This window comes from Nicotiana tabacum, chromosome 14, assembly GCF_000715075.1.
Source record: "Nicotiana tabacum cultivar K326 chromosome 14, ASM71507v2, whole genome shotgun sequence".
NCBI lineage: Eukaryota > Viridiplantae > Streptophyta > Magnoliopsida > Solanales > Solanaceae > Nicotiana > Nicotiana tabacum.
Genome location: NC_134093.1, coordinates 27,152,513 through 27,224,601, shown reverse-complemented (window position 1 = coordinate 27,224,601; position 72,089 = coordinate 27,152,513). Strand labels below are relative to the sequence as shown.

General features: G+C 36.8%; 5 protein-coding genes across 9 annotated transcripts; 1 reads left to right on the top strand and 4 right to left on the bottom strand.

Annotated features, from left to right (window-relative positions):
- Positions 1-11,073: 11,073 nt before the first annotated feature.
- LOC107821404 (protein SULFUR DEFICIENCY-INDUCED 1-like) lies at positions 11,074-15,006 on the bottom strand. The gene is made up of 4 exons (XM_016647836.2): positions 14,721-15,006; positions 13,185-13,397; positions 12,222-12,377; positions 11,074-11,669 (listed from the first exon to the last, which is right to left on the bottom strand). The coding sequence occupies exons 1-4, from the start codon at positions 14,841-14,843 to the stop codon at positions 11,262-11,264; spliced, it is 900 nt and encodes a 299-aa protein (XP_016503322.1). The 5' UTR covers positions 14,844-15,006; the 3' UTR covers positions 11,074-11,261.
- A 2,459-nt stretch (positions 15,007-17,465) lies between these two features.
- On the bottom strand, positions 17,466-26,686 carry LOC107821405 (uncharacterized). Of its 5 annotated transcripts, none has more exons than XM_075229437.1 (9): positions 26,451-26,686; positions 24,285-24,365; positions 24,112-24,200; positions 23,948-24,022; positions 23,732-23,826; positions 23,554-23,591; positions 23,331-23,432; positions 22,906-23,103; positions 17,466-17,817 (listed from the first exon to the last, which is right to left on the bottom strand). In XM_075229437.1, the coding sequence occupies exons 1-9, from the start codon at positions 26,574-26,576 to the stop codon at positions 17,680-17,682; spliced, it is 942 nt and encodes a 313-aa protein (XP_075085538.1). In that variant the 5' UTR covers positions 26,577-26,686; the 3' UTR covers positions 17,466-17,679. The 5 variants fall into 5 exon arrangements, with proteins under 5 accessions (XP_075085538.1, XP_075085537.1, XP_016503323.1 ...); XM_075229436.1 differs by lacking the exon at positions 23,554-23,591 and adding an exon at positions 21,825-21,905; XM_075229438.1 differs by lacking the exons at positions 17,466-17,817; positions 23,554-23,591 and adding exons at positions 17,866-21,588; positions 21,825-21,905.
- A 1,383-nt stretch (positions 26,687-28,069) lies between these two features.
- LOC107821406 (uncharacterized) lies at positions 28,070-39,096 on the top strand. Its single transcript, XM_016647838.2, has 13 exons — positions 28,070-28,508; positions 29,473-29,622; positions 30,495-30,665; positions 31,562-31,705; positions 31,823-31,928; positions 32,138-32,286; positions 32,374-32,499; positions 32,827-32,970; positions 33,196-33,283; positions 34,448-34,821; positions 36,004-36,324; positions 37,336-37,554; positions 38,746-39,096. Exons 1-13 carry the CDS (start codon positions 28,278-28,280, stop codon positions 38,887-38,889), a joined length of 2,367 nt encoding a protein of 788 aa, XP_016503324.2. The 5' UTR covers positions 28,070-28,277; the 3' UTR covers positions 38,890-39,096.
- Positions 39,097-39,614: 518 nt separating this feature from the next.
- LOC107821407 (uncharacterized) lies at positions 39,615-48,141 on the bottom strand. Its single transcript, XM_016647839.2, has 10 exons — positions 48,003-48,141; positions 46,729-46,837; positions 46,524-46,629; positions 45,994-46,137; positions 44,115-44,173; positions 43,081-43,148; positions 42,943-42,994; positions 41,824-41,985; positions 41,138-41,734; positions 39,615-39,931 (listed from the first exon to the last, which is right to left on the bottom strand). The coding sequence occupies exons 1-10, from the start codon at positions 48,008-48,010 to the stop codon at positions 39,716-39,718; spliced, it is 1,521 nt and encodes a 506-aa protein (XP_016503325.2). The 5' UTR covers positions 48,011-48,141; the 3' UTR covers positions 39,615-39,715.
- A 6,469-nt stretch (positions 48,142-54,610) lies between these two features.
- Positions 54,611-59,612, bottom strand: LOC107821408 (uncharacterized). The gene is made up of 2 exons (XM_075229435.1): positions 57,100-59,612; positions 54,611-55,187 (listed from the first exon to the last, which is right to left on the bottom strand). The coding sequence occupies exons 1-2, from the start codon at positions 58,705-58,707 to the stop codon at positions 54,846-54,848; spliced, it is 1,950 nt and encodes a 649-aa protein (XP_075085536.1). The 5' UTR covers positions 58,708-59,612; the 3' UTR covers positions 54,611-54,845.
- Between the last annotated feature and the right edge of the window lie 12,477 nt (positions 59,613-72,089).

Below are 72,089 nucleotides of genomic sequence, written 5' to 3'. Positions count from 1 at the left end.
CTAAGCAGGTGGTGCAGCAACTGATGTCGGGACCATGGCACGCGAACTCTGATGCTGTGAGTTGCCTGTTGCTCGAGGACAAAATCTAGCAATGTGCCTCGGATCACCACAAGTATAACATAACTTCGGCTGCTGTGACTGCTGACCCTGAAACTGGCCCTGTCGACCTGAAAAACCACCCTGATAACTCTGGAGTAGAGGTGCACTAATAGGAGCTAGTGGTGCACTGTAGGCTAGCTGGTCGGAATAATGCATCTGAGGGCCACGACCACCTTAGGCACCGTGGGATGCCTGGAGCGCTGAATGAAACGGCCTGGTCCTTAGCCATCTACAATCTGATAGGCTGAGCAAGTCCATCAATAAACCTCCTCACCCTCTCTCTCTCTCTCTCTCTCAGTAGGAAGCAAAAGAATAGCATGACGGGCTAAATCCACAAAATGGGTCTCATACTGAGTAACAGTCATACTGCCCTGCTGGAGACACTCAAACTGACGGCGACGCTCCTCTCTCAATGTGATACGCAGAAACTTCTCTATGAAGGGCTGAGAGAACTGCTCCCAAGTAAGAGAAGGCGACCCAGCTGGTCAGGTCAACAAGTAATCTCTCCACCATTTCTTAGCGAAACCAGTCATCTCAAATGCAGCAAAATCGACCCCATTGGTCTCCACTATACCCATGTTTCGTAGAACCTCGTGACAGTTGTCAAGATACTCCTGGGGATTCTCTGAAGGAGCACCACTGAAGTGAACAGGAAAGAGCTTGATAAACCTGTCCAATCTCTATAAAGCCTCAGAACACATAGCTGGCCCATCTCCGACCTGTGCCGCAATAACAGGCTGAACTAATTTGACTGGCTGAGCTGCTGGAGCATGATACTGGGGAGCTATCTGCTCTGGAGCGGGAGTGGTGGGAGTCTGGACTCCTCCTCCAGCCTGAGAGACTGCTGGTGCCATGGGAAATGCGCCAGTCTGGGCCACACTCTCCATAAGGCCCACCAAACAGACCAAAGCGTCCTGAAGTACTGGGGTAGCAATGAACCCCTCTAAAACCTGAGCTGGTCCGGTAGGAACAGTCAGGGCTGGAACCTCCTCATCAAGCTCCATCTGAGGCTCCACTGTTGGGGCTGCTGCTCGGGCCCTAGGCTGAGCCCTACCCCTGCCTCGGCCTCTGGCACGGCCTCAGCCTCGACCTCTGCCCCGCGTAGGAGCTGCCACTGAAGGCTCTGGCTGATGCTCAGCTGAGGAAGCGGTACGTGTTCTCGCCATCTGCGAGAGAATAAGAGTAGAAGAGTTGAATCAGTATTGAGAAAGCAAAATCGCACGACAGAAAAGAATAGAAGTGAAACTTATTCCTAAACTTCATAGCCTCTGGAAGATAAGCACAGAAGTTTCCGTACCGATCCTCCAGACTCTACTAAGCTTGTTCGTGAATCGTGAGACCTAGGCAACCTAGTGCTCTGATACGAAATTTCCCACCGACGGGACCGTGATGGCGCCTAACATTTCACTTGCTAGGCAAGCCAACGTTAGAGAATCATTAAACCAATTCCTTATTTCCATTCAGTAATTAACAATAATTAACTAAGATAAAATATAATAAGTGCGAAATATCATAAAACTGTATTAATTACTACCACCCGGATCTGGAGTCACAATTCACGAGCATTCTAGAATTTACTACAAGTAATAACCTAAAAGAAATACAACTGTCTGAATGAAAGAAATAGTAGAACAGAAAAGAAAGACGGGGAATTCAAGGTCTGTGAACGCCGACAGATCTACCTTGATTCTCCGGACAGCGGACCAATAGCAAAATCTCGATCAACCCGAGCCAGTATCAAAATCTGCACAGAAAGTGCAGTATCAGTACAACCGACCCCATGTACTGGTAAGTGTCGAGCCTAACCTCGGCGAAGTAGTGACGAGGCTAGGACAAGACACCCATATATAACCTGAACAGTGTAATCATGCTAGTGGCAACAACAGTAAATAACGAAATAACATAAAAATAATGGGAATGGAACTGCAGTGGGGGAATACAACATAAAGAGTGAGAATAATGAAAAGACATAATTAAACCGAAAATCCTTAAACAAATTAAGCAATTAAAACAGTAAGGAAAACTGCACGACATCACCCTTCGTGCTTTTACTCTCAACCTCGCCAAATAAATAAATAGAACGGCACGGCATAACCCTTCGTGCATTAAACCTCTCATAATAAACACGACATCACCCTTCGTGCTTTACACTCTTCCTCACAATATAAATAATGCATGCATGGCATCACCCTTCGTGCTTTACACTCTTCCTCACAATATAAATAATGCATGCATGGCATCACCCTTCGTGCTTTACACTCCTCCTCACTAATCACATAATCAATAACAACGGATAGATAAGAGTATCACGAAAAATCAGTATTGTACTCATAATCAATAGCACAATGTAATCTCAATCTTGAATCAATATTCGAAAGTTACCAAATCTTAGTGAAACCAGATGTGTCACCCAACATTTTAAATAACCCGCTAAGCATGGATAGTAAAATTTAAGGCTACAAAATAGATAAGAATAGAATTTCACTCGCATGCTATGACTCGACAACGACGCATAGATGCTCATCACCTCACCTATACGTCGTGTTTAACAACCAAACACATAGCAAATGAACACATAATACCTATTCCCTCAAGCCAAAGTTAGACACGACACTTACCTCGCTCTGAAGGCCACTTAATTCTCAATCACAGCTTTTCCTTTGGAATTCACCTCCAAACCACTCGTATCTATTCAAAAATGACTCCATAATATCAAATATTGCTAAAGGAATCAATTATATTTCATAAATTAAATTTTCCAAATTTTCCTCCAAAAAGTCAAAAAATCGACCCCGGGCCCGCTTGGTCAAAACCCGAGGTTCGGACCAAAATCCTTTTACCCATTCACCCTCGAGCCCGAATATGTAATTAGTTTTAGAATCCGACCTCAAATTGGGGTCTAAATCCTCAAATTTTCGAAATTCCCAGTTTCTACTCTAACCCCTAATTCTATCATAAAAACTCTAAATATTAGGTTGATAATTCATAAAATATAATGGGTAATTGAAAGAAAATAGTTTAGAATCACTTACCAATACTTTGGGGAAGACAATGAGTCTTGAAAATCGCCTCTACCCGTTTGGTTCTTGAAAAATGTTGAAAAAATGGCTTAAACCCGTGTTTGGAGTCTATTTTAAGTCACTGGACAAGCCTCCATCGCGTTCGCGAGATGCCTGTCACGATCGCGATGCACAGCGGCCTAAGGCCTTCATGTTTGTGAGTCTTTCTACGCGTTCACGTAAGGCAGCTCCCCCCAAACCTTCGCGTTCGCGACCCAGTGGACGCGTTCGCGTAGAAGAACATGACCCCCTCCCCCAGGTCCCTTAAACTATCGCGTGAGACAGATCGCGTTCGCATGAGACAAATCGTGTTCGCAAAGGGTGTCACCCCCAACGCTTCGCGTTCGCGACACTACCTACGCGAACGCGAAGAAGGGCACACCATAACAGTTGCTGCAACAAAAATCTCAGATTTTCTAAGTGCAAATCACCTCGTAGCCTATCTGAAACTCATCCGAGCCCTCGGGGCTCCAAACCAAACATGCACAAAAGTCTAAAAATATCATATGGACCTGCTCGCGCAATCAAATCGCCAAAATAACACCTAGAACTATGAATTTAGCACCAAATCAAATGAAATTCTCAAGAACACTTTAAAATTTCTATTTTCTCAACTGGACGTCCGAATCACGTCAAATTAACTCCGTTTCTCACCAAATTTCACCGACAAGTCTTAAATATCATAATGAACCTGTACCGGGCTCCGGAACTAAAATACAGATCTGATACTAACAATGCAAAATATCAATCTATTCTTAAAAATAAATAATTTTCAAACTTTTAATTTTTATCAAAAATTCATAACCCAAGCTAGGGACCTCCGAATTCGATTTCGGGCATACGATCAGGTTTCATAATTCGATACGGACCTACCAGGACTGTCAAAGTATGGATCCGGTCCCGTTTACCAAAAATATTGACCGAAGTCAACTAAAATTAACTTTTAAGGCAAAAATTTTTATTTTTATTAGTTTTCTACATAAAAGTTTTCTGGAAACCTGCCCGGACTATGCACGCAAATCGAGGAGGGTAAAAATGAGATTTTTAAGGCTTAAGAGTGCAGATTCGAGTTCTAAAGCATAAGATGACCTTTTGGGTCATCACATGATGGAATTAAGTGAAACACAGTGAAACTTTAGATAAAGTGATACAAAAAAACCGATATTAGTTAGCATATTAACTTAAAGGAAGTTATATAGTCCTTCATCAATATCATAAAGACAAAAAATACATTCATGTATTCTAAAAACAAAAAGGTTGAGTAAAACCATCATGTATTCTGTAATAAGCTTCAAAAACTATTCTGACATAAGATTGTTCTTCACAGAAAACTATCTTCACCAAAACTATATTCAAAAACTATCTTCACAGTAAACTATCTTCAAAAAATATCTTCACCGAAAACTATTCTAAAACTATCTTCACATAAGTATCAGAATCTGTCATTTGTCTAACAATCTTTGCGGGTGCTTCATTGTCGCTTATGGCATCGGCGTCTATCTTCCGCATAGCATAGTCCCAAAGGAGGGCACCATATTTTTGACGGAGTAAATTGGCATCAAATGTTATTTGTGGAACCAATCTATAAGTGCTTAAATACTCTGCGTATGCCGCGACATGCAACCCACAATCCCTGAAAATGTAGATTGACACAATTAAATAAAACTCATATTATTAGTATTATAAATGATACAAGAATAAGAAAAAGAATTGAATTCATACATGCTCCCAGCCTTTTGTTGAGGCACATTCGAAATAAAAACAACATCAAAGGGATCAGTTTGTGCCTTGCCATTGTATGTTAGTTCACGAGACTAATCTATGCCTTGCTTATCTCTGTAGAAATCACTGATCGATAGGTACCGAGGTACAAGCTTAGCAAGCTTATGTATCTTAGTACCCACATAAGCATCGTGACCTGCTGATCGGTAGGAGTCATATACATTGATACATCTCTTCTTAAATGAGACAATTGCCAATATCCAATGAAGTTTGTCCTTCAAGTTGACTGGTATCAAGACATTATCAACCGTATGACATGGTACATTAGCTAGCAATTTGTAGCCCCTTATGTATTCACATACAATATCTTCTTCCGTGGCTACACATGCATTACTATCTGCATCATTATACTTGTCGAATATTTCAGCAACTCTTGTCTTGAATATACAATCAACAGTTGTATATTTGAACTTGGTAGTTTGGTTGTACTTGCCCTTCTTTCTCAGGTAGTAAAATGAAACATCAATATGCTGTATATAAAATTGAATACATAGCGTCAGTACATTGAATTAAAAATAAGAAAAATAAACTTCATTGAAGAAACTGAATATATACAGGTATTGTGTATTGAAGAAACCCAACATAGAACTAAATACTGCTGGAAAAAAAATTAAATATAGTGCATTCAGTTAAATATCTACTGCTAAATACAAGTAATTGTTTAACTGTGCATACAGGTAAATATATACTGTTAAAAAAATGCTGCACTAAATAGTGTATACAGTTAAATACATACTGATGAATACATACTACAGATAACAAATTGCTAGATATAACATTGAAAAACAATGAAGTTTGAGATAAATTGCTATCATTGATTATAGTGCATATACCAAAATACATTGAATTTAATGAAAGCAGAGAATACACTAACATACATTGAATACAGTATGCTAATGTATTTTTGTTAATATAGAATACATCCGAATATATTGTGTTCAAAAACATGAATACAATTAATACAGAATTCATATGACAAGAACAAAATAGTGAAACACAAATATTGACAAATCATGTATAAAATATGAAATAAACTGAATGTACAAGTGTTATATCTTACATCGTCATTCCATAGTTGACCGTCAAATGAGAGAAGGTAAAACTAATTTTTTGAAGTGACTTCATGAACTCCAAAATCCAACGGTATAGGCAGTGTTTACTTGTGTTTCTTGTAATGGTCTTCTTTATCCTTTCTACAAGGATTTGGAAAAAACATTATATTCATATAATAAATACAATGTTCGAAGATCAATGTTCGCAGAGAAGTGAACTCACCCATCACCTAATAAATACAAAAACAATTATAGATGGGTTAGAAACATATATGAAAGTTAATACATAAACGGTAAAGTTGAATATGTTTTAACAATACATAAACTGTAAAGTTGAATATGTTTTAATAATACTTACATAATTCTTGAATGAATTTAGATCCTGCCTCAAAGCAGAAAAATCATCAGATTTAGAATTTGTTGGCTTCTTAACACTCAATACAGTTTCCTTGAATTCAATCTTATCAGTAGGAGGAAACTTGGTTTGAGGTATTGCAGACACATGTGGAATTGGACTATCTGCAATTGAGGGATCACTTAACTGTTATTTGTGATTTTTGTGAGCCGGTGATGAAGATGGACCAACACTTGCATCATGTTTCTTCTTAGTCTGAAGAGTCGGTGTTGGACTAAAGTCATCAGAATTATCTTCATTGTTGTCTGAATGAATAGTACTTTTCTCTACATCAACGCCATCCGGAGGAACCTGAATAACAGCAAGCTCTGTAGCGTTTGGTTGAATGTTGTTGTATTTTATCTAAAAATAGAAACACACTCAATGTAAATCACACTAGCTGTATAATTACTAATGTAATATGCTTTATGTATATGGGCAATTTTCTTTATACATATATTCAGTTGTATTGTAAATAAAATTGATAACATTGAATTAAATGTGTTGCTGTAAACTGTATTATATATTCTAATGTATTCCAGGAAAATAGTGACAATGATGTCTGATGTATGCAACTGTATTTAATTTTTAATTTTAATACTGTGTTATGTATTCAACTATATTTAGTTTACTTATGAAAATAGGGACATTGATGTATTATGAATGCAATTGTATTTAATTTTTAGTTTCAATACTGTATTATGTATTTTACTGTATTCGATTTAATTATAAAAACAGGGACATTGATGTATGATGTATGCAACTGTATTTGATTAAAAATTCCAACACAGTTTTTACTAATAGAAATATATGTTGACTAAAATACCAGTCAATTAAATAATAGCAACTTACCACGTTTCCTTGGTCACTGAACATGGTATTCATCAAGTAAGCATAGGTTGGTTGGTTGACTGTGGATTTTTAATTGAGTATTCTGGACATCCGGTTATCAACTCGGAGTGCAATTTTGGGGTCAACCTTTGAACAGCACTCGTAAAACCATACTTGCATAGAAAGAGGCATCCCAGCTATCCTGTAGTACTTCTTCTGAGAATCCATCTTCTTGCTAATAGATCTGATAAGGGCCTGGAATGCATCCTTACCCCATGGATAATCAGAATATCTCCCGCTCTCGACCAAATCAAAATGTAGTCTTAGGATGGTTGTGCAATTCTTCTCGGAGGATAATATGAAAGTATGTATGAAATACAACAAAGCTATTTTAATACCATCCCCATCGTTGTCATAACCCCAATTATTGTCATCAAAGCACTTCAACAAATTTTTCTTCTTGACATTCTTTGCACTGCCAAAGTATGTATCCACAATCATGTTAGGCTTCTTTGTGTTAAACTGAAAATCTTCAGTGTCACTAACACAATTGAGACCAGTAACTACCGCAAACTCCCTGATTGAAAAGCATAATTTTGTACCATTCACATATATTGAAAATGAATTATCATGGCTTTCTTCCAGCTGCAGAACCATGAAGCACCTGAACAATTGATGTTGAACCTCACAGTGCTTCATATCGAGGAAACTTCCAAAACAAGTATTACAAAATAGTTTGTACTGCTCTAGAGTAAGCTTCTCTTTGAGGTCGTAGACTATGTCTATGTTAGTGTAGAAATTGATATGTGGTGATAAAATAGGCGGGTATTTAACAAAGAGTTTTATTTCCTACATACAACAAAAATTAAAAAGATAAAATAAATGATTGAAAATATAGATGAATACATATATTTGGAATACATAACTCATTCATGATTTACAAATATAATGTATTGATAATTACCACAAAAAATGAGAGATATGACAATGACTGTTGTTCTAAATACAGCAGAATAATGTTGGCTTGAGAATGCTGATGAGAACACTTAGTTGGAATACATAACTAAAGCTAGAACAATATACATCTAAATACATCTAAATACAACACTCAAAAGTCACTGTAATAAGTACAAATCACTATTGGCACTATTGAATACATATAAATACATCAACATACAAGAAGAAAAAAATAGTGTAGAAGGTAATAATCAGTGTATGCAGACTAAAATACATATAAATACATCTACAGTTACCTTTTAGATCAGTGTTTCCGAGCTAATTCCTGGATCGACCTCTTTTCTCTTAACCCCTGAATCATCATCCATAAGTTTTCTTCTCTTTTCCGCATAATAAAATGTTGATTCTTTCGAAGATTTCTCAAATTAGGCTTGTTTCGATGTGTCATTGTGTATTTTTATTCTCTTTTCTGCAACTGTATTTGCTGCTGCTTTTCCGCATCAGGAAGTGTTGATTTTTTCGAAGATTTCTCAAATTGGGCTTGTTTCGATGTCGGGTAACCCTCTTGTGAGTTGTTGAATCAGCCATTGGAGATGAAATTTCGAGTTTTCTGGTGAAAGCATAACAATGATAATTATTTCTAAAAAATTAGTAAAGAGATACAGAAGAAGCAAGCTACCAGCGAAAATCTAACAACTTTAACATTTACCACAACTTTTTGGAGCAATCAATTTTGAAAATTGAGAGAGAAAATGGAGATGAATCAGTTGAGAATCGTGGTTGTATTCATGGGGAAGAGACTGGCGTTGAGAGAGAGAGAGATAGTGGAGAGAGATCGTAGTTTCTAAAGTTGTATACTGTATGGTGGTATTGTGAGAGAAAGAATAGAAAGTAGGAGAGAGAAAAATATTACACAACGTATTTAATGGCTTAACGGTAGGAAGTGACCATAAATATATAATTTGCTATAAAACTTAAAAGGTAGCTATAGAAAATAATTTTTTTAAAATAGATATTTATTTATAATAAATAAGGTGTAAAGCTTTGCTATAAAAGGTAAAATTTCCTTTTATAATTGCATGGCACAATGAAATTGATCTTAGTTGAATGTCTCCGTAATCGGTGATATTTAATAAATGAACTTCGCCTCTTTATCCCTTCAGCTCCTTCTTATTTATCTCTTCCTCTTCACTAAAAATATCATAATTCCTCAATTTTGAAAGCTTAAAATTCTTGTTTGGGGTTGAAAAATAAAGTTAATGGTTAATTATTATTAAAAACATTTGAGTGTTAATTATTTATGCTTAAACTTTTTGTATGAATATTGAATTAATGACTTGGTTTAAAAATCTCAAAACAATATCGTTGGTCCTTAAAAAGTATTAAAAAGACAAAGTGAGTCCTTTTGATTTGGTATTATTGGAGTAAATTGGTGATTGTGGATCATTTGTGTTGGTATTTGGATTTTTTTTTCAAATTTGAGATCATCTCGAGTAGATTTGAAGTGGTTTGATTGAAATTGAAATTGAAATTGCAAATTCGAAGAACATTTTATTGAACAACACAAAAAAAATTATGTCAATCGAGGTAGACTTTGATGAATAATTTAATAGATATATCGACTGCAGATCATAAAGTTAAGCTAATATGCTAGAGTTTGGTGAACAATTGAACAAGCACAAAATCATGTCAACTAGGGAGAGTTTGTGATAAGTTAATAATATAAGTAAAGCAAATATAGCATAAACTCTACCTATCCGGTGGAAGAATCCTTGAACAACTGTGCGGCTCCAAAGGTCATTTTTTAAATGCATTAAAAAACACGAACAATATTTAAAAACCAGCCCATTATAGGGCTATTTCTGTTAATTACCCTTGAAATATAGTTGGGAAATTTGTGCATATAGCCTGATCCATTGCTGCTGTTTAAAGTTTGTCCTGGTTTAAAGAAATTGTGCCCAAATACCCTCAGTCTTCAAGTTTTGTCAGGTAGGACAACACTTCATAACAAGTTTTTCGGATCAGCAATACTTCGTTTCCATTATCTTATCTTTCTAATTAAAACAAAAAAAATCATCATTTTCTTCTATCATGATATTATTGGAGTAAATTGCCTTTCCAAATTTTAAAGTTTTATCTCAATTACTAAGTTAAATAGTAGAACGTTGCTTAATATTTTAGTACTTCCAATTAAACTACTTAAACTATTTATGTCTCTCAACAAGTTTTTGACAACAAAAATCAAAACATTGTATTACAAGTTACAACACATGGCTAACATTTTGTTCACTTGAAGTAGACTTTACCAACATAAACCCAAAGCTAGTGATCAACCATTTCTCTTTACTTGAAGTAGACCTTCCAATATATATATATATATATATATATATGGAGACGGAATTAGAACAGTTAGAATCGTGAACTTCCCTCAACACATTTTCTATCATTGATTTATATGAAATAGCTTAATGAGGAAACTCAAATCAACAAAAGTAAGAATCCCAAGTAACAAAATGTATTTCCAAGGAAAAGAAAAAAGAAGGATCAAGAATTGTGAAATATCAATATTGACTGTATCTTGAATCCCCATCCCCCACCCCAACCTCAATTTGCACCATAACCTTTTTTTTTTTTTGGGGGGGGGGGGGGGGAGGATTTTGTGATTACATATTGTCTCGTGCAGCCTCATTAGTATGAGTTTTTTATGCTTTTCCACAAGGTATTAAAAGTTAAGAGAAATGATGTTCTTCTAAGTTTCAACATGTACATATCGACTATAAGCACTCGTGACTCATCAAAGAGGTCCTTCATCTAGTTACAATAGGAAATGAGCCCATTTTACAATCACTCTTCAAAAGAGTACTACATCCGCCCTTCACAATATAAAAGAAATTAAAACTGTGCAAAAAAGTATTCAAATTGTTACAATACTGTAGCAAGTATGTATGTAACAAAAAACTATATGCATCTACTCACATTTTACACAGAGAAACATCTATACTAAAAGTGCCTATTCTTCGTTAACGAGGAGTATAACTCTACTCAAACATGGAAAAAAAACAACAACTAAAGTCACTATTGAAGAGATCAACAAGCCAATTGATCTCTACATGGTGAAATTTCTTCAAAAATAGGAAGTCGCCTCGATCGAAATGGTGTCCACTCGTTCATCAACTTGTCAAGACCCTCAATAAATGCATCTTCTAAGTTTAATTGGGGAGAAGAGGAAGTGTATACAAATGATCCAAATTGTTCCAATTCCTTCAATAGTTCCTCTGCACGACTCTTTGATTTAGGATCATCTGAGCCAGAGACTTTACCTTGTAAAACGTCTTCAAGAACCGACTTTGCTTCACTATATCGCGCTTGTTTTAGTAGGCACAGACATAGATTGCAGGCTTTATTGGCATCAGGGTCAATTTGCTGAGCTTTGTGATAAACAATTTCAGCAATTGCATAGTTGGTTTGTTGCATGTATGCCCAACCTAAATTACCCTACACAATGATCCATGTAGAAAATTTGTCAAAAGACTATATCTATAAGAATGCAATATAAACCAGCAGCTCATATTGTGATTCACAGACATAAACTTTATGAATATTTTCACTATCAATGTAATTTAATCTGTTGCGATAGGTAACCTGCCGAATTGATGAATATCCCTTTATTGTTCAAACTGAATCGAATCATTTTTGTAATTTTCTAAATATTTCAAAGTCTTTTAAGTTGAATTAATCAGATTAAATATTCGTTGTTCCTAGATAAGATATGTTATTTTCTTCAAATTTACCTTAGTTTTGGTTCTGATTTTGTGAATCAAATTGTATTTCGTCTCGAATTTTTCTGTTTATTCGTGGTCAAAGTACCCAAAATTGATTGACCAGATCCGGTACGGATCCCATACCCACACCCATACTAGTGTGGTGTCGACACGGGTGCGGAACCTAAACTGCCATGTTGGAGCAACTTAGGATAGAGTAAAAATTCTTTTACATTATCAGTGTAGAGAAGTTAAACTCTAGGAACCAAGGTATAGTTGAAAATACCAGTATTCTGGAGGTCTCTTGCTTGATAGTAACTTGAAACTTCCTTCCATGGGACCGAGCTGTCTTAGTCGGTTTACCATTAAATGCTTCTCCTTGATATATCATTCGCAGCTTCTGCTTCAACAGTTCAATCTGCTCCTCTAATTTTCCACATTTCTGCAACATTCACCAAATCAATTAGCATATTGACAAAGAGGAAACTCTTGCAAAAAAAAGATACTACCATCAGTTTTTTGAACACTGTCTTCAAACTGACCGTTAAGATTTACCAGGAACGGGAAAAGAAAAACAATACTACCTCCCTTCTCCAGATATTAGTTGTTTTAGCAAATTGAATTTGTACAGATATATTTAAATGTTTTCGTTAATGGGTGTGTACAAATTTTAAAAGACAAATTATATGGACGGGTAGGAGTAACATATAGAAAAAGCATAATCAGTAAACTAAGTCGCAACTCTGTTCCTTCTATCTCTATCATCTACAAAAATACTGCACCATATAGATTTTCTAATCATGTTTGTTTGGATGGAAAATTGGAAACTTCAGAAATTTTAACATCAAGTGCGAAGTTTCTCATATACTTTCTTGCTTAACAACAAAAAGATACAGAATAATGGACAGGTTGACAAATTTGGCTGCTAACTAAATATCCATATTCTCTCTTACCACATTCAAAAGAAACTTCTCCACTGGATCTTAGTAACTTAAGTCAGAAAAACGGCAACAAAAAGAAATCATTTTCCACCAGATCATGTAATTGTTTGAAGAAGAAAATATCGTTTTTATATCACAATGTAACAACTAGCCCTTGAGCCTAGGGTCTTTGGAAACAACATATCTATCTTCACAAGATAACGGTAAGGTCAGTCTGCGTACAAACTATCCTCCTCAGACTCCACTTGGGATTACACTGTGTCTAACCCTGTTGTTGTACAATGTAACAACTACTATGTATTTTGTACCTTGTATAAATCGATGAGGACATTGTCTAATGATTCTTGTGCTTGTTTCGAGCATCGTTCTCTAAATGATTTTATAGCTTCAATAGCCTCTTCAGATCGATCTTGTTGTTTCAAAACCACAGCCATGTCTTTCAAAGCACTATCAACTCTATCTCCTGCATTTATTGCCTTCCAAAATAGAACTATAGCAGCCTCTGGATCTTTTTCTACTAGCTGCAAGTAACATCATAATTAAGCTTGTTTCATATAATCACTTAATTAAAGAGTTAGATGAGTTTAAATGGACCAATAAAAAATTTATATAGTCTACCGTACCCCAAGTTGCTTAGTATTCAGGTGCAATTGTTATTGTTGTATTACTTCCAAATTCATTTGTAGGTCACAACAACAATAACAACAATACAACAACAATAAACCCTGAAATCCCACAAGTGGGCATGGGAGGTTAGTATGCACGTATACTCTACATCTATCTTGAGAAGATAAAAGATGAGAAGATAAAAGATATTGTTTTCGAGAGACGCTCGGCTCAAAAAGAAAAAACTTAGTTGTATTCATGTTTACACTAAACTAGGTAATTTAATCTTTAAAATCCACTATTCAATATGATGCGAATAGCTGGTAAAGTTGTTGTCACGTGACCAGGAGGTCACTGGTACGAGCCGTAAAAACAAGCGCAGAAATATGTGGCAAGACTGCGTACAATAGATACTTACCCGGACACCGCACATAATAGGAGCTTAATGCACAGGATTGCCTTTTTAATGGGTTAATTTCACTGATGGTCATTGAACTATCTTTCAATTTCACTAAAGTCATATAACTATTTTTGTCCCTTAAAAGTAACTAAACTTTACCATTGTCATTTAAAAGTCATTTTGACTCAAACCTCTACCATAAATATGACATGACATTAAATTTTATAATAAAAATCCAAAAATAAATGTCACATAAACTAATATGAGTCATACCATTTTAGATCCATGTGATTTGATCCATAATACAAATGAGTTTCGATCAAAAAAAATATCAATTCCATATTAGTTTAAAATGATTATCCTATACTACAAAGTTTTGTCTTTCCTGTCAAAAGCACATTCATAATTATTCTATACTAAAATAATCTATGCTAGAAATTTTTTATTTTGTTTGTATGACCCATAATTTATGGTAGGGGTTTGAGGCAAAATGACTTTTAAGTGACAATGATAAAGTTTGTTACTTTTAAGTGAATAAAAATAGTTATATGACTTTAGTGAAATTGAGAATGATAGGTGAAATTAACCCCTTTTAACGGGTGCGAGTAAGTTTGCGGTACGGGGGAATATAGGTGGGGTCAGCCACCAAGCATGTAGAGAAAAACTTGAAAAAGTTTGAGAATATACTCAAATTAGTGCAAATTATGAAAAATGTGGCCTTTAAAATGTCATACATAATTACTACGGTAGTAATTACATTTTTTTATTGTGATATATATATCTTCAAGAATATATATAGATAATAAAGGCTAACAATTTATTATGAGAAATAAATTACCTGTGCATATTTGGCTCGAACATAGGGACTATCACCGGGAGGAAGCTTATGAATAACATGATAAGGGTCTTGCTTCATTTCTCCTTTCTTTGTGCATAATCCATTGTTGTAATTCTTCATCATCTTAATTATTAACAATAATTCCCTCTCTTTTATCAAATTTATAGGGGGGGAAATGTATATCAAATATAAAAGGAAGAATTAATATAGAACAGGAGAAGATCTATGAAAGAAAAAGCTGAGGTTTTTTTCAGCAATGGAGGGAAGAGTTAGAGAGGAAAGGGAGAAAAATAAGATGCTTTAAAATATTGGGATCAGAGGCTGAAAATGAACTTAGACGATAAACAGTCTAAGTTCATTTGTTTGTTGGCTTTTCCGACAATTTATTCGCCACGTATGTAATCTTGACACGTGTCAGTTTCTATTTCCATTTTGCGTCTGCTTTCTGCTTTGGGAGAGACTTTTCCCTTTTCGTCTTTTTAGGTTTTCGGTTTTAGATTTCTAAATTGCAAATTACGCAAACAGTTTATTGAGATTTTTATTAAGGCCGAATATATCTAAAATTGACACAGTTTTTCATTTTAAACATTTTAAGTGGGCCTTGTTTTGATTGAATGTACGCCGGAAGTATACTAATCAGACACTTTATGTTGACATAATTGACAGCGTGAGTGGCACATGTACAATACTCATGTTTATTGTCCATTACTAAAGTCCTACTCAATATTTTTTGCATAAATATACGTGCATACATACATTTATCTCTTAATTATTTTATTTTTACTTAGAAAACCCTACCAAGCATGGTTTACTTTTTGACAAACTATACGGTACAACTCACCGCTATCAATAATAATTTTTGACCTACTATAGGTGTTCAATTGGATCAAGACTTACTTAAGGTATCTAAATGAAAAATCGTGATAATTTTAGGTGTCTTCATATCTATTCGGCCTTTTTTAATTCAATGGGATTGACCTAGATATTTGTTGGACTCAACACCTTCACTTTTGATCTATTAAACATTAAACCTAGTTTTTATTGATTATTATGTTGAATAAATGAGTGTCAAATATCCTTGATATCGTAGGGTTTGATTAATTTATCTGTATTTATTCTGATTATCTTTAGTCTAAAATTTGTATCTATTTTCAAAGATATTGATGGCCTAAAAATAATACTATGTGCCAACAGCTGGTTAATAGTCATGAAAACAAGAATTCTATTTTCATTTTGGTATTTCATTTACCCTCTTTCTCTTGTTTTTTCCCTCTTTATTTTACCTTTACTTAATTAATTATTCAATGTTGATAATAGTATTTATTTCTTTTTAATCTTTTGGGAGAGAAAGAACAAAGAAAACGTCACTACGCATAGATTGCCAAAAGGGAGAATTTTACTGGGTTTAGCTAGAAATTGGTTGAGATTCTTTCTTACCCCAAAAGGTGAAAAATGTACGGTCCTTTACAAAGTCTCTGAATTTGTGTTCTGTCCAATGTTTAGCAATTTTTGGGAAACCCCACGAATACGCTTTGACTGTTCTATTTTATTTATTATCTTTACAAGATGAAATTAAAAGAAAATTTATTTACTTTGGAGTAAAAAGTCAGCTTCATGTATCTTCGTGAATTTGCATGTTGGGTCAATAGATATTTAAAAATCGATTAAATCGGTCGAATCGTACCGTACCGAACCGATTTTTAGGTTATTTTTAATAAAACAGTAGATTTTTATATAAATATATAACTGTACCAATAATTAGGGTATATTTTTTATTTTATAAAAATAAATCGAAAAAATATTAAATCGTAATAAAATATTAAATTTTTTCTTTGGCCTTGGAATTATGAAAGTTGTTACAAGTCAACAAGTAACTAAACTCAAAATCCCAATTCTCAAACCTATTATGCTACTTCTAATGACACTAAATTATTTCCAGCATATTCACTGGCAAGACACAAAGTATTCTAGCGATTATGAGTAGCAAACTACAATGTATTGAATATGTTTCCTTCCGTATGATTTATATTTATCTTTTTGAATATTTAATCTTCTGTAGATTTTATTCTTGAGTCCCAATTTGGTTAATATCTTTTTACTCGTGTGATTATATTTTTTTTGTCTTTACTTAGTTTCTTTTACGTTGTTGTAGAATAGTTGATCAATATATACTATAGCCATCTTTCATGTTTTTATAATTCATTACCCTTTAAATAATAAAAATATCTAGACAGTTTTACTAAGTCCTATAAAAGTACATGTGTTATTGCATTCTACTTTTACTAGTGACTTTTATATGATATTAAAAAAATACCGAAAATTAATCGAACCGTACCGATACCGAAGAGAAACCGATATGATTGGTACGGTTTTGAAAAGTCTAATTTTGGTTGTACATTATTAAATAACCAAAAAATTGATATGGTATAAATTTTATAAAATTACCGACCGAACCAAACCATTGACACCCCTAATTAAAGGTAACATTATTTTTTACATGAACTGAACACATTTATTAAATATAAGGCGTTCAATTTAAAGGAAAGAGTACTTCTTTATCTACTATATTTTTGCATTATATTTTATTCTAGAGGAAAATTAGAATTAAGAAAATGACTAATTATTAACCTAAGTAAACGAATGCGAAAAACTTTTAACTCCACTTTTAGTCGAGGACTGAGGAATTTGATAAAATTGACATTTTAAGCACAAAGATCAAAATGAATTGGTACCAAGAGAGGAAAGTGAAGTAAACAGTTTATATACACTGGAAAAATGAAAACTTATTACAGGGCATCACGAAGAAATGAATCAAGGGGAAAATAAGAGCCAACAAATGGCGGCTCTCCAACTACAGCAAAAGAAACCACCAAACAGCAAAACCTTTGCCAAGTAACATCAACAAAACTGCATGAAAATTCACCCAAAAAGTTTCATTTATACCAGAGGTTCTGCAATATCAAGCTATAGGTTTAAGCTCAAACAGATAAGTCTTGATTTCCACCGCCCCTTCCCCGACCACCCATTCGGCCTTGTCCACGACTATAACCTCTGCCACCACCCCAGCCTCCACCTCTGCCCCTTCCGTATCCCGTGCCTGTTGAAAGCAACCAAAATGTCAAAAGTAAATATATGTAAGACATAAAGTTTCATTTTGTTGGAGTACTTCGCTTATTCTCTTTTTAATTAGAAGTACAGGTAATGCGTTGTTTCTGCAACAAGGAGTAGAGATAAAAAAAGCTAGAAAGGGAAATAAAGATAGAACAGAGATAAAAAAAAAATAAACAAAAAGCGATTACGTTCGTGTTGGCCTCGACTAGAAAGGGAAAAATTCACTAACTTTTAGCTTTTAACATTGGCAGTCAAGTTCTAAACAAAAGATGCCATTTATCCAAAAGAATGTTCAAGACAAAAGGGAGTCTTGGCGTAACGGATAAAGTTGTTGCCATGTGACCAGGAGGTCACGGTCGAGCCGCGGAAACAACCTCTTGCAGAAATGTAGGGTAAGGCTGCATACAAAGACCCTTATGATCCGTGTCCCTTACCCAGACCCCCGCACATAGAAGGGAGCTTAATGCACCGGGCTGCCTTTTGCCATCTACCAAATCTGTACACAAACTTTTTGTAACATGAAAAAGAAGACAAGAAAACCTAAAGATCTGTGCCGGGTAATTTTTCTGAATTTCTCCTCCACCCCAGTGTAGGCGACAAATGTGATTTCTTTGTAAAACAACTTTGAACTCTATTTTAACTATTTTTATCTTCTAGTACCATGTATCATGTGTGAGAAGGCACGGGAGAAAATATGTTATTGATATTGGATGATAAATACAATACAAGAGGTCCCTATTTATAGCTATACACTACAAGGAGATATTACTCCTCTTCCAATGTGGGACAAGACTACACTATACATATCTATAAACTAACACTCCCCTCAAGCCGGTGCATACACATCATATGTACCGAGCTTGTTACACATGTAACTAATACGAGAACCAGTAAGAGACTTAGTGGAAATATCTGCTAGTTGATCATTCGATTTTACAAACTTTGTAACAATATCTCCTGAAAGTATTTTTTCTCTGACAAAGTGACAGTCGATCTCAATGTGTTTAGTCCTCTAATGGAACACTGGATTTGACGCAATATGAAGAGCAGCTTGGTTATCACACACTAGTTCCATCTTGCTGATTTCTCCGAACTTTAACTCCTTGAGCAACTGCTCGACCCAAACTAACTCACACGTCGCCATAGCCATGGCCCGATATTCGGCTTCGGCGCTAGATCGAGCAACTACATTCTGTTTCTTGCTCTTCCACGAGACCAAATTACCTCCTACTAGAACACTATTTAGACGTAGAACGTCTATCAAAAGGTGATCCTGCCCCAGCATTTGTGTACCCAACAATCTGCTCGTGGCCTCGATCGTCGAATAGTAATCATTTGCCTGGAGCTGACTTTATATACCGAAGAATGCGAACAACTGCATCCCAGTGACTATCACAGGGAGAATCCATAAACTGACTTACAACACTTACCGGAAAAGAAATGTCAGGTCTAGTCACTGCGAGGTAATTCAATTTGCCAACCAACCTCCTATATCTCGTAGGGTCTCTAAGAGGCTCCCCCTGTCCGGGCAGAAGCTTAGCATTCGGATCCATAGGAGAGTCAATGTGTCTGCAACCCATCATTCCAGTCTCCTCAAGAATGTCTAAGGCATATTTTCGCTGTGAAATAACAATACCTGAGCTAGACTGAGCGACCTCAATACCTAGAAAATACTTCAATCTGCCCAGATCCTTAGTCTGAAAGTGCTGAAAGAGATGTTCCTTCAGATTAGTAATACCATCATGATCATTACCAGTAATAACAATATCAACAACATAAACCACTAGATAAATACACAGATTAGGAGCAGAATGCCGATAAAACACAGAGTGATCAGCCTCACTACGAGTCATGCCGAACTCCTGAATAATTATGCTGAACTTACCAAACCAAGCTCGAGGGGACTGTTTCAAACCATACAGTGACTTGCGCAATCTGCACACACAACCATTAAACTCCCCCTGAGCAACAAAATCAGATGGTTGCTCCATATAAACTTCTTCCTCAAGATCACCGTGGAGAAAAACATTCTTAATGTCTAACTGATAAAGAGGCCAATGACGTACAACAGTCATGGACAAAAAGAGACGAACAGATGCTACTTTAGCCACGGGAGAGAAAGTATCACTATAATCAAGCCCAAAAATCTGAGTATATCCTTTTGCAACAAGACGAGCCTTAAGCCGATCAACCTGGTCATCCGGGCCGACTTTGACTGCATAAACTCAACGACAACCAACAGTAGACTTACCTGCAGGAAGAGGAACAAGCTCCCAAGTGTCACTCGCATGTAAAGCAGACATCTCGTCAATCATAGCATGTCACCATCCTGGATGAGATAGTGTCTCACCTATAGACTTAGGGATAGAAACAGTGGACAAAGAAGATATAAAAGCATAATGTGGTGACGACAGACGATGATAACTTAAACCGACATAGTGGGAATTAGGATTAAGTGTGGATCGTACACCTTTGCGGAGTGCAATTGGTTGACTAAGAGGAGACAAGTCCGCAGTAGGTACAGAATCTGATGCGGGGCGTGAATCACCTGGGCCTGATGCTGGATGTGGACGACGATGATAAGTCAAGAGTGGTGGAGCTGCAGAAGGTTGAACTGGATTATGTGGAGTAACTGGAGCTATAGGTGGTGGAGCTACAACCGGAGCTGTAGGTGGTGGAACTGGAGCTGTAGGTGGTGGAGCTGGAGTGACTGAATCTCCAAAAGATGAAACTGGTAGTACCTCAGAAATATCTAAGTGATGACCTGAACCTGTGAAGTATGATTGGGTTTCAAAGAAGGTAACATCAGCAGACATAAGGTACCGCTGGAGGTCAGGAGAGTAGCATCAATACCCCTTTTGTGTTCTCGAGAAACCCATAAATACGCACTTAAGAGCACGAGGAGCTAACTTATCTTTTCCCGGAGTAAGGTTATGGACAAAACAAGTGCTTCCAAAGATACGGGGTGGAAGAGAAAACAAAGGTAAGTGGGGAAACATGACAGAGAATGGAACTTGGTTCTGGATAGCTGAAGATGGCATACGATTAATAATATAGCAAGATGTAAGAACGGCATTCCCCAAAAACGCAACGGAGCATGAGATTGTATGAGTAGGGTACGAGCAGTTTCAATAAGATGTCTATTCTTTCTTTCAGCTACCCCATTTTGTTGAGATGTGTACGGACAAGATGTTTGATGAATAATCCCATGAGATTTCATAAACTGCTGAAATGGGAAAGACAAATACTCTCGGGTATTATCACTACGAAATGTGCGAATAGAAACCCTAAATTGATTTTGAATTTCAGCGTGAAAGGTTTGGAAAATAGAAAACAGCTCAGATCGATTTTTTATCAAAAATATCCAAGTGCACCTGGAATAATCATCAATGAAACTGACAAAGTAGCGGAATCCTAAGGTGGAACTGATCCGACTAGGACCCCAAACATCTGAATGGACTAAAGTAAAAGGTGACTCTCTCGATTATCAAAACGCCGAGGGAAATGGGAGCGGGTATGCTTACCGAGCTGACATGACTCACTCTAGAGTGGACAAGTGAGATAAACCAGATACCATTTTCTGAAGTTTTGACAAACTGGGATGTCCCAACCGTTTATGTAATAAATCTGGTGAATCAGTAACAGGACAAGTTGTAGAAGGAAGACAAGATGTGAGTCCATGTGATTTAGCAAGGATAAGGTAATAAAGTCCGTTTGATTCACGCCTGGTACCAATGATCCGCCCCGTACTGCGTTCCTGTATAAAAACATGGTCATTAAGAAATAAAACAGCACATTTAAGTGATTTGGTTAAGCGACTAACAGCTATGAGATTAAAAGGACTATTGGGAACATAAAGGACTGAATCTAAAGGTAAGGAAGGAAGTGGACTTGCTTGACCTATTGCAATTGCCATGGTTTGAGATCCATTGGTCATTGTGACTTTTGGAAGAAATTGAGAATACGAAATAGTAGTGAAAAGAGATTTGTTACCAGAAATATGATCTGATGCACCTGAATCAATGACCCAAGACTCAAAGGATGAAGATTGGGAGAAACAAGTCACGCCATTACCTGTTTGAACAACAGAAGCTATCTCAGAAGATGTCTGCTTACATGCTTTATACTGAAGGAACTCAATATACTCTGCTAAAGAAACCATCCGACTATTCAAAGCATCGGTTCCCATGTCGCTACAATTAGTAGTAGTAGGATTAACTTGAAATAGTGAAAATAAATAACTCCTGTGAAAAAAACTGAAGAGATAGCTTGAAAAACACTGTTTACAGCAGGAAAACAGAACATTGTTCTGTGCTGGAAAACACTGTTCATACCGGAAACACTGTAGCTCGCCGGAAAATTCCAAAGTTGTCGGAATTTGTTGTAACCAGGATGGATAGACTCGGAATTCCTTTGCGAGCAAGCTGTCCTGAAGAAATATTCAAAAAATGGCCAGAAAGGTCACTGTTCACGCCGGAAAAATATAAAAGTGGCCGGAATTTGATTTGAATTAGATGGGTAGGCTCGAAATTTTGAGGAGAGCACACTGTCCTGAAGAAGTTTCGCGAAAAAATGGTCGGAAAGTGGCCGAAACCCTCGCCGGAAAAGTTGTTGCCGCGCGTGGAGGAGCGTGGCGGCTTTTCTGCCGGATAAAATTTCAGGGGTTAGTAGTCGGAGGATGATCTACCTCGTGGTGGTGTTGGTTTTAGCACAACACCGACAGAAAGTGACTTTCACTTAGACAAGCCTTAGGTCACCGGAAAAATTACACGATGACTAAGTTCTTTCTTCCCGGTTAACGCTGGAATGACGCACAACGATCTTTTCTCACTAATGCTCTGATACCATGTGAGAAGGCACGGGAGAAAATATGTTATTGATATTGGATGATAAATACAATACAAGAGGTCCCTATTTATAGCTATACACTACAAGGAGATATTACTCCTTTTCCAATGTGGGACAAGACTACACTATACATATCTATAAACTAACATCATGCAAGTCATATTATTTTCTTAGTCTCAACATATAAACATTGAGATATTATGGTGGCATTGAATATAGGACTTACCACGGTATCCCCAACCTCTACCTCGACCGCCACCTCGGCCTGGGTTATAATATCCACCATTATCTGCAAATCCACCACCCCGACCTGGATTATAATTTCCACCATTATCTGCAAATCCACCACCTCGACCTGGATTATAATTTCCACCATTATCTGCAAATCCACCACCTCGACCTGGATTATAATATCCGCCATCATCTGCAAATAGTATGTATTAGTTAGAATGCAGGACAGAGGAAGAAACCTACCCTCAAAGATAAAATAAATACAGAATAGAAAAAGCTAATATCCTAGTGGAACCGGCATGAGTCTCCCCACACAATAGGTGTGGATTCGAATCACCGCCCCCCTTCCCATTCCCATTCCCTAGCCCCATGTAATTGAAAAAAAAAACAGTTATGTATAAAACATCTACGAATCAATACCTTGGTAGTAGTTTCCATAACCACCCCAGCCACGTCCCCTTCCTCGCCCTCTACCTCTGCCCCTACCTCGACCTCGACCACGACCACGGCCACCATATGAATCTGAATATCATGTTTTGTAAGAAAAAAATAATCACATTAAAACAGCTGCAAAATATTGGTTGCAATGTAATGATGAAACATAGCTTCAATCCAATCATGAAACATAAATGATAAACCTCACAATTGCTATGGACAGGATTATGCTTGGAAAACTGATTGCTGAATGGCCATACACAATGCCAATTATCCACATGTGAAATCTCAAAATTCTCCAAAATAAATCAAAAGGAAGAAAAAGGAAAACAAGCAGCAAACTTACGGGTAATATGTAATCCAACTCATACATTAACGGTTTTTACCTTGATTACCATCTGAAGGAACATACACTTGTTTTGCTTGCTGTAGATGTTGATTCTCTGCTTTTGACTGGTCATAATCAGATGGGGCTTGGTAGCTAGATACGCAGCATTCAACCCAAGTTAGAGAGCATATATAGTATTCAAAATCTTTTCCTCAGAATAATCGAGGGGAGGAACCCTCCTTCAAAACAAAGATATAATGTTTGTAAAGCTTACCCGGGAGAGCTTTTATCCAACTCAACAGTCGACAAAGTAATTGTTATCAGGGAGACCTGGCGAGTTATCTCCAAGCTACTCAAGCATACATAAAAGATTAATCAACTGTCTGTAACTGACGCACATATAAGAAGGAACGAGAAGCAAGAGTAACATGAACTTACGGTTGTAAACCCTCTTCAATGGGCTCATATGCATCAGTTATGGTAGTTGAGCTTATAGATGTATCTTGATACAACCCGGGAATTCTCTTCTGTTTTACAGATACAAATCGTGCAAATAAAATCAGCTGTCACTCCTGTACTTGCAAATTAAAATGGCATACCGCTAATAATACCTTTATAATCTCTGCAACGGCAACTGTTTTACTGATAGCCTGTCCCATTGCCTTCAAAACAATTTCCTTTGTTCTTTGGTCCTGAACATGACGGTGGAGATATATTAATGAATATCATGCAATGCAAAATAACATAATGTACAGATCCCACAACATTGAGTTAAGGCAAATACTTTCAGCAGCATTTTAGTTTGAGGAGAAAGAAGGAAAAATAAGAAACTTTGTGCATTGAAACAAGAACGTACAACGAGAAAATTGCACAAGGAGGCAATGTAAAGTCACTTAACAAAAAAGTTTGACAAAAAGTATAAATGACTAGCTAGAGCTTTCCCTTCCCTTTACTGTCCTTGTTTTCGGAAGAAGACAATAGACACATGGATCATAGTTGATGCAAACATAATAAATGAAGGAATGACTTTTTAGCACCCTAAAGATAAATATTAATAATGAGCAGTCTCTCTATTCTTAAGCTGAATTTGGAGAACACACTGACAAACCAAGACTTAATTACTTTGACCAGCATCTGTGAGACTAAACAAGTTAACAAGGGGATTAGGCTCAGAAAAAGATAATTCAGACTAATTTATGCAACACGTGACCAAAATTAGCATTAGAGATACGATAACGTGCAATTGAAAAGCCACACCGCCACACTAAAACAAGCTTGTTTGATGAAAATCAGCGTATGGATTCCAAATCACCTGCCTCGAGGCCTAATAACTTATTGTATTTTTCCACAGCTACTTGTTGTAAAACATAGAAACCAAATGACGTGCCCAACATCTGCTGATACTATTCCAATTGGTTATGGAATTGTTCTTACGATTCATTTAGAAGTAATAAGTCCGCATTCTTCTTATACATCAATTTAGAGCTCGATGACCCATAGAAAGTAGTCTTATTTATTTTAAACCAAAACCTCACTAGCTACTGTATTTGAAGTTAGACTATCAGAGAAGTCTAGTCCTTGAAATTCAACATATGGTAACCTAGAAATACCATACGCCAAATTCAGAACTAACAAGCTTAAATGAGATCAATTAAAATGCAATTTCATACTCATACTTTCAACTTTCACCGTATCGGAAGCTTCAACCTCTTCTCCTAAATTTATTAGAGAAATCAATTTTAAATAACAAAACAATGTTATGGAGACAACTTTTCAATAACCTACTATTTAAATCCACTGGAGTTTGTGAATTGTAAGAACGATGCACAGTTAAGACAAAAGAGATTCATTAAGTGGGCTCTTCAAAGTTCAGCTCACTAATATAACTCAAATAGACAGTACTTTTGATAGATAGAGTCTCTTTATTGTGTCTTCCTCACCACTGCACACCTTCTTATATGGATGTAATATCGATGAAAGACTCTTTTCTCTTTTTTCACAGCTTAAGGGCAAGAACATAGACTGGGAAACTACTACAAACTAATAAAAAATCAGTCTTTAACCATTTGGGACTGATTTTCCCTAATCATCAAAACAAACATAACACGGAAAATGCTATCAAGAAATGGGGGAAAAAAACTAAAACCCAACATCAAGTTGAAACTTTTCCTAATCCCCATATGAAACTAGGTTCAAATTCAATTAGACACAAAAGTAGCAAAAATAAAAAAGATTCTTTATCTTCTTCACCTCACTTGTAAAAAGGGAGAAAGAATAATAATAAAAATAGAAACTTTACAAGATAGGGTAAATACTACAAATTCAAATGTGAAAATATTTCAACAGCCACAAAACTGAAACAAAAACATCATAAAGTTGATATCTTTACAAAACCCCTGATGAAACTAGGCTCAAATTCAATTAAACAAACATAGCTGAAAAAAAACACCATAAAATTGAAATCATTACAAACTCCATGTGAAACTAGGCTCAAATTTAATTACACAAACATAGCTGATACAAAAAATCATAAAGTTGACATTTTTACAAAACCCCATGTGAAACTAGGCTCAAAATCAAATACACAAACATAGCTAGAACAAAACATCATAAAGCTGAAATCTTTACAAAACCCCAGATGAAACTAAGCTCAAATTCAATTACACAAACATAGCTGACACAAAAAATCATAAAGTTGAAATCTTTACAAAACCCCATATGAGAATACACTCAAAACAAGCAACAAATGGAAGAAATTAGGCACAAAAAAAAAGTACCTGAAGAAGAGTGGTGGCATAGCTAATGTAATTACGAATGAGACCTTGAGCAGTGACTCTGATCTCATTTTCCTTTATGGATTCCTCTGCCCTCCTTGCCTTCTCCACCTTCTGGTACCTATCCATTTTTCCTCTCCTCAACAAATCTCTCCTCTCTCTAGAGCTTTCTTTCCTTAGGGCCAAACCTTAGGTAAAAGAAGAAGAAAAAAAAATGTGAGCATGAGAAATATGAGTTTCTTTTGAAAACATATTATTATATTATTCTTATTATTATTAGGGGTCGTTTTGTTTGATACCACTTATGCCAGGATATGTTATGCTAAAATAAGTTACGATATGATTAGTTATTGTGTTATTATTTTTTATTTACTATTTAGTATGTTGTATTAAAAATGATAATTGCATAATTTTTAAGAAAAAAATATAAGTTATTCCGGCACTAATTACCCCACCCTTTACAAGGTATAAGTTATTCCGGTATTAATTTTAATCTCGAGATAACTTATACCAGGTTTATTAACTAAACAAAGTATTAAAATGATATTAAATTTTTATACCAACATTATACCTTCTTATGCTTCATACCAAACGACCCCACGAGGATTGGTGTATTTAGAGAGCCATTATTGTTTGGCTAGATAAATGCATGCAGAAAAAGATTGTGCTATGCTCTTAAAAGCTTGTACTTTGGTGTGACTGGATGGAACTTGACGTGTTTAGAAACTTAACCCTAGCTTTGTTTTCATTTCCAGCAACTTGGTTAGCTTAAAGCTTAATAAGAAGCATTAAGCTATTTTATAAAATTTATATTTGTTTTTTAATTGATTTTTTATGTTAGTACTAAGACTATTTTGCACGCACCTTGATTATTCAGTTGGTAATTTTGCTCACTAAAATTTATAATATTTTAAAGAACATTAGTAAGTAATTTTTTTATTTCATCATCTAGTAATCTCGAATACTTACACCGCCAAAAATGCAGCCAAAATTAATTCTTTTAATATTTTGAATAATTTAAATCTATTTTGAAATGATAATATAGCCTGAGTCCACGAATAAAAATAATAATCACGAAGTAGTTAGAGGTGATAGACTAATAACGGAGGTTTAAAAAAATGGGAAATAGTGACTATGCATGAATGAAATTAAAAAAGAAGAATAAGAAATGAGAAAAATATTTATGATAGCTCCTATAGTGAGGAGTCATGTGTACTTTCATCATGTTGGATTTAGAATAAGTGAATGGTACTGAATAGTTTAATTATTTTTATTTGTCTCTATCTATTGTTGTAGAAATTTGTTGTTGATGTGATAAGACAATAGGAAAAGAAGGCTTCATTGTTGGAGTTACATCTCACTTTTGAGGTTACACATTTTGGCCAAAATTCGAAGTAACTATTCAACAAAATGATCAAAACTTCTCACCATATTTTAGGCAAGACAAATAAGAATTAAAAACAATTTAAAGGGGTAAATTGTTGTCCACATGAAAGAATGTGGCATAAAAAATGAGAGCACTAAAATAACAACCAAAATGCAAGAAAGGACCAAAAAGCAAATCCTCCCAAAAAACGAACGGCAAATAATGATACATAGATCCCGCCAAATAAAATTTCATTATGGTCCCTCAATTCCAAACAAATTTTCCTTGTTCCACATTCTTCCACGTGTGCCTTTTCAACTACCATATTACTCCCCACAATCTTCCTCTTCACTCTTGCACTGGAATTAAATTTGATAATTTCTCTGCATTCAAGCTTCACACAAAAAAATCTATACATTTGTATAATTTTTTATTTAACTTTTTGAAGCTTTAATTCTGCTATAATGGACGCAGCTTCCGGGCTGGTCTACTGCAGAATTGATCCTCTGCGTCGCTCTTCACTGCCTTCTCGTGGTCTCTATTCTTCATCATCATCGTTGAAGAAGTTGAGGGTTCGGCGAAAAAACGGCGTCGTTCGGGCAATTGCGACGGAACCTAAGCCGTCGGAGTCAAAGACGACTACTAAGCCGGTCAACGGCGTTCCTAGGCCAGTCAATGGTGCTTCTACTTCTACAGTAGGTTATGCAAATTCAATTTTTAATTTATGAGTTGAAGTTTAGACACTGACGAATGACGATATAAAGAATATTCATTACTCCTATTTATTTAATTAAACAAATTTCCACATTTGTCCTTTAAATTAATAAATGTACCTTCAATTTTGTGAAATGAAGTCAATTTATTTTCTACCATGAAAATAAATTAACTAATTCAGTCTGAAGAAGATCTTTTAAAGCTGATATCAACCCAAAAGATTGTTAAATGTTTCTTTTATTTATGAAATTGAAACTTCACTGAGTTCTATATAGTGTTGTTGTGGAAAATAATAAGAAAGCAATGCAAGCATGGTTTATTGAAATGGGTTTATTGGAGTGAGTAATATACTGATGTTTGACTGATTGCTGACTTAATTTTTGTTTGGCTGCTCAGGAAGTGATAAAATAATTTTAAATTAGAGGGAAAATAAGACGCAGATTACTCCACTTTCACTAGTGTGTTTTATTATTTATTTGTTAATCGTTGTTGTTAATTTTATTATATTATTATTAGTATTATTATTATCATAATTATTATTATTGTTGTTATTGTTGGTGTTATTCTCATTATTTCTTTTTCTGATCAGTACTTTCATTATTTATTTAGTTTAACAAAATTTCACATTTGTCACTTGGATTAAGAAAGGTACCTTCAATTGGGTGTAATGAACTCAACTTAGTATTCTTCCATGGAGAAATAATAAACTAATTCAGCAATAAGAAGGTTTTTCTTTTTCTGCAAAAAAAAAAAAGTTTTTCCTTTCACTGATATCAACCAAGAAAAAAGTTGATGAGATGGAAGTTTATTGAGTTCTATAGTATTGTTCTGGAAAGTAGTAAGAAAGAGATTATTACATGGTTTATTCAGATGGAATTGTAGGTGAGTAGTATATTGATATTTTGGCTGATGGCTGGTTGAAATTTTATATTTGTGGGTTTGCAGAGATTGCAGGATGTATCACAAGAGATCAAAAGAGTGAGGGCACAAATGGAAGAAAATGAGGACTTAGCCATACTCATGAGGGGGCTTCGAGGTCAAAACCTGAAAGATTCCTTGTTTGCTGATGATAACATTGAGCTTCGCCTAGTGGAGGTCCGTGTATTTGACTTGCTAATCGAAGTATATTTATTCGAACTTTCATGCTTGTGAAGGGTCTTGGGTGATGAAAATTTCATATTCTTATTGTGACGAGAAGATGAGATGAAGTCTCTGTATCCAGAATTTGTAGATATGGATGTGTCTTTTGAGAGGTCAAAGGAAACTGATCATTCATGGATTTTTGTGGGGAGGTTCATTAGTGCAGGATATTTGACCTTAATCAAATAAACTAGCTATTTAGTGCAATTGATGAAAATTCATAAGGTGTTGTTGTAGAGAGAGATTTTCTTCCTGCCGTCAAATGGTCGATTGAAAAATTATAGAAGCAATGGAGTTTGATGACTATCCCTACAGAGGAAGAAAGCAATACTTTTTGATGATCTCCGGGATCAAGATCTTTTCTAGTGCGGTTTCATATAGTACCTAATCTCTAGTTCTCTTGGAAACAACTATGTTCTAAATTACATTTAGCTATATACAAAAGAAGGTGCTTTGCAGTCATTTATGGTTCCACAAATGTGAAGACTATCACAGTTAAATTTATAGTAATGTTGTTATTGTAGTCCAAGTTGATTGAATCTGTTGAAGCTTCCTCAAGGAGTTGGATCTTCAATATGAATGGATATTTTCCTTGTATCTCAAGATCATTAGCTTTTGGCTTGGAAAAATATTAATGGATATTTCCCTCTTATCAAAAAACAAAAAATAATAGTAATGGATATTTCCCTCTTATCAAAAAACAAAAAAATAATATTAATGGATATTTCCCTTTTATCTAGCGTTTTTTTTTGCTTTTGGCTTGGAAAAGATGTCATTTGGTATAAAAATATGTATGATAATATGTTTCCTATCTTTAAATTCTTCAGGTTGATGAAAGCAGTGAGTTCTTGCCCTTGGTTTATGATCCTAAGAGCATTTCTGCATATTGGGGTAAACGGCCACGTGCTGTTGCAACCCGTATAGTCCAGCTAACATCTGTTGCTGGAGGTTTTCTTTCGCGTCTTGCCTGGGACGTGATAAATAAGAAGGTTAAAGAGGTGAGTTGTACTGGATGATTATCCATTTTTCCTGGAATTAGTGAATTGCATGTAGAGACACATACGAGCGTGTAGTTTAATTTGTTCGTAACAGTATAAATTCGAAATCCTTTAACTGTGGGTGTTGTACGGTTCACTATGCTTCTGAAAGACGGATTTTTCGCCTTTCTGTAGTAGTCTTGATTGAATGATCAATAAGGAGCTAATATTTCGACCTTTTACTGATATCACTTCTTCATTCAAATTCAAACATTTTAAGCTTCTTTTCAGTTCTTTTTTAATCTCTTCTCTATGTAGATTCATTTGGTACTCGAAGGTAAAAGTTCTCTATGGAAACTGGAACCTAACAAGAACAAGGATAGTTGATACTGGGAAAATGTGATTGTGGCAATGAAAATCAAAATCAAAATGAATTTTGAGGTTAAAGTATTAAATGTAGTTATTCTAAATTTAACATGTCACAAGGTTGGGACATGGAGTAAAACACTAATTGATGGAGTCCTAAAACCAATAATGCCCAAATTAGTTAATGGCTGCTAAACAGTAACTATTTTGGTTTGAGTGTTCCTATTTCCTAAAAGCGGAATAGGACAAGTGACATTAACGAGTTTGCTTGGTCCGCTTGAGTCATCGCCCCTGAGATTATCAATTAATCTAGGAAATTTAAAAAAAAAAAAAAGGAACCCTGCAACTTTTTAGTAGAACTCGTTAACTTCATGAAGTTCAATTAGGAAATAGGTAATCTTCTTTATATCATCAAAGAGAGTTCAATGAGTTGGAACAGTTGTTTGGTGAACATTGAAATAAAGCTCTGATGAATTCATTTAAAATGATATACCATGCATTTTTAATTGTTTTCCTCATCCTATAACTAGTTTTTTTTTTCCGATCATTAGAATGAGGTTGCTCGAGCAATTGAGTTGAGGGAGATAGTAACATCACTGGGTCCAGCATACATAAAGCTAGGGCAAGCATTAAGCATCCGGCCAGATATACTATCACCTGTTGCGATGACTGAGCTGCAGAAGCTTTGTGATAAGGTCAGATTGATGTCATCAGGATGACATATTTCTTTACTGCCGAATGACAAAGTAGTGCAATTGAAAACACGCTTTACTGTTGCCTTCTGAACCTTTAGGTTTTCATGGTTGCTTCAGGTTCCATCATTTCCAGATGATGTAGCTATGGCCCTTATTGAGGAGGAATTGGGAGAGCCGTGGTGTAACATCTATTCTGAACTTTCTCCATCCCCAATTGCTGCTGGTAATCTTTGTTATCATCTCTAAACTATCTTTTTGGATAATGCGATGGGAATTGTTACTTCATTTTCACTATGTATTTCTTTAATCATCCTCCTTTTGTTGGGTTAACTTAATATGAGAGCTTCTTTTGTACTTTTTTCTTCTGTAAAATGTTAAAGTGCTAATTTCTAAAGTATTTTTTTCTCTTTTGCTTCGTTATGGCATTGGCAGCGTCCCTCGGACAGGTGTATAAGGGCCGTTTGAAAGAGAATGGAGACTTGGTTGCGGTTAAAGTACAGAGGCCTTTTGTCCTTGAGACAGTGACAGTTGATTTATTCATCATACGGAACTTGGGGTTAGTTCTTCGCAAGTTCCCCCAGGTATTGATTGTCCACTTGCTGTTTCTCCATTATTTTCTTATCTTTGTTGGTCTGGAAGAAATAATGTTTGTTGCTTCTGCTTTTAAGATTTCCATTGATGTGGTTGGATTGGTGGATGAATGGGCTGCCCGCTTCTTCGAAGAACTTGATTATGTGAATGAGGGAGAAAATGGAACACTTTTTGCTGAGATGATGAAAAAAGACCTTCCTCAGGTATCTACAATTCTGATAACCCCACAGTGACCCAAACAAATAAAAACCACAAAAGATTAGAAAAGAAATAAGTGAAAGAGAGGATGATAACCCTCCAATCTCCCCAGGGAATAAGAAATAGGAATGTTGTCTCTAACCAGCAGCGTGCAATTTATTACCTTTTTTTCTGTAGAAAGGATAAAGAGAAGTCTGTGAACTTACTCACAGAAGAACACATATATGTCTATATATCTTTAATGAATTGAAAGTACAGATTTCTTTAAAAGGAAATTATGATGCTTGCTGTCTCTAACAATTTTGTGACCTGTCCTGGAAACCTTTTTTCAGGTTGTTGTCCCTAAGACATATAGCAAATATACTTCAAGGAAGGTTCTTACAACAGGATGGGTTGATGGAGAGAAGCTATCACAAAGCACAGCAAGTGATGTAGGTGATTTGGTAAATGTTGGAGTCATATGCTACCTTAAGCAGGTGCAATGCTTAAACTCTTGAACAATTTTTATTTTAACATATCTATTCAACTTTTGAGTTACATATCCTGAAAAAAAGCATTATGATCTTGTTTCCTTGATTTTGCTGTTTTATACTGCCTTATCCTTTTTCTCCAGATTGATCCATGTAGTATTTTTCTACAGATATCCCTCTTGACAATTAAAATTTGTTCTCCATCTTATATTTTGTCCTTTTGGTATGCAGTTGCTTGACACTGGTTTCTTCCATGCGGATCCACATCCAGGGAACTTAATACGTACGCCAGATGGAAAGCTAGCTATACTTGACTTTGGTAAGAAGCCTTCATTTAGTGTCCTCTTTTCCCGATATTTTATGGAATAGTTCATGAAAGTTTTTTTTTTTTTTTTTTTTTTGATGAAGAACTATATTGACAAACTACCTTCAGTTTCCTTGGAACTTAATTTGATTTGGCCTTTGCAACTTGTTACAAGGCCGTACACTGCTGTAGATTCTGAACTTCTCCGGCTGTTAACCGTCTGTGTCTCTGTGTGAGCTACAGTTGTGAGATCTCATTTAACAAGTACGATATAATAGCGTTTCAATGTCATTGGCTCTTTAGTGCTTCGTCTATCGGAAACAACCTCTCTACCTCTCCAGGTAGGGGTAAAGTCTGCGTACACATTACCCTCCCCAAACCCCACCTGTGGGATTATACTTGGTATGTTGTTGTTGTTGGCTCTTTAGTGCTTCGTGGCACTTAATAATTACCGTTTCAGAGGGGGAAAAAGGCTTTGTGGCACGTAAGTTTTTGTTCACTGGGATGCACTAATGGAAGACTCGTAAAGAATGTCTAATTGCTGAGTACTCGAGTTAATAGGTTGAGGGTCCACGCTCATGTGCATAGTACTACGTGATACTTCACCTGCCTTGATCAGTATATCATTTTTGTAGGGACAATATCTTGCTTAGCGTATAACCTTTTGGTTAGGTATAACCCAGTTTTTCTCTTGCATGGAAGATCTTAACCAGGATTTACGGGACATGGAAGTTGACGTTCATCAGAGAATTTCCTGAGCAGTGGTTTATAGTTGATTCTTCTTATCATGACTTTCAAATTAATAATTATTCTATAAGGTTGTATGCTACTTTCATTCTCTGCTAGTACACTTTATGTCTGCAATTCCTTTAATACACCGCTGTTAACTGATGAGTGAAGCTATTTTATCTATATCGACCTTAAATCTCTACCACCCGCGCAACAATTAGTTTCTTTATTTCTCCTGAAGTATCATGTTTTTCAACTGTTGAATATCTACCTCGCATGTTTTTTTTTCTTTTTTTGTGATTCTCTTTTCTTTTGAGAAGGGGGGTGGGTGGTGGGTAGGGGAAGGGAGAGGGGAGCAGAACAGCTTAAGGTGCTTACTTCCTTTGTTATTGATCAGTTTATTACTCTTTGATTGCTGTAGGTTGACATAAGTTTATTTTGCTTTGGCAGGTTTGGTTACAAAATTAACAGATGATCAGAAATATGGTATGATCGAAGCCATAGCTCACCTTATTCATCGAGATTATGGTGCCATAGTCAAGGACTTTGTGAAATTAGGTTTCATTTCCGAAGGGGTCAATTTGCAACCCATTTTGCCTGTACTTGCCAAAGTTTTTGATCAGGCACTTGAAGGTGGGGGAGCAAAAAATCTCAACTTTCAAGAGCTGGCAGCAGATTTGGCACAAATAACATTTGATTATCCATTTAGAATACCACCCTATTTTGCTTTAATAATTCGAGCAATAGGCGTGCTGGAGGGCATTGCGTTGGTGGGAAACTCTGATTTTGCTATTGTGGATGAAGCTTATCCATATATAGCACAGGTACACGCATACTGTGCCATTGTTCATTTATCCTCATATTCTTTCATTCACATGTCTCATTTACATGGATTCAGATTGCTATAATTGCGTGAAACAACAATTGCCATCTTTGCAAGCGTAATGCAGTGTTAGCTGATAGCATGGTTTCACAATTGCAACATACTAATCTTGGAGACTAAATTTGGTTATGCATTTGGGTCTTACATGGGAGGCTGTCGAACACCATTGATAATGTCTTTAACCTACTTATACAATTCCTGTTTTACTCAAAATAGTTTAAATTTGGGTTGTAGAACTCATTTAAGTCTATGGTACTAATATAAGCAGGAAATACTTCCCAATATGTTACTCCTTTGGTCCTATATTAGTTCTGCATCTTCCTCTTTTGTCCATCCTATGAATTGGTCATTTTCATTAAAAGAAACCTTAAGCCATTATTATTCTATGAGATAAAGATTTTACATGGGACCCATATTTTTTGCTTTTCATGACTCTTTTCCTTTTCTGTTCTTTACAAGCTAGAAAGCCACTCCCAAACACCACATATTGTGCCCCTTTTAACACTAGAATAGTATACATTTTTAGCTCTTCTTGACACTCATGCCGATCAATGGTGGGATATTCAATTTGAGATGGAGGGGTCACTATCTTGTGACAAATTTACTTTTGTAGGTAGACAGCAGAAATGTATAACAGATGAATCACTTTATGATAGAGGACCTTTGCCGAAACAGACTCTTCAACTCCTGAATTTTACTGTGAGATTGAGATGCTCAATAAATAGTTTCTTTTAGCGCCCCAAATATTATGGTATGCTTTATTAATATTAATAGTAATGTTGAAGTTTTCAGTCCATTTGTTGTCATGTGAGTCCATGAAATTATTGGAGTTAGTGAATCTATTTAAATCTGTTCATCAATTCCATGTCCTCGTCCAACAAGATGAACTTGTGTCCCTGTCATTCATTAAAATGACAAACTATTATACGAAGGTAGTAGCATGGACCTTTGTCTACTACACCGCTTGTGATAAATGATACTCCTATAACTCATCTGGAAGCTTAAACTTTGGAGGAGATTTATTCAATGATTTGGCTCTGCAAAACTTAGTTCCTTCCTTCAGGTGTCACTTTTAGATAATTTGAATTCTCATTGTTTACACTGTGCATTTTCTTTTCCTCAGAGACTGCTAACGGATGAATCTCCACGGTTACGGAATGCTTTACGTTACACAATATATGGGAAATCTGGTGTGTTTGATGCTGAAAGATTCATAGATGTCATGCAAGCATTTGAGAATTTCATAACTGCAGCTAAGAGCGGAGGTGGGGAGAGTTTGAATGGGAGAATGGCAGAGCTTGGGATTCTGCAAAGTCAAACAAATAGCATTATTCCTTTTCCTTCAAGTGCTTATCAGGCAGATCAGCCAGTTCAAACCAGAGCTGCATTAGCATTTCTGCTCTCTGATAAAGGGAATTTTTTCCGTGAATTCCTTTTGGATGAGGTATGTGTACAGATTTGAGAACAGTCACTATTGTCTCCTTGACAGATGATGTTCTTTCTAGTCGCATACTTAATTCATATTCTAGTCATACATTCATGCTCCTGACCCATTTTTAGTGTCGTAATTTGACTAGGCATGATTTTATGGCAATAGAACTGGAGATAAAATTTACTTAGGATCTTCTTTTTTGATAACTGTGGTGTCCGGGTTAGTTTGCGCGCACCTCGACTAATTTCAAGGGATACCTGCTATCTCCCACCAGCACAGTTATCAGATAACTCCGCCCACCAAGGCTTGCCAGACGGGAAGAAATCACCTAGCGTTTTTCCTCTGTTGGAATTTGAACTGAGACCTCATGGTTCTCAACCCACTTCATTGACCACTAACCACGCCCTTGGGTGCTTAAAATTTACTTTAGGAATTTAACCCTGTTCTGCATAGAAGTGAGTCCAATTGACATATTCTTTTACTAAGATTTCGAAAAGGTATTGAACGGTATATGGAAACTTTTCCCTTTCAGGAAAGTGAATACACCTTTAGGACAGAAAAGTAAGATAGTCATTTGTGACTCTGGAAGTTTTAATTTGCATTACGTGTAAGTGATATGAGTAGCATCTGCTTTGCAAATGTACTTCAATTGACCACTGCTTTGCTGTAATGTCTAGTAGATTCACTTGCTTTCTTGTCCTTTATGTCTGAACCATTACCTAAATATATTCCTCAGTATGCTTTCTGTGTAGTAGCTGATTCCATTTCTCTCTCATACACAATACGGAACCAATATTAGAAATCCCGGTCTCAGTTATCAGAAGATTATAAGAAAGTGCTGTCAAAAATCCCATCTGTTCTTATATGATAATATGATAACACTTTTGTTGTATATTTTTGCTATGTGTCTTCTTGATGCCATTTAATGAAGTTATCTTACTTCATCAAAAAAAAAAAAAATATTTGGTGGGACCATATATGTCTGGGATTTCAACTGCATAATTTTCTTCTTCATGCAAGCAGATAGTGAAGGGCATCGATGCATTAACAAGGGAGCAGATGGTGCAAATAATGGCATTCCTTGGAATTCGAAATGCAATTCCAGTATTCAGTATGGTTCCTGCTTTCGTACCTATTAAACCTGCTGCACTTGTACCATCAGTAACTGAGGAGGACAGAGTCATATTAAACAATGTTCAAAAAGTTGTTCAATTCTTAACTGCTGGGACTGCATCAAACCAGGTATTTCAATTTTATTCTATGACAAGTTATCTCCAAGGAAGAATTAAGTAATTCACTCAGCACACAACACAAGAAAAGAGGTTGCTCCGATGTTTTTACCTCTGGGCAGACAAATTGCAATTGCTCTGCACAAGGGTTAGTTAAGCATTAAATCATGTTACTAAGGTCCTGTTTCATTATGAATTGATAATTGGTAACCATGGTATCTACATGGAAAAGAATTCTTTGTTTGTGGTTGTGGCCGTTGTGGGTGGTAGTGTATAGTGATATTGTGCGAGAGACATTCTCCCCGAAGACTAGGATTCTTGCTTCTGAATCATCAAAGCCGATGTTTAAAATCATCTGCTGACGGAAATTCCTGAGATTTCCTACTCCCATAAATGTTTTAGATGTGTCTCGTGAAATCTTAACTCCTCTGAGTGTGCTAGAGTCAACTTTTTGTTGACAATTTATTGGTTTAAAAAACATAACTAGCTTGGGCTATCATAACACTTCACAAGCAGGTTAAAGAAAAAAAGACAAAATATATACCAGGGTACGTGTTGGTTTTTTAAAAGATGGGGCAGCAATAATATTAAAAATATTGATTGAAAATGTCTCTACTTTTTTATTAAACATAGAGGGTTTTAAATAGCCAACGTGAGAACATAATCTGCAGAAAAACCTGCATAAGAATAATTTAAAAATCCCAAAATATCTCAACAAACCTAAAAAATCTAACAGAAATTTAAATTTAAAGAAGTAGATTTATCCTAAAACTAAGCTAACTTATTATGCTAAAAGATTGCTAACAGTAACTGAAGCAAATCATCAACAGTACGGCTTGCCATGGAAAATGGATTATGTATGCATAAGAAGTTAAAACAATACTTGAAGTCTTACTGATCTAAAACACTAATTAGTGATATTACAGTATATCTGAATTCGAACTCATGGGGAACTTAGATTCTTAGTAATTTCATTTTGTTGATGTTGTATATACTATGTTGCTCGGGTTCTCAAAAAATACCGCCGGGTGTGTGTCGGATCCTCCAAAAGCAATGCCTTTTTGGAGGATCTGACATGAGCAACATCGGTTGTATATGTAAGGTGTACCGAATCTTGGACAAAAATAGCTCAAGTTAACTAAAGTGCTGCTATTTAATATAGGTTATCTACTGTAAAAGCATCATAACTGTATTTCTTTCTCAGGGTTTGGAGGGAGCTACTGTTCCCAGAGTGATCCAGGAGCTTCTCCCAGTGCTTCCAGGCTTCTCGGCCAAGGTTCTTCCCGAAATTCTTAGTCGACTTTCTTCTCGTGTAATGGCACGCTTGATACGAGATGCACTTTTGTAATTTTGATACTCTTAACCTTACAGTTTCCCCTTCCTGAATTGTGCATATGAGTCACAAACTTGAGAGTACGTAGAAATAGCAAAAATGTATTTATTGTGCCCTTAGTGTGGGTTTACCAATCATACTGACAAGTATAGCTTCTGTAATATATCAGAACAGATGTAAAGTTCCATACACTGAAAGAATATGATACTAACAGCAATTCCCTTACAATTCCCTTACAATCTGTACGATTTCTCTGGTTCCATATACTGCAAGTTATTGAATTATAAATGTGGTAAAATAGGTAATTGTAATACAAATTTGCAGGAGGCCTTTAGTACTCGTATTCTGTGGTGGTATGCCTATGTGGTTGGCTACATTGTAATCTCATCACCTACTACGAGTCTGAACCTTTATATTAACCCGCTAGGTTTCAAAAATTGGTAAAGAATACATACATTTTTCTAGTAAAACTGGAGTTGATCCTATAGAAACTGCGGAGGACATGCACCTAACTTCAATTCCAGAGCATTTAACAAGAATATATGATTGATCCTTATAATTCTAACATTAACTTAGTTCAGTGTAGATTTGTACATCTCCTTGATCCCTTCTCTTTGATTCAGATTGTGGAGTATTTAATTCACAATGTAGACAGGAGAGAAGAGGCTTAAACGAGAGAAAAAAATTATACAAAATCAGCAGAATCCCAAGAATATGGGGAGAAAAAGATAAACCCACTGTTAAAACAGTTCAGACCTTACTGAATTTATTTATACATGTAAAAGAACAAAAGTTTTAAGACATGCCCACCAGATATCATAGGCAAAATCTAATAGTTACATCATGTGAAAAAAGGAAGAGACTGGTTGCCTGAAGCATATGAAATGATCTTCCGCTTAAGCGGTGAGATATATTGTGCTCCGTTGAATGCAAGAGCCCTTAGAACATTTATTGGCATGAAATCAACAGAATATGCCTTCTGAAAACCATCTAGGACTGCCATCATTGTAATGTTTGCAGTTTTCCTCTCTGATTCATATCTCTTTAAAAGAGCCACCTGCGCATAACGCAGATTAAGACTAGTATTAAAACAACCATGCAACGGAGAAAAAATTAGAAAGCGAGCAATATGAAAAATGATGCCCGTAGAATGTAAGGCCAATAAATACTTGCATTACAATTTTATAGCTAAAATTGATATACATTGTAGATGAAAATCAATAGCACATGCTTTTACTTTACAGGTCTTTCTTTTATTGCTGAATAGCTTTTCCCAAATTAGTTAGCATTTTGCTCAACGGTTAGAAGAGGAGCCTTGGCATAACTGGTAAAGTTGTTGCCATGTGACTAGCAGGTCACGGGTTCAGGCTGTGGAAACAGTCTCTTGCAAAAATGCAGGGTAAGGTTGCATACAATAGACCCTTGTGGTCAGGGGCGGAGCTACAGTAGTGGGTGCGGGTTCGGGCGAACCCAGTGACTTTTTCCGGAACCCTGTATTTGTATTGAAATATTTATTAAATCTATATAAATATATACTGCTGAACCCAGTAACAAAAGGTGTCTTGGTTCAATGGTAAGGGTTGTGGGTTCGCTGGAAAAGATGGGGGTTCGATTCCCCCTGGAAGCAATGTTTTATTTTAAAATTTAGAACCCACACTTAAATCCCTGGCTCCGCCTCTGCTTGTGGTCCGGCCTTTCCCCGGACCCCGCACATAGCGGGAGCTTAGTGCACCGGGCTGCCCTTTGCTCAATCTTTTCAATAACCAGCATTTTTCTCAATCTTTTCTGGTTCAAGAGTACAACAACAACAAACCCAGTATATTCCCACATGTTCGGCACATAGTGGGAGCTTAGTGCACCGGGCTGCCCGCATTTTTCTCAATCTTTTCTGGTTCAAGAGTACAACAACAACAACAACAACAACAAACCCAGTATATTCCCACATGTGGGGTCTGCGGAGGGTAGTGTGCACGCAGATCTTACCTCTACCTAGTGAAGGTAGAGAGGTACCTAGCAAAGGTAGAGAGGTTGTTTCCAATCGACCCTCAGAAAGGTAGAGGAGATTTTCTGGTTCAAGATTAATCGAGGAAATTTATAGCAGATCACTTGGCGAGTTTTAAAGCCAAATATATTTGTGAGCAAATTGAAGGAAAAGAAAATTTAATCTTCTGAGTGATTCTAGATTACACCAGAATAAAAGAAAACTTAAGCCATTTACTTTCGCTATTAATATTTAGAGAGAAAGGAAGGATTATGGACATACCTCTCCAATGTCAGATCCGACAGCAACACCTTCAGCAATGACTTTACAAAGAGACAGAGCATCTGCAAATCCCATATTAACTCCCTGGCCAGCCAGTGGATGAACCGTATGTGCTGCATCACCAACAAGAACGAGACGTTTTGATGCATAGCTATTAGCATGCATTAAAGACAAAGGGAAGACCAATCTCTGAGAGGCTAGCTTAGTAACTTTCGGTGGAACTTCAAAGCCCTCATGTGTTGATGGGACGTCAGCTTTGAACCAAGAAAATAGATTTCCACCCTCGAACAATTTGGATTGTGGATGAGGACCATATCCACTGTCCAGTGCGTGGTTCACTGCTTTTACAAAGTCATCCTCTGACATTGAATTCCGGTCAACAGATTCCTTGGGGTCCATTGTCCAAACAATATTGCTGAAATTTTCACCAATGGGCAAAAGTGCAATTGGACCATTAGGAAGAAACCTTTGCCAAGCACAGTAGTTCTCTTCTGCATGTTCTACTGTACAGATGATTGCGCTCTGTGAGTACTTCCATCCAGTTGTTTGTATTCTTGCCAGCTCCCTAACACATGATTTTGACCCATCAGCTCCAACCTGTGACATGTTATTTAACTCATTACTTGTACTGAAGAGATCCTTCAAAATATTCACATTACATGAAATATAAAACAAGTCGAGTTTACCACTAACTTCGCATATATGCTGTTCCCATTATCCAGTTCTAACCTTGCTGAACTTCCACAAGCGGATGATGATGTGCCACTGGAACTTGTCATTGAAGACTTTGAGGGGAAGGTTATTGAACTTAACCTGGAAGAGTATATTGTCTTCTGAAAATCTGTATCCTGCCAAATTTTCACCTCTAGTCAAACATTGTCGCCAGGCAGTCATTGGCAAAAATTAAAATAGGGAATGCCATGGAGTTCCAATTAAATACTAACAAGCACAAATTAGAACAAGAAATAAAAAGCTTTAGCTTCCCCTGTCACACCAATCTATTACTCATATTCTGATGGTAAAAATGACTACACAGTTTTCAGGTAACACCAACAATCCTGTTGGAGCATCTTTGTAGTTGGGCTTTTGGGTTTCTATACCAAAGTAGTCTAAGTCTCACTCTCACAACGACATAAACATGGACAATTTTGATCTGAGATGCACATGTTAGGTACGGAATTACGAAATGATGTCAAGAATATTCGGTACAACAGAAAACCACGTGTAAAAGGAACTTCAGGACCACACTGGTTAAAGAAAGGCCTTGAATCAGACACTGATACATCATACACCATCACCACTAAAATGTCCTTGAAACAAGATTTTAAAAAGTAATAATTGTATTGATCCAAATAGATTAGATACAGGTTACACGTATATAAAGACAGCCTACACAAAATATGGTTCTTCAGAAAAGCACCCAAACATGGTGTAAGGTGGTATACAAAGATAAAAAGCCCACTTCCTTGAAATAGATTTGTAGCAAGTTGTTTAACAACAACATCTACGCTTCAGTCCGAAGCTAATCGTGGTCGATTATATGAATCCTTCCTCACTATCCATGTCGCTCCATTTAAAACCATGTCTTACAATAGTCAACAAGTTAGGTTCTCTGACACTAGAAGTTCTCTGTATTATCTAGTGACATACAAATCTCTGATAAGATTAAACAAACTCCTAGCAAACATTAGACCTAATGTATCAGTGGAGTTGTGACCACTAGACTGCAGCTGCAATCTCAAGAATACAGGAATCAAACATGTTTTTAACTGCAAAATAGAGTTTTAGTCTGTATGCTCAAATACCTGTATGCACGACAATAGGGATTTGTGTAACACCTTATTCTCCACGACGCACCTAAAAAAACACAAGCAGCTATCATATGGAAACAAGAGCGTCATAATTATGAAAGAAATCTATTACCTCAATAAAGGAATTCTTACCCGAGAACATCTGCATCAACATCTCTTGCATTGTACTTTGTATAGCCGAGACCAGTATAATCCCAGACCTATAAAAGAATAAATTGCTGAGGGATCAAAAGTCTAAAAAAATTCCATGACTGAATCCCATCGGAATGAGGACAGTTCAGATGTCAAGATGGAATGTGTATCAAGGCACTTAGCAATTATCAGTATCTTTAGTCCCATCAAGACAAATTTTAATACTCAGAAGCAACAATTTCCTAGGTTAAACATGAAGACTTTTCTTGATAAATACATGAGAAGAAGAAATTGGTAGCAGCAATTTCGTCCAACCTTTACAGTATTGAAAACAGGGATATCTTGATGGTTGAAAGTGCATAGGCAGCTGAGAAGTAAAGCATGACAAATTTAACAGTTTTAGCTAAGACGTACTTTTCATTTACTTTAAGTGTCTCTTAGTTAAAAGCTATCCATGTTACTGTCTGCTGCCATACCATGACAAGGATGAGTAGGGAGAGAGAGAGAGAGAACAAGATTCAAATAACCAAATAAAAACATTTCCTTAGCATACATTAGGAACAGATCCATAACATAAAATGTGTAAATCTTAATCGCTATAATTTGAGAAAGTAGTCACCGCAAACTTGTACACATTGAAAAATCTGCTACTTGGCTCACATCGTTGAAAGTTATTTAGGGAGACAGAAAAAAGATGTCAAAGAGCACGTTTGCGGTATGGTATGATACATTCCTTATGCTGTAATAAACTTCCGATATGCATGAATATGAGAATATAAATGACAGTGCTCCAAAGAGAAGAACTCGAGGAACACATAAATGGATTAACTAACAGATATATATTGCACTAAACTAAACCTTCCCCTGCACATGATAAAAAAAATGACTGTAGAGAGTTAATACTAGGTGATGGTGCTTTCAGGTCTTTATATCAACACTAAGTCCCTAATATTTGCATTACAATAATTATTGTAAAAATACTATAAATTACTCCTAACAGAACTTACAAGAATGAACATAGTTAACAAAATTACCTGCATTTTATCAAAGTAAGCATGACGGTGATGTTGAACAAACTTCCATGCACCCATATCTGTAACATAGTTTAATTCAACAGGTTATGAAGTTTTCATGCAAATCAAACATGTTTAAGTAGACTGTAGCAACTTCTGGTACACTGAATTATTGATAACCGATAATTCCCCAAGGACCAATGGCACACGGTTCCAAACTCGGTGGATAATAGGTCCACTCCTCTATTCTTTTCCACATACACTAAATTAAATATGAAGAAGTAATGGTAATATTATCTTTAGGTTATGGTATGCAAAGATGACGAGAAACGAGACATATATAGTTCAGAAACCACGGGGAAGGCTGCGAACACATGAGAACAATGGCAAAGCTCAAGGTAGTCAGGTAAAACTCAGTCCCAAGGCATAGTTGGAGTTGTTGTACGGAAAGCATAGATCTATGCTTGGCATGGAGGCAGAGGAAATTAATATAAAGGGAAGTGGAAATTTTTCTCTTCCTTGCTTAGTTCAACAAAAGAAAAAGAAGAAAGCAGAGAGAGAATAAAATCTTGTTTATGGCCCGACCAAGTTCTCTCTATTCTTCAAATTTTCCTCCTTCTGTTGTTCATTTTCGCTTACTTCCTAATTCCCAAACCGCAGCATAAGTTTCTTGGCAGCATGATATCTGTTCACATGCGTGTGTTGCCTGCATAAAAAGAGGCTTCTGTAGGAGCCAAAAATCCTAGTCATTTTACTTTTTCTGATGACTTGTGAAAACTGACTACCGTTTTCAAGCAGGTGAAAGGGGCTCTCTTTCAACTGGAAAAATAAAATTCAAGTAGTTGATTGGTGGCAAGTTCACAACTCACAAGGTCCATCAACTCTATATGTCAGCAAGGAAGACTCTCACAAAATGGTTAACCAAGAACGGCAACCACCCCGCATGTTATACATCATAGCGCCAACCATGAACCCGTACTTTGGGCCTAAGGCAACTTATAGAGAAGATATTTGATAGACGCGATGGACCCATAAACACTTCTAGTAAGACATTCAAAGCCCTTGTCTTTTTCTTGATGTGAGACGATGATTAGGGCCATTTGACTTTTTTTTCTGTTAACACACAAAATTTTATGGATATATCATGGGCAAAACCAATTTCTCCACAGAAACATAGGCTCACTACTTGATTGTCCAACTATCCACAAGGTAACAAGTGTGTAGATTCTATGTAATTAGCTCGGAACCGTTTGTCACCCCTTGGACCATCAAGCTAGTTGATGTAATCGACCATGTTCGTCTAAGCCAACAACAGCAAAAAGAGCATCTAAGATGCAAATGAACCCTCATGGCGGTAAATTAGCAAGCATATTTAGACAAAACCACTAGATTTCGACCCCCAACAGATTTAGGAAGATCACCTATCAATCAGCATAATGTTTTTCTATCGACAGACTGAACCCTTTGTGATGGTTAGCACTGAAATTCAAATCTAATACCCATACAAATTGTTGCCATTTTCGACTCTGTTCTCCTATAAAATCAGTGAGAGTAAACCTTAACGGAAGAAAGAAAAGGAGTGAAGACATAGATCCAATGAAGGAGTGGAGACAGAGGAGTATTTTATCCAACTTCAATTGAGAAGAAACACAGGAGGCATCACATATGCTTCTTCTGATTCGCCAAGAAATAAACATCACACGGGTCTTTCATCTTTTACTGAACATTTTTCAATTGCTTTACCAGTACGAGGATTTCATCAGCATTTTCAGCATATAAAAGAAATCTTCCCTTCTATATGCAGCCAGTTAATGAAATGAAGAGACAACAGATTAAACCATTTAAAGTACAGACAGAAACCTCCGGGAATAGCAATATAGAAAGATAAGTACTAGGATACCTCTGAAGAAAGAAATGGTTGCAGGTGTGACCGTACTGACCCGTGCATCTGGAGGGTCCTCTTTCTTGATGTGAAAATTATTCACCAACGCAGGATTACTGTCAATGATGGCAACATTTAGTTGCTTTGTCAATGGCATAGTTGCTGCACAATAGTTTACGAGTTATGAAGAGTTATCATGTTGAAAACACTGTTTAGTTTGGTAGACTAGATACTCAAATAATTCACATACCCATGACCATTTGTTACCATTATTTCATCTTCTGTCCCCAGGGGTTGATAAACTTACTTTATATAGACTAGTCAACTATTTACCACAGGCTGATTAACATTGCAGGTAATCACTAGCAGGGGCAAGCTTTCAAGAAAAACACAGAGTAGCAAATGCAAATCGAGCATACGACTGGAATTTCTAATAAAGGATTTTCTAGACCATCTCAAGTTTCAATTACTATAGTAGAGGACACCTTCAGCAGTATTTAAGCGTTAAAACTTCCCATTCCAAAGAGGTTAAACGAAATTGTACTTACCTAAGGAGCATGCTAGAGCCATCCCGACCATACCACCTCCAACAATAGCAATATCATATTGGGGTATGTCATCTGTTAACTCAGGCTCGGTCAAAGAGAACTTTTCCTAACATAAGAAATTTTGAAAAGCAAAATTCATATAAAGTCAATCACGAAAACCATAAGAAAGCAGAACATATTGATATATCATAGTACAAGAATGTACCTTTTCACTGACCAAACCAGGAATTTTAACACCTGTATTACTGCATAAAGTCCTGTGCACAGATCTGAATCCATGAATGTTCGACGCAATTCTTCTGGCAACAGATAGCCTATTACAGGCATATGACAAATGATCAAATATGACAAAATGTTGTATACTTCACTGTCAGCACCTACTAAAAGGTACTTCTTCTAAAATTGCCATGTGTACTACAACAACAATGTGGAATAAATATGCGAGACTGGAGTTGATCTAAACAGTGATATAAACAACACTGCACTCTTTCATGAGTAAATTCTCAATCTCCTGTTAAAAGAGAAAGAAAAAACAATTGACAGTTTTCCGAGAAACTTACAGAATAAAAGAATGCATACCCAATAACATGAAATCACATACACATATCCAAACGTGCAGCTTTTCCAAATACTGCCTAAAATTCCAAACTTTGAAAAAATCTTACAAGAATATACAAAAGAATTTTTAAAAATAAACAGAAAAAAGAAAGAAAAGTCAAGTGACAAATTTCAAGAAAACACACAGAATTAGAAGTATGCATACCAACAACATAAAAACACATACACATACCTATGTTGATGTTCTAACATTCATAAACAGGAAAGAGAAAAACAATCAACGAGGAAGTCATTATTTTGGTATACAATTATCAGAAAAGATCTTTCTTAAAATTATCTTAACATTTTCCCGGACTCCCGAGAACATTTCCATGAAAAATGACACACACACACGCCCCAACATGCAGCTGATCCAAATACTGCCTAAAATTCCAAACTTGGGAAAAACATTACAAAAAAAAAACACAGAATAACTTGATATCTCAACTCCAAATCACTCCCTCAAAGCTAGATGTTTACTCAATCTTTTTAGTTGGACAGAGTTAAACCCTGTAATTAGTACTGATCATTTTTTGGACTTTGTTAGATCCCTAATTATAGCTTGATATATTGTTATGGAGCTAACTGCTTTTTACTTCCTCTGTACGGTTCTACTATAGCATCTTCCCAATGCCTTCTTTTAATGAAACACCTTACTTCATAAAAAAAACACAGAATGAAAAGCAATCACATACAAATACCTATATTGAAGTTCTAACTGTCATAAATTTCAGGAAAAGAAAAAATCAATCTTGATAATAAAATTCATATGGGGTATGTTTTAACTAACTGTAATACAAATTGAATGTTTCTATATGTAAGTTATAAACAGATCAATTTGTTTTGAATTTCTGAAAAATACATGAAAGAAAATTGCGGTACCTGTTCATGCTTGCTATGTTGCTACGTGGAGGAGCAGAAGAAGAAGAAGAAGAAGAAGAAGAAGAAAAAGAAGCAATTAATTTGCTTAACACTTGTTTTTGAGAATTTGCAGACAGTTTTATTCGGCCAATTTAGTCTAGGCCCAAATCTGCTGGATTAACATCTAAGCCCAATGTTGGGGGAAAAAAAAGTAGAAATGACACTAGGCAGCCACTCTAAAGGGCTGCTATTTAAGAATTAACCAATACATCTTGAATTTTAGCTTTTGAGTTCATATTTTCGGGATAAAAATATCCTGAATTATTCTGAATTTAAGATTTTTAGTTTAAAATTTCAGGGCAAAATAAGCACTGGTTAATCTCTAAGTAGCATCCCTGAAAATGGCTACATGTTCACTTGCCACGGAAAAAAATCAGAAATAACCTGATTTACAACTGCTAATCAGAAAGAATTGAACTTTGGATTCAATGTATCACTTATCCTCTGATATGGAATCTCCTTGGCTTGTTGGAGGAGATTTCAATGTGATTCTATCAAAGGAAGAGAAATATGGGGGCCGGCATGTGGTGAGTGAAGTTGAAGACTTTGCACATTGTGTGGACACATGTGCATTATATGATCTTGGCTTCAAAGGGAGCATGTATACTTGGAAGAATGTGAGGTCTGACATTGATTGCATCTTTAAGAGGCTTTATAGGTTCTTTGCAAATCAACAGTTCTTAGATTTATTCCCAGCATTGGAGGTTCAACACTTGATCAAGTATGGTTCTGACCATGCCCCTCTCATGTTGTCTTGCAACATTGACATTGTCCAAGTTAAGAAACCATTTAAGTTTTTAAACTTCTGGACCAAGCATGAATCTTTTCTGAAGGCGGTGAAGGATAATTGGGTAGCTGATTCCATGGGGAACCCTTTCATTTTATTCCAAAGTAAGCTAAAAAAGGTGAAGACAACATTGGCAGCTTGGAGCAATGAGACATTTGGAGATATTTTCAAACAAATTGCAGCATTGGAGGATATTATTAAGGTACATAAGATTGAATTTGAATTGAATCCAACAACTCAGAATAGAGCTAAGTTACACAAAGTAGAAGCTGACCTTACAAGGTATTACCATCTTAAAGAAGAATTTTGGAGACAAAATGCTAGAATGCAGTGTTTTAAGGATGGTGATATGAACACTAAGTTCTTTCATGCTCATGTGAGAGGCAAGAGGAAAAGGTTGCAGGTGTCCAGAATCTTGGACAAAAATGATAATTGGCTTGAATCACAAAAAGATATGGCAAGGGATGCAGTAGAGTTTTTCCAGGCTCAGTTCACAGAAGAAAGAATTTCTACTAACTGTGATACTATTCAGCATGTTCCTAGGATAGTGTCTCAGGATCAGAATGCAAAGTTGTGGGATGAACCAACTATGGAGGAGGTTAAGGCAGCAATTTTTGGATTGAAAGGGGATAGTACAAGTGGTCCAGATGGATTCACTGGCCAGTTTTATCAAGCTAGCTGGGAGGTTGTATGTGATGATGTGCTCAATATGGTTAGAGCCTTCTTTTGTGGTGCAGAACTACCAAAGTTCATCACTCACACAAAACCTTGTATTGCTTCCAAAGAAGAAGAATGTTGCTACATTTTCAGACATGAGGCCAATCAGTTTGAGCAATTTCTCCAACAAGATCATACCTAGAGTGATCCATGAGAGGTTAGTTGAGCTTTTGCCTTCTTTAATTTCTCCTAATCAAGCAAGTTTTGTCAAAGGAAGAAGCATTGTGGAGAATATCTTGTTAACTCAAGAGATCATCAAAGATATTAGATTGAGAGGGAAGCCATTTAATGTAGTAATCAAATTGGGCATGGCAAAAGCTTATGATAGAGTCTCATGGCTATTCTTGACAAAGGTACTAAGGCAGATGGGATTTGGTGAGATTTTTATTGATATGATATTCAGACTAGTCTCAAACAACTGTTACTCAGTGTTTCTTAATGGGCAGGCCAATGGTTTCTTCAAATCATCTAGAGGTGTTAAACAAGGGGATCCACTTTCTCCTACATTGTTTATTCTAGCAGCTGAAGTGCTTGGGAGAACTTTAGATGCATTGTTTGACAACCCAGATTTCATAGGCTTTGGCATGCCAAAGTGGAGTCAAAACATTAACTATCTTTTCTATGTTTGATGATACTATTATCTTCTGTTCCTCTCACTATGGAGCAGTGCAGCTTATCATGTATGTATTAGAGGAATATGAGGCAGCTTCAGGTCAGAAGATCAACAAGGAAAAGTCTTCATTTTATATGCATGAAGGAGCTCAAGCAGATGAAGTAAACACTGTCCACTTGATTACTGAATTCCAAAGACACTCATTCCCATTTACATACTTGGGCTATCCTATATTCTACAGCAGGAGGAGGAAAGACTTTTATAAGAATAGCATCTTCAAAGTACAAGAGAGGTTATCATCATGGAAGGGTAAGTTACTATCAATTGGTGGTAGAGTAGTTCTGATCTCTCATGTGTTGAAGAGTATGCCAATCCATCTCTTGTCAGCTGTGAATCCACCAACATATGTGATCAACCAATTGCACAAGATGTTTGCTAGGTTTTACTGGAGTAATTCAAGCAATGGAAGGGAAAGACATTGGGCTTCATGGGACAACTTATGTCTTACTAAAAGTGAGGGAGGTATGGGTTTCAGATCCTTACATGATGTGTCTACGACTTTGTTTGCCAAGCTTTGGTGGAACTATAGAACAAAAGACTCATTATGGTCTAAATTTAAGAGAAATAAGTACTGCAAGAAGATCAATGAGGTGTTAGTACCTTGGAGACAAGGATCTCAAGTATGGAGAAAAATGTTGTAAATGAGATATGAGGTGGAGCATAAAGTGTGGTGGCAGTTGAAGAATGGCAACTCCTATTTATGGTATGACAATTGGACTAGACTTGGAGCTCTTTACCATGCTTCAGGTCCAGATCATTAGTGTGATGAATCTATAAAGCATATTGATGAAGTGGTTGAAAATGGGGCATGGAATGAACTGCTACTAAGGGAACTACTTCTTGATGAGCTAGCTGACCATATTCTGGAGACAATCACACCATATTTAGATCTTTCAATGAAAGATAAGCCTTGGTGGAAGCTGGAAACAAAGGGATATTTTACAGTGACGTATGCTTGGCAATATATAAGGAAGAGAAGAGAAGAAAGCAAGTTATACAAATTCTTTTGGGTAAAGGGGCTGCCTTTCAAGATAAGTTTCTTTATGTGGGGACTGTGGAAGGCAAAGTTACCATTGGATAACTGGTTTCTAAGGCTGGGATATTTCAGAACATCAAGGTGTTGGTGTTGTAGGAATCCTAAAGAAGAGGCACTGCCTCCTGTGTTTCTAACATCACCAGCTGCAAGATATGTTTGGAATTATTATAGTGCACATGCAGGGATTAGAACAAATGGGAAGCAACTTGTGCAAGTGATAAATGAATGGTAGAGAAAACCTGTTAATACAAGCTTGAAGACAGTATATCAAGTTATGCCAAGTTTGATTGTTTGGCATTTGTGGAAGAAGAGAAATTCTGGAAAGCATGGGAATAATGTGTCTATAAATAGATTGATCTTTCAAATCTCAACCTCAATTCAAATGCTGCTAAAGGTGAGAAGACCAGGCTTTAAGGGTGTTACTGCATACTGGCCATACTTGCATGAGAAGTTGTCACAACATATTCCTAAATTGAGGTATACTAAGGTGTTATGGGAATTACCTCCTGTGGGGTGGATAAAATGCAATACTGATAGGGCATGTAGAGGTGGCAATTGAGGAACATCATATGGCTTTTGTATAAGGGACGGAATAGGAGATATTATCTATGCACATGCAGATACAGATGAGGATGCAACTAATAATGTAGCTGAGGCACATGCCATTCTGAAGGCTCTAAGGTACATAACTCAAATGCAATTTCCTCCATGCATAATTGATACTGATTCTTTACTTATGAAGAGAGTGCTAGATGAAGATTGGGAACCACCTTGGAGCATTGCTAATCAAATGGATGAAATCAAAACACTACTGTCTAAGGGTGCTTTTCAAATATTTCATGTGTTGAGAGAATGTAATAAGTTGGCTGATCATTTAGCTAATTTGACATTGGATCAGCAACACATTGTACAGGTGCATTCCTTTTGGGAACTGGACACACAAGGGAGAAGGATATTGAATAATGACAAGCTTCAAATACCCTACATAAGGGTAAGAACTACCAAGTCAAATGCTAATTGATGATGGAATTGGAAGATAAGATGAAGAGTAAGGGGGAGTATCTTATAGCTAAGAGGAGGAGGAGGAGAATGTATCATGGAAGAATGAGACAAACTATAGGGGATGGAGATCACATTACACTTCCAACTCAAATCCTTAGGAACGAGAGAAGGAAGGATTTTTCCTCTAACATGTTTTCTGATTTTGCAGGCACTTTGGAAGGGGCTTGGCTCTATGTTTTAGCCAAACCTATTAGGGTGGTATTAGTATCTTTGATACTCATTCCTTATAGGTGCAACCACTACTTAGGCCATCCTAAAAGCACACTCAATAAGGCAAAAAAAAGGTTGCACATTAGCCTTAATATTTGGATCCACATACATGCCCAGGATGATGAAAACGGGGAAGATTATACTATAAAATGCAAACTCCTTTGCATCTACTACTCCCTAAGGATCACACAAGATAATACTAGCATAGCACATCAAGTCACAATGATCAGTTACATGCGCAACTATTTTCTATTGCCCAGATCAGATATGACTACCCATGGGACTTCTCAGCTTTATGCGGATCATTTTAGCAATATTTGGAGGAGCTACCAGCTACAATGGATATCTACCACACATGAGGAAGCTACCAACAGAAGGAGCGCGTAACAAAGAGTTAAATTCGCAACAACACCATTACTGTCTTGACCTGGACTTGCATTTTGGAAGGTTTTGCGTGTAATCAGCTTACAAAGCAATCATTGTCAAACTTATATTTCTTTCAAAGAGATCAGGTGGAGATGCCTAATCCTCAAGATAACAAGTGCAAATGCCCACAATCGAAAGCAATGAGAGACAGTTATTCAATAATTTTTTGCGAGTCATGTGCAAATAGGCATCTTCAAGGATTATGGTTCTTAGTTCTTTTTGTACTATCAAAGGAATAATTTACATATGAATTTGATATTAGGCTTCACGTACTTTTATTTTTTACGCACTTTCATTTTGTGAGACCTCCAGACTCATTGTTGTTTTATTTTGATTATTAATAAAAACACCACTAGGCAACCAACCTTGTGGTATATTTGCTTAAAACAAATTAGCCACAATTTCAAAAGTAACCGAAATTTAGCCATTTTTTTCATATAAAAATAAAATTTGAACCAAAACACACTTTAAAAATTCAAAAAATTCCAGCATAATATGCTGGAGTTCAAATTTGTTACATATAAGATTCCAGCATAATGTATTGGAATTTCATAATGTGTTGGAGTTCCAACATAATATGCTGAAAATTTATATGGAGGAGTAACATAATCCAGCATATTATGTTGGAACTTTTCGTGTTTCAGCTAAGATATTTTTTTTCCAGATTTTATCTCCGTATAAAATAGTGCCTATTTTTCAATGAGTTTACAAATACTGGTACTGACTATTTTTAATTACCAGTCCAAAAACTAGCTAGCCCATGCTAAATAGCACAGGCTAGCCAGTTTTCGGACTGGTCATTCAAAAATAGCAGGCGTTTGCCAAGTCACTAAAAAATAGCCACTATTTTGCTGCAACAGAGACCGGTCCAGCATAATATACTGGAGTTCGGTGCACCTGTGTATGAACTTCCAGTATATTATGCTGGACCGGTATACTTTGCTGGCTCCAGTATATTATACTGGAATTCCAATATATTATGCTGGAGTATTTTCCAGTTTTGAACAGTATTTTCGTTCAGATTTATCCTTACATGAAAAGTGACTAAATTTGATGACTTTTGAAACTGTGGTTATTTTTGAATGACCACTTGTAAATCTGACTATTTTTTAATTTCTCCCTATTTTTACCCAAGATGTAACATCGACAGGCCCAAAATAATGTTGAAGTTGAAGAGCTTTTAAATTAGGAATTTTACGCTTTATATCGATTGCAAAGGAAGCTTTACCGCACATTATATGGTTTGATCATTTTCATTCCTATAACTAGGCGCGTTCAAGAAAAATCCAAAAACCAAATCAATTCTAAACTTTATATATTTTTAGCCATAAAAAAGTCATCTAGGTACACTCAAGACTTGAGTTCTTTATTCTTCTATATCGAAGTTATTTAGGACATTAGGATAGTGTCTGAATCAATTTGTCCGAACTTTGACTATTTTGTAGTATAGATATTGAATGAATGTAGGTACCAAGTTACTCTTATAAAAAAAAAATAATTAGGAAAAGAAAAAGAATTACCTAACCTTTTAGCCTCTTCTGGTGAGAAAGGTTTTTCGATTTTTACAATAACTGAAAAAACATCTCCAGATTTAACTTCCAGCTGACCATCTTCCTACTATAGTAATAACTGAAAAAAACATCGCAAGACCAACAAAGGAACAGAATAGAAATCATGTTACTGTGGAAACATCCACCTGAAATGAAAACAATTGTTCCATATTGATTACAAGCATTTGGAAGAATAGCGATTTTCAACTTTTATACCACCCACAATGATTTACTCAGCTATCGAAGATTACTAAAACAAGATCAGCTAATGAAGAATGTAACAACACCCTCTCCCCACCAAAGAAAAAGAGAAAATTCCCTCATATGAACCTAAGTGCTTCAGCTACTGTTTCCTACTTTTTCCTTTCTTTGCCTTTTCCTTTTCCTGCATTTTCTTTCTCTTAGCTTCTGCTGAGATCCAACTGTAATCTTGAGGGACTGCAAAGGGATCTTGAATGTTTTCGATCCTATTACTTGGACTGCCTGTGGAAGAAGTTGGCCGATGATACGGGGCTTTTATCCACTGAAACCATGACGAACTTGACGGCTGCACCACTGTTGGACTCTCCCTCCCTGAAGCAGTAGGGCTGGAAGGAGGAGTCTCGAACTCATCTAGCGGCTGTAATTCTTCAAACTTAGTGAAAGTCACCAATACTCTAATTGTTGGAACAACCGGAATAGCTACCTGTTACGTAGAAAGGGATTCTCAGTAGAGTAACTTAACAAATAGGCAATTAATATTAAAGGTTGTACGTTCCATGTGTATGTGTATATGAGCATTTAGAGATCTAAGACCTTCAACAAATAGCTTAGTTTCTATTGAGAGTTGACAATTCATGTCAAAAGTTTCTATACTAGTAAAAAAGAAAGAAGTTTCCACGATTATCTCTGGGAATAAATTTATCGGAATCTTCATAGTATGAATGCATCTGATGATTGCTTTTCTAGGAATGATGTTCAGCTGCAAGTTCCACCTTTATTCCAAAGGGGATTAGGCCAGCCATACTACCCTCCGGGGTAAACTCCTCCCGGCTACTGTACTTTTTGCTCCAAATTACCCCGCGCCTTAATCTATGCAAGCTACAGGGTCTCTTTTACTACCAGTCTGTTATCTAGTGGCATCAGATAGTCCTAGAAAAACTACATTAATTGTTCCCTCATTATAGTTAAGAGCTGCAATATACAACCTTCTAGGTATAAGTCTAAGCAAAAAGTAGCTTCATACAGCTTGACCATGAAAAACATTAACAGCAATGATGCCAATCTTAATTTTTTTTTTGATAATTGTGGTGTCCGGCTTGCGCGCATCTCGACTAATTCCACAGGATATGTGTCACCTCCCACCAGCAACAGATACGAGGTAACTCTATCCGCCAAGGCTTGGACAGATGGGAAGAAATCACCTTGTGTTTTTTGCCTCTGCTGGGATTTGAGACCTCATGGTTCTCACCTACTTCATTGACCACTAGGCCACACCCTCGGGTTCTAGCAATGATGCGTATCTTACCATTCAATTTGCACTTGTGTACCAGCTCCGTTTTATTAATGATTCATACACATCAAGAAGTTCTAAATTCAAACCTCAAGGGTTTAAGTCATGAGTACCCAAAGAGTTTCACACTTGTGGTTTAATGGTTGCACACACCATGAACTTACAAAGCTTTACTCCTGCTTTGATGCCTATTTAAGTTCTATTGCGTTGAGATCCTTTTTCTACATTATGTTTAATTGGTCTGTATTGGAAGTTTTCACTCCAATCCTTCAATACTAAATCATAAGTACCTAGAGAGTTCAAACTTATGGGTTATGGATGCACAGATAGCAATATTTAGGTTGACCACTGAAGAGAGTCTAACAGCAGACAACCACCACCATTATATCTGCTCCGTTCCAAATACAGGCTAGAATAATCTGCATGTAGTCCAACGTTCATTTCAACATACACCAACCTAAAATAAAATTTTGACCAAAAAATCTGAAAATATTCTGTAGTTACATTCCACTAGACTTTGTTCAAGCATAACAGATGAATATCTGGGGTTTAAGTTGCATCCATTGTGACTTTAGTGCACTTTGCAACATAACGGATCCCGAGGAACTAACCTTGTGCATTATAACCTCATCATACTTGTGAATTCTTTTTGAAAAAGTTTTTGTTTAGAAGGCCTCATTCCCTGTGAATTCTTGTCTTTCTTATCTTGGAAAAAGCCACAGCTTTTTCATAATCAATAACATTCACTTCCCAAAATTAAGATTTTCAGATATTGCCTTAGTTCAATAACCAATATTTCTCAACAAACTGTATAAAAACGAATCCTACATTAGGACATTTACAGTTTACTACCTATAAAAAAATCATAATTACGGACTAGCAACTTCTAGTTCAAGAGCATGATCAAAATACAAAGTTTTAAAGAAAGCTAAAATTTACTATTTAAAGTTTTTTAAACTCTAGTTATTTTGCTCATGGAGAATGGATAAGTGTCAGCAAGGACTATACATAACAAACATATCACTATTCAAACCTAATGAAAATTCAAAATCACATGAGTGCCAAACTAGGAGCAAAATTTCAACAGCAAGTACTTGACACATACCTTAACTGGGAAAGTTCCTTTTGGAAGTTTTGTTGTGAGCATTTCCCTCAACCGGCGGATAGCTTTAACTTTGTTGGCCAGAATGTCAAGCAAAGGAAGGAGCTCTTCAGTTTTTAATGGGAAATCTGGAGACAGCCAAAGAACAGGCCTCAATCCTTTCTTATACTCATTTTCTCGGCCTCCATCTTTGCGCCGATTTCCATTTTCAGCAACGCTAGATGTAGAAGCCTTTGCATCTCTTCCTAGTCTAAACTCATCCCTCGTCGCTCTGACATCCACAGAATGCCTCCCCGGCCTAGTTTCTAAAGGCGGAGAACCCTCAAGATGATTGCCGACCTTCTCCTCAATGCATACGGAACTTCTTGGGGGGACAACTCTTTTCTCCCCTTCTGGCTTAATATCCCGTTTCCTCCAATTGTTAAACCATCTCTTCTTTTCCTGCTTACTGTCGTCATTCCTGCAACCATTTATCTCCTCGATGGGAATATCCCTTTGTTCATAACAACTGTGGCGATGTGCAATGATCCCACCATCCCCATTCTCATCTGAAGAGTCCAACTTGAGCGCAACCTCAAGCTGCTTTCTTTCTTCCTCTGTCAGGATATCATCAAACTCTTCACTCTCTGTTTCATTTTCGTTGCAAGAATTGAAGAATTCGTCATCCGTCATAGCTCCAGGGACCCGCCTTGATTTTATGCTCACAACCACATTATGCATATCATATACTTTAGCTTTCCAGGAACCTACCATCTCCGTTTTCTCCTGGCGCCTCCATGTTGTTTGTGGTAAAAGAACTGCTTCAGTGACATCAATCCCAGGCCTGAATATGTTCGTTTGAGACATCGCAGCAACTTCTTGCTGTACTTCTGCCTCGGTCGCTGGAGCTCCAGCACCGTCTAAAGCATTCATAATTTCCTTTTCTTTATGTGAGATCATGCAAAGTGTTCCAGGAGGTACTTTACCATCCTCGGAACCATCACCAAGGAAGAGAATGCTCTGATCGGATCGCTGAATTCGGAACCCATCAAATCCAGCCAGTGTCATATCAGCCCTTAAATTTGCACCCCTCTTCCAAATCTTATATGTATCTGAAGGGGCAATCCTAGAAATGAAAGGTATAACAGAGCTCTCAAAGTGAAATGTTATTTCCATATAAAAATCCCTCATCCTCCTCATTGTCGCAATCAACCGAGGTAACCTTCTACACCATTTTGCCCAAGCCAAAGGCTGGTAGTGCCTAACTATGATCTTCGCAATCCTTTCTTCCTTATTACATATTGCCTCCTGTAGGGCACTCCAACCATGTTCATTTTGCAAGCTCCAATCTGCACCGGCAAGCATAAGCATCTCGGTTGCAGTCTCATCACCAAGTTTGACAGCCAAATGAAGAGGGCTATCCCGGTTGGGGACATCCCGTCGATCAATCACTGCAGAAATAGCATCAGCCTTAACCTCCTCAGTCAGTGATAATGATTCAGTATGAATCTCAGCAGGATCACAAAGGCGCGGCAACGCAGCAATTATCTTCCTCAGAGAGGCATAATCTTTCAAGACTAGAGCTTTGTGCACAGGGCTATGTGCATACTTTGAAACATCAATACCAGCCATGCCTCAGAGAATACTCTCTACAGTTACACTACAAACCCAACCCAATCATCAAAGCAGTAAAGCAAACACCTCTCCACCCAAATCAACACTATACAAACAACAGACAAATGCTGTAAATTGCCACTAATAGAATACCCTTAAAGAATCAATCTTTACCACTTAAACCACAACATGTACTAATTTCTCCAGACACCCTTTACACAAAACAAGAAAATGAACAAAGTCTTTCCCAAAATCATTCATACCAAGTTCAAAAATTACACCAATTGAAACAAGAAAACAATACTCACCCACAAAAAGAACAAATTTTTACCACAAATAACAAAGGTATGGAATCTTTAAGGGGGACCCAAGAGTAAAAAAGTCAAGAAATCACACACCTTGTTGTTGTTCTTGTACAACCACAGAAAAAAGATCCAAAATTGGTTAGCCAAAAAAGGCACAACCCCTTAACTCCTGAACCCACAAACTAATTAACCCCTTATTAGCAAATAGAAAAAAGAACAAAGGGAGATCTTGGTGATCGGATCCAGATCAGACAAACTCCAAAAACATGCATGTGGGGTGGTGCAAGAGTCTTGAAAAAAAAAAAAAAAAGGGAACACTTTTTTTTTTTAATTGCAAGAATTTTATAAGGAAATTGTGAGGAATTTTTGAGAGAATCTTGATAAAGCAAAAACCCAAAACTGAAAGGTTGTCAACTGTCAATGAAGAAAAGAATCAAATGAAATAAAAGTATGCAACCCCACTAGTCAAGCAAAGGAGGGACATAAATTGTTTCACATAAAAAGGGAATAAAATCACTCTTTCCTGAGAGAAAAATAGGAAAGAAAAATTTCCAGTTTTAAAAATGAAAAACAAGAAAGGAAAAATATTTACCCCTTTTTTTCCTTTTTTACCCAAGAAAATTTTTAAATGGGTGATTTGGAGTAACAAGAAATCAAACGTTACTCTCCTATGGGGGTGTTTAAGTGTTTTTGTGCAGGGGGGTGGGTGGGGGAGGGGGTCTAAAAAAGGTAAGTGCTGCATGTGAGCCTAAAAAGAGGGAACTTGCTTTCCTATTTCCACATTTTATTAAATGCCATTTATTTTCGTTTTGGCAGGTTGAAAATTTAAATTTCTTTCTTTAAATGCTGAATTTTGTTTTCTTCTTTTTTTACAATGTTGAAGTTAATAAATTACTACTAATATTTATTTTTTTGAATGAGGAAAGAGAGATGCCACATGCTTGGATGAGGGCTCAAGAAGAGTGGAGTAGGATAGGTCAACTAGGTTTGTCAGATTTATTGGGTCTGCTCTTGACCCGACCCATTCCCCCCCCCCCCTCAAACTTGAAGTTACTAAAATGAAATTAAGTTTCTATTTTGGTCCTTTGAATTGTAAAACCAAATTGACTTGCATGGCTATCAAAAATATAATATGAATTATAATTTTTAGATTGAATTGGTAGAAAAAATAACAACATACCCATTATAATCCCACACAGTGGTATATGTGAAGGGTAATATATATGCAGACACTACCTATACCTTGTGGAGGTAAAGAAGCTGTTTCCAAAGAATTGATAGAAAAAACTGATCAAAAAAATAATTTTAAATGTAAAGAGGCGAAAGTTGAAATAATATATAAGACATTAATTTGTATGTACGCAGTTGAATTATTTGGGGAGCATAACTTTTTTCATTTAAGAAATAGGTCAAGTTTTTTCTTAGTTAAACCAAAAAGAATATGTTGATAATTTGGACAAATGATTTACTTTCTATATTTGTGCGTTGGAAAATAGAAGTATTATAGCTAATTTGAGTTCTAAATGACGTCACACACGAAGCTCTGTTTGTATTAAGTTGTGCAAACCCTATTTAGACCGTGAATATGTTTTGTATAGTGTAGAATCATTTGCTAAAGTTTGTCTTGAAAATGTTTAACTTGCAAAAATTTTGTTTGCTCATTTTGCGCACGTGATTGGCTATGAGATAACAACAATAACATACTCAACATATTCTCACATGTGGAATCTGAGAAGGATAGTGCGTACTCAAATCTTATCCCTATCTTGTAAAGGTATAAAGGCATAAATTCCCGACTTAAAGAAAATGAATATGAGATGACATGAAATAAAAAGTTAAATATAAAGAGTTAGAGTTGGCCAGAAAAGATAAGAGATAGAGATATTTTTTTAAAATAAATTGACTCCATTCATAAGTTCCATAAGACGAAAGTAAATCTCTTATTTGGCCGAAAACATTCTCTTGAAGCGAATAAATGTAAAAGAATGAGCATAATTCCTAGTAATTTCAGCGGGTGAATAGTAAAATATGTAGGGAAATAACACTGGAAAAATAATAATAATAATAATAATAATAATGTAATAATATTTGTGAGCGAAAATATACGAATTGGCTTGAGTCATGCTGACTACTGTTCTAAGAAATTATTTCAGCAATGTGAAATATTTCTCCAGGATTAGACAAGCATACCTCTATTTATTTAGATGTTACATGAATCAGTAAAATTAAATAATACTAGCAAGTTTTAGAATAAATCAGGGGAAGAAATAATTACAAGAGATAATGATTTGGTCAATAGTGAGAATAATAATTATAGTAATGATTAGTTAAAAAAGAAAGCAATGATTAGCTAAGAAAAGTGTAAAAAGGATCAATCAATTTTTGTTGATGTCTTTTGCGGATGAAGGCTATTTATAGAGATACTTGGGGTCTTCTTAAATTGCCAAGGGTTTAATTGCATGAAAGATGATTGTCACTTGTTTATGGCTTAGCCATTTGGCCACATATCTTCGTGCAAAAGGCCAAATGGTAGATATTCATAGCCGCTTGGAAATAGGTAGGACACTTGTAAAATAAAAAGACACATGGCTATTTAAAATTTTGAAAATACTCCCACAATCCCCACATATTTTCAAAATCTATAGTTTAGAAGGATAAAGGAATGGAAAAATTAACTTGCTAGTTTTGCATGGTCCAGTGTAATGGGTTTGGTGTCTTTTGGACTATAAACCAAACTTAGATCAATAAAATTTAACTCACAGAATTACTGGTAAAATATAATATTTTTATGAACCAATAATTCTTATTGTAAGTAAGAGATTTTATCAATCACATTTTCGCCCTCACGATTTTGCTGTTCAACACGGTTTTGCGTCCAATAGGCCATGCGCGTGCCTGGTTATTCATGAGAGCTCTAGAGACTAGGTCAAAATCTCATAGGAGCGGTCCACTCCACTCTCATATAGGTGAATTCATCAAGTGTAGACTGCTTTTAAATACACCATCCATAAGGACTATGAATTTCATTAAGAGTTATAACTCATCCTCTCAATTAGTAGCAGTCAAGCACTCTCTTTTAGTGTTTCAGCGCCAATATCAACTTGTTATTATCCATATAAACCTACTTCATGGGATCTTCAATCACACAGGTTGAGTTACCATCTCTATTGACAACATGTCGGCCTTAACCCCATCTCTTTTGAGGTTTGAAGAATTAATTTTCTTCCCACAGGTTTAGTCAGAGGATCAACCAAATTTATCTCTGACTTCATATAGTCAATGGAAATTATTGCATCTCTTAATAGCTGTTTTATGAGATCATGTCTCAATTTCATGTGTTTACTTTTACAATTATACGATTTATTCTTTGCAATAGCTATTGCCGCTTGACAATCACAATGTATAGACACAAGAGACAATACATCCTTTATTAAAGAGATATTAGCTAAGAAGTTTCTTAGCCACTTAGCATCAGAACCAGCTAACTCCAAAGCTACAAACTCTGATTACATAGTCGATCTAGCAATGATAGTCTGTTTAGCTGATTTTCACGATATTGCACCACCACCAAGGGTGAATACATAACCACTAGTGAAGTTTATCTCATCTGAATCAAAGATCCAGTTTGCATCATTGTACCCTTCTAAAGTAGAAGGAAATCCACTATATAGGATACCATAATTCATGGTTCCTCTCAAATATTCCATTAGTCTGGCTAATGCAGACCAATGCTCGTTGTTGGGATTATGAGTATATCTACTCACACGGCATAGGCTATATCAGGCCTTGTAAAATTTATTAAATACATAAGACTCCCAATAATCTAAGTATATTTAGACCGAGCAACTGGGTCACCGTTATTCTTTTTCAACTGAGAGTTAGCATCAAAAGGAGTGCTCACAGTTGTGACATTAAAATATTCAAACTTCTTAAGAAATCTCTCAACATAATGTTCTTGTGACAAAATTATGTCATCTTCACTCCTTATAACTTTAATTCCAAATATTGTATTTGCTTCATCTAGATCTTTCATATCGAAATTAATAGACAAAAATAATTTAGTACTTTGTACAATATTTAAACTTGTACCAAATATAAGTATGTCATCAACATATAGATATATTATCACATAATCATTGTCTATCACTTTAGTGTAAACACATTTATCTACCTCAACTGAAGAAAAATAATTTCTCAGTGAGACTTGTTCAAATTTATCATACCACTGCTTAGGAGCTTGTTTAAGGCCATAAAGAGATTTCATTAATTTACAAACTTTATTATTTTGTCCAAAAATGACACATCTATCAGGTTGAACCATATAAATTTCTTCTTCTAAATCACCATTTAAAAAGGTTGTTTTCACATCCATTTGATGGATAAAAAACTTACGGATTGAAGCTAAGGCAATTAAAACTCGAATAGAAGAAATTCTAGTTACTGGTGCAAATGTATCAAAATAATCTATATTTTATTTTTGAGAAAATCCTTTTGCTACTAACTAAGCTATATATTTATCTAAAAATTCATCAGGATTAAATTTCTTTTTGAAAATCCATTTACAACCAATAGGCTTTGCACCAGGAGGTAAATATGTTAAAATTCATGTTTTATTTTTCATGATAGAATCAATTTCAACTTTTGTTGCCTCTTTCCAATAATCAGCATCAGAAGAAGATATAGCTTCAAAATAATTCGATGGTTCATTATCAACAAGAAGAAAAGTTTGAAAATCATTTTCATAAGAAAAATATTCCTTCCTAGGCCTTTTGCTCTTTCTCAAATCCTCGTTAGAGGTAATTTTATTATTTGTTTCAACATGTGTATGAGAAATTTTATCAGACAGTGGATAAAAATATTCAAAGAACTCAACATTCTTTGTCTCAATTATAATATTGCAATCAAGCACATCACTTTTTAAAACAAGAAATCTATATGCAACATTATGTTCAACATATCCAATAAGCATGTAATCAGCAGTTTTAGAACCTATTTTTCTCCTTTTAGGTTTAGACAAAAGAACTTTAGCAAGCACCCCCACACTTTTAAATATTTCAAGTTATGTTTATAACCCTTCCACAATTCATAAGGAGTTTTGCCAGTTCTTCTATGTGGTATTCTATTTTGTAAGTGACATGCAGATATGTCACGACCCAATTTTCCCTCCGTTTGGGTATTGTGATGGCACCTAGTCTTAGGGACTAGGTAAACCTAACAATAATTAAAATAACATTAATTAGATAGAATCTCTTAAAATTTTCAAAACCGGTAGTACAAGTCATAAGCTCTACAGAGTGTTTGCAAGAAAACTTCTAAATACAACTGTCCAGAAATAAGAATAAATAGTGAAAAATGAAAAGGTTGAAGGTGACTCCGAAGCCTTCGAACGCAGCAGCAGGTTTACCTTAAGTCTCCACAGCAACAGTCCACACAGCTAGCTAATGAACAAGTACCTGGATCTGCACAAAAATATGCAGAAGAGTAGTATGAGCACACCACAGCGGTGCCCAGTAAGTATCAAGACTAACCTCGGTGGAGTAGTGACGAGGAACAGTCAAGACACCCACTGGTCTAATAAACTGAACAGATATAAGTACATGAATAACAGAAGTATGATGTCTACATAAAGACTATGCAATATGGCTCACAATACAGTAATGGCATTAAAGCAAGAAACAACAAGTATCAGCGGAATATCATGAAAATGACGCAGACAAAGTGAATGGAACACAACCTAAATCCGGAATCACGAATACAACAAGGACAAGTAATAACTCAATAATTACAACCGCTTTTATATCAGGTTTCAGTCAACAACTCTACGAGGTACCGAACCTTGGACAATTTACAACTCACGGGTCTCAATACCTAAACCCTAACACTTGGCATGCTGTGACCTCATAACACCTCATAACCACACTGACGAATCACGTGTCAATAGAGCCATTCTCACATAGAAGGCAAGTAAACAAGGGTGAGCATCTATGCTCAACAATATCAAGAACACCTCTTATCCGGTAAGAGTGCTTAACTACATGTATGCTGGTGTAAGTGTCCTAACATAGTCCATACTAGCAAATAACATAAGGAAGAAGAAGAACGGACAATACGTAGAATATTTTCTCACAGCTTTCACACGATAAAGCTCACACAGGTACGCATACCACTATACAAATATCAACAACAAGAATGCCCTCAGGCCATAAATCATCACAAATCAATCCCTGACACAACCCACCTTGTCTCGCCATGTGTGCAATAGTAACATAAATGCCCGTCTTGTCTCGCCACACATGTATAATAATGTTCCCACCTTGTCTCGCCACATGCGCAACCCATAAATATATATACATATCCCGCCTTATCACGCCACATGTGCATATATATATATATATATATATATATATATATATATATCCCACCTTGTCACCGCATGTGCAAACATCAATAGTAACAATAGCACGGCAGAAACCTCGTGCAACCCCATAACAACAATCACACGGCAGACCTCGTGCATCACAATAATAACAACCGCACGGTAGAAACCTCGTGCATCACCACAACAAATACAACAACAATAATGGCAATGATACAAAGTACGGCAAGTAAATCAACTCAAGAACTTTTAAATCACAGGAAACATTGTGGGACCAAATCACAAGGAATAACCACAGTAAAGAATGCTAGGCGTAAAGAGAACAACTCAACAAAGGGAAACTAATGTGTATCAACGATCCCACAATATACATTTCAACAACAGGGAAACTAATACGTGTCAAATAATTCCAAATAAAACAAGTCGACTAAGATATAGGATATCTAAAACTTCTTTTAAGGTTGAGAAATTACTAAGGATTTTCAATAATTTAATTAAGGATAAGCAGCGAAAAGATAATCATAACCTCAATTAAGACTGAACAAATTATAAGATGATATAATAATAATTTCAAATAAAGATAAGCAGTTATGAAAAGATAGCATGACAATAGAGGAGGTAAAATCTTCAGTTAAGTCAAATAAGAGTCAAATAGGCAATAAGAGTGAATCCTAAAAGTAATTAATTCTAATTAAAGCATGTAGAGGTGAAACTAGTAAATATGAACTTAATCATATCAAGAAACAACTTCATACTCAGTGAATATAAGGACCTAAGAATCCTAAGAGGCCAACTTTTCACAAATAAGTCCGAGCACGCACTCGTCACCTCGCGTGTATGGACTACAATCAACATAGAAGACTCAATCATAAGGGGAAAATCCCCCACACAAGGTTAGGCAGGATACTTACCTCAACTCAAGCTCAACCAGTCTGTAAGAATGCCCTTTTTTTTTCAATTATCCGACTCCGAATGGCCCAAATCTAGCCAAACACAATTGCATAACATGGATACAACCATAATAGACTCATCTAATTAATAAAATCAATACTTTAATAAAAATCCCGAAATCCGCCCTAAAGGTCGATCCGGGCCCACATCTCGGAATCGGGTAAAAGTCACAAAATACGAACACTCATTCACTTACGAGTCTAACCATACAAAAATCATCAAATTCCGATACCATTTCGTCCCTCAAATCGTGATTTTTCATTTTGATTTTTTCTTTCAAAAACCACCATTTTCCTCAACTCAAAACACAAATTAAATGATAAAAATAAAGATAGAATCATGGAAATAAATAAATTCTAGGTGAAGAACACTTACCCAATCGATTTGCATGAAAAACCCACAAGGAAACGCTCAAAACCGAGCTCTAGAACTCCAAAAATGGTGAAAATGGCAAACACTCGGAATAGAGGACTTTATATTCTGCCCAGGGGTTTTGTGCATCGCGAACGCGGAGAAAGGGACGCGTTCGAGAAGAAGAGAAATAAAGCTGCCCAGTTGTTCTTCGCGAACGCGACAACACGTTCGCGGACGCGAAGAGGAAAAATATGATGGCCCAACGACTGCTCTTCGCGAACGCGTGAAGTAGTACGCGAACGCAAAGAGTGTAATGGAATAACCACGCGAACGCGTAAGTGACACGCGAACGCGTAGGGGAAAATGATCACCGGTGCCCAGGGCATGGATTGCACTTCGTGAACGCGAGATAGGGAATACGAACGCGAAGAAGGGGGTGGCAGAACTTCGCGAACGCGAGAGGGTGACTGCGAATACAAAGAGGAATTATTTCACCCTCCAAAATAACACTACGCGAATGCGAAGGCAAGGACGCGAACGCGATGAAGGAAACCAGATGACAGATAACATCAGTTCAAAAATAGGGGAAAAGACCCGTAGCCCATCCGAAACTCACCCGAGGCCCCCGAGACCCCATCTAAACATACCAACAAGTTCTATACCCTAACACGGACCCGCTCGAGGTCTCAAATCACATCAATCAACGTTGAAACTACGAATCGCACCAAGAATCGAACTTATAAATTTCAAATCTTTCAACTTCTAAAACCCGTGCCGAAACCTATCAAATCAACCCGGAATGACGTCAAATTTTGCAAGCAAGTCCCAAATAACATAACGGAGCTGTTCCAACTCTTGGAATCACATTTCGACCCCGATATCAAAAAGTCCACTTCCGGTCCAAATCTCCAAAAAATCGACTTTCGCCATTTCAAGCCTAAATCAGCTACAAATCTCGGATTTACAGTCCGGACATGCTCCTAAGTCCAAAATAACCCTACGGAGCTAATGGAATCGACAAAACTCCATTCTGGAGTCGTCTTCGCATAGTTTCGACTACGGTCAAAATCCTAAGACTTAAGCTTCCGTTTTAGGGAATAAGTGTCCCAAATCACTCTGAATCATCTGGTAACTGAATTCAACCACGCACGCAAGTCAATACACATAATATGAAGCTGCTCAGGGCCTTATGCTACCGAACGAGACTTAAGTTCTCAAAACGACCGGCCGGGTCGTTACATCATTCCCCTCTTAAACAAACGTTCGTCCTCGAATGTGCTAAGAATCGACTCGAAGTCTTCAAATCACTGAAAGTACATATCCAACACACACCCGCGGGCGACTCTACGTCACCCCAATTCACATAAGCCTGACGACACCATCCCAACTGTAATTCATCCTTTCTGCCAACACCGATAAGCCTTAGAGTCAAAATTCTCTCCTTCCATTTGTCTTTAAAAGACCCGATTCTAAATCCATATCCGATAACAGTCTCAACCAGCTGTAACAACTCATGCCTACACCCACAAGGTATGACCACACAACAAAACACCATACATAGGCCCATAATAACATTTCTGATCACAATAGCTGCCCGAAATCAAAACCACCACCGGTAATTAGACCCATATCCGTTAACAACCCGTTTCAAACCTCCATAACGCTGATAATGATGCAAGAAACACGAAGACCTCATAACTATACACCCAATTCAACAAGTCACAAATAACGCCATCGGGCACACACCCCGCGGCTAAAACTCAAGAAGCACATAACGAAATTGACTAAGTATGTAAAGGGAAACACATAAGATAAATATCAAACAAGACCGACAGACACAACTTTCTAACAATACCCTACTACGAATCAATTCAAAAGGAAAAATCAAAGTACATGAACAAATCATAAGGATCTCATCCTGGTATCACCCTCCACCGCGGCACGCAACCCGGCTCAAACATAACAAATCACATGGAGTCGCGAGGGTCTCGCCCTCAACTCTGAATCACAAGTCGAATACACATCATACCAATGGAAATCTTCCACTAACTCAATTCTGCCAATAAAATCTCAACACTTGCTAAATTCTCACCCCAGTAGAGTATCAAATCACAAATTATAACCAAATTTACTCAGGAATCACATCAAACCTACCATAATGGACAACATGAATTCACTTATAGTCTCGTAACTTTCAATAATAAATAGAAACAAACGATAGACACGGGCTACCGCTCATAGAGTCTCCCAACAGGGCAAACACATATACAGAATACTGAGTCATGAACTCACCCATAGGTGGAACAACAAATAAGGAAACTCGCACCGATAAGCAGAACCTAATTAAATACGAATAGTGTCCCTTTGTAACAAATCAAAAGCATACCTGTATGACATCATCTGGAGCAATGACCTCAAGCCTACTATATGAAACACATCAACGGGCCGGGCCTTCCCCTCTTGGGCGCCCTCTACTCGCCTGAATACTCCGCTGTGACACGCCTGTCCGGAGTCTAGGAAAATCTCTCACCCTGTGGCCGGTATCTCCACACTCGAAGCAACCTCTCTGCTGACGTGGATGTGGGAACTGTGCGGTACGGGTACTCTGAGACCCATGAGCACTTGAAGCACTGTGCGAAGCCTGAAGTGCAAACTGAAATGGCTGACCCACAAAACCTCTACCATGTCGTACCCTGCCTCCAAAATAAGGACCAGTAGATCTCTCCGGTCTACGAGGCCTCCTCACCTCCCTGTCCTCTCTTTCCTGATCTTGCCTGTAATCTCTCTTATGGCCCCACATATCCTCTCTTTCCTGATCCCACATGGCCTCTACACGGCGAGCGATCCCTACCACCTGTTGAAATGAAACATCTGACTCTAACTCCCGAGCCAAGCTGAACCGAATATCATGTCTGAGTCCCTCAATGAATCTACGGACACGCTCTCTAACTGTGGCGACCAAAGCAGGTGCATGCCTGGCCAAATCTCTGAATCTCACGGCATACTCTGACACTGACATAGTGCCCTGGCGCAGCTATTTAAACTCCGTGCGCCATGCATCTCGAAGGGACTGAGGTACAAACTCTCTCAGGAACATCTCTGAAAACTGAACCCATGTAAGTGAAGCTAACTCGGCTGGGCTACCCAACTCATATACCCACCACTACTGATAAGCCATTCCCCTGAGCTGGAATGTAGTAAAAGCAACCTTGCTCGTCTCCACAATACCCATAGTACAGAGAATGCGGTGACACTCCTCCAGAAAACCCTGTGCACTCTCTGAAGCCAAACCACTAAATGTAGGAGGGTCATATTTCTTGAACCTTGCAAGTCTAAGCTGCTCTTCCTCAGATGTTGCCGCCCTGACCACAGGCTGTGTCGCCATGACACCTGGAACCTGACCAACATGAACTCGCTGCTCTGGGTGTGGGCGGCGGGAGTCTGGGATTTTCCCCCGGTCTGTGAAATAGCTGGTGCAATCGAAATCAACCCCGCCTGAGCCAATGTACCAATCATGTTCAGGAACTGTGCTAAGGTCTCCTGAAGTCTGGGGGTAACAACAGGTGCCTCTGGTACCTGCTCCCTAACTCGAACTACTGGCGGCTCCTCAACTGCTGCTTTGGTAGGCGCTCTAGCTATGGCACGTACTCCTCATCGACCTCTGCCTCTGCCCCTAGCGATACTTACTTTGGGAGCAGTGTCGTCAATAACTGCATCTCGTGTCCTCACCATCTGTGAGAGAATGGAATGATAAAAGTTCAAACTCCGAGATCAATAAGCTTGCACGATAGGAATGAAAGAAGTGAAATTGTCCTAATAGTTTTGTAGCCTCTCGAAGATAAGTACAGACGTCTCCGTACCGATCCGTAAGACTCTACTGATCTCGCTTATGACTTGTAGCACCTATGAACCTAAAGCTTTGATATCAACTTGTCACAACCCAATTTTCCCTCCGTTTGGGTATCGTGATGGCACCTAGTCTTAGGGACTAGGTAAGCCTAACAATAATTAAAATAATATTATTTAAATAGAATCTCTTAAAATTCCCAAAATCGGTAGTACAAGTCATAAGCTCTACAGAGTGTTTATTAGAAAACTTCTAAATACAACTGTCCAGAAATAAGAATAAACAGTGAAAAACGAAAAGGTTGAAGGTGACTCTGAAGCCTGCGAACGCAGCAGCAGGTTTACCTTAAGTCTCCACAGCAACAGTCCACACAGCTAGCTAACGAACAAGTACCTGGATCTGCACAAAAATGTGCAGAAGAGTAGCATGAGCACACCACAGCGGTGCCCAGTAAGTATCAAGACTAACCTCGGTGGAGTAGTGACGAGGAACAGTCAAGACACCCACTGGTCTAATAAACTGAACAGATATAAGTACATGAATAACAGAAGTATGATGTCTACATAAAGACTATGCAATATGGCTCACAATACAGTAATGGCACTAAAGCAAGAAACAACAAGTATCAGCATAATATCATGAAAATGATGCAGACAAAGTGAATGGGACACAACCTAAATTCGGAATCATGAATAAAGCAAGGACAAGTAATAACTCAGTAATTACAACCGCTTTTACATCAGGTTTCAGTCAACAACTCCACGAGGTACCAAATCTCGGACAATTTACAACTCACGGGTCTCAATACCTGAACCCTAACACTTGGCATGCTGTGACCTCATAACACCTCATAACCACACTGACGAATCACGTGCCAATAGAGCCATTCTCACATAGAAGGCAAGTAAACAAGGGCGAGCATCTATGCTCAACAATATCAAGAACACCTCTTATCCGGTAAGAGTGCTTAACTACATGTATACTAGTGCAAGTGTCCTAATATAGTCCATACCAGCAAATAAGCATGAGGAAGAAGAAGAACGGACAATACGTAGAATATTTTCTCACAGCTTTCACACGATAAAACTCACACAGGTATGTATACCACTATACAAATATCAACAACAAGAATGCCCCCATGCCATAAATCATCACAAATCAATCCCTGACACAGCCCACCTTGTCTCGCCACGTGTGCAATAGTAACATAAATGCCCGCCTTGTCTCGCCACACATGCATAATAATGTTCCCACCTTGTCTCGCCACATGCGCAACCCACACATATATAACACACACACACACACACACACACACACACACACACACACACACACACACACACACACACATATATATATATATATATATATATATATATATATATATATATATATATATATATATATATATATATATATATGTCACGTCGCATGTGCAAATATCAATAGTAACAATAGCACGGCAGAAACCTCGTGCAACCCCATAACAACAATCGCACGGCAGAAACCTCGTGCATCACAATAATAACAACGCACGATAAAAACCTCGTGCATCACCACAACAAAT

Excerpts from the sequence above, each read along its gene's own strand:
- LOC107821407 (XM_016647839.2), bottom strand. Across the intron at positions 44,174-45,993 it reads AACCATTTCTTTCTTCAGAG|ATATGGGTGCATGGAAGTTT; the intron begins GTATCCTAGTAC and ends ACTATGTTACAG. Across the intron at positions 39,932-41,137 it reads TCGGATCTGACATTGGAGAG|GTGGCTCTTTTAAAGAGATA; the intron begins GTATGTCCATAA and ends CGTTATGCGCAG.
- LOC107821406 (XM_016647838.2), top strand. The coding sequence starts at position 28,278 with ATGGACGCAGCTTCCGGGCTGGTCTACTGCAGAATTGATCCTCTGCGT. Across the intron at positions 29,623-30,494 it reads TTGAGCTTCGCCTAGTGGAG|GTTGATGAAAGCAGTGAGTT; the intron begins GTCCGTGTATTT and ends TAAATTCTTCAG. Across the intron at positions 32,287-32,373 it reads TTCTTCGCAAGTTCCCCCAG|ATTTCCATTGATGTGGTTGG; the intron begins GTATTGATTGTC and ends TCTGCTTTTAAG.
- LOC107821405 (XM_075229436.1), bottom strand. The coding sequence starts at position 26,576 with ATGGATAGGTACCAGAAGGTGGAGAAGGCAAGGAGGGCAGAGGAATCC. Across the intron at positions 23,433-23,731 it reads TCCTTCAGATGGTAATCAAG|ATTCATATGGTGGCCGTGGT; the intron begins GTAAAAACCGTT and ends CATGATATTCAG. Across the intron at positions 21,906-22,905 it reads TAGAGGTTGGGGATACCGTG|GTAATGGCGTGACTTGTTTC; the intron begins GTAAGTCCTATA and ends TTGTTCAAACAG.
- LOC107821408 (XM_075229435.1), bottom strand. The coding sequence starts at position 58,707 with ATGGCTGGTATTGATGTTTCAAAGTATGCACATAGCCCTGTGCACAAA. Across the intron at positions 55,188-57,099 it reads AAGGAACTTTCCCAGTTAAG|GTAGCTATTCCGGTTGTTCC; the intron begins GTATGTGTCAAG and ends TCTACGTAACAG.
- LOC107821404 (XM_016647836.2), bottom strand. The coding sequence starts at position 14,843 with ATGATGAAGAATTACAACAATGGATTATGCACAAAGAAAGGAGAAATG. Across the intron at positions 13,398-14,720 it reads TTCGAGCCAAATATGCACAG|CTAGTAGAAAAAGATCCAGA; the intron begins GTAATTTATTTC and ends TGTTACTTGCAG. Across the intron at positions 11,670-12,221 it reads AAGAGACCTCCAGAATACTG|GGTAATTTAGGTTGGGCATA; the intron begins GTATTTTCAACT and ends ATCATTGTGTAG.